A 72,089-nucleotide genomic window follows, 5' to 3' on the forward strand; every position below is an offset into this window, starting at 1 on the left:
TTCAGCTTGCTTTTTAAAGCAGGTTACATGACCAAAGTAGAGACTAAGAAGCAAGTTGATGTAAATCTAATATTTGTACATCTGCTGATGGATGCATAGGTGGAAGTAATACTTTTAAATTTATTTATCTCCTTTTTCTCTTCTCTCCTCTTCTCTTCAGAAATTTTATTCATTGAGCAACTAGGAATTTTAGCATTTTGAAGGGGTCGCTAGAATACATGTTGTCTCAGCTCATTTTGTCTCATAGCATTTCTCTTTCCTGTGTTTGCCTGGAAGGGAAAGGAGAATTTGATGCAAATCTCAAAGACAAACAAATCAGAAATACCATTTTGAGAAATGGAAAATGTTCATTTCAGAACATGAGGAGATGAAGATGGTATTCCTTCTGTAAATATGAAGAATTACTTTCTCAGTGCATTAACATTGTAATGATTTTTAATATAAACTCAAGATGTGGTTGGTGCAATACTTCAAACTTTTTTTTTAACTTGGCTTGAAAATTGTTTTGAACAACTCATATTCACACAGTCATTATCTACATTTAAGCTAACTAGTTTTGATATGTGCCTTCTGCCTTGATCTTAACTACTTTTAATATTCTCTTCATTCTTAGTATGATGCTATCAGTTGTCCCAGATTCTGCACCTACTATGTCATCAAAAGTTTTCTATGCTTCACTAGCAAGATGTTCACCAGTTCCTGCACAGCTATAGACTTACTAGTTGAGCCAGACAAACAAATCCTGTTTTCTTTGTGCATTTGAGTTTCACAGGCTGGGGTGCATATGACCCTGACTTAAATAATATCAACAAATTTGTCACTTGATGATTTTATAATATTGTTCTGGTTTTATTTAGTAAGGGGGGGCCTAAGGTGGTAGCTTCTGTAGGAAACTGCTAGATGTTGCTCCCCTTTGTTCAGTGGACTTGGCCGAGCCTAGGGTGGACCCGCTGCTGGCCAAGGCCGAGCCAATTGGTAGCAGAATGTCCCATGATAACGCCTCTGCAATAATGTATTTAAGAAGGGGAAAACAGAAAACGAAAAAAAAAAAGAGAGAAGATGTGAAGCAGCTGAGCGGGGGCAAAGAGGGGAAGGCACAAGCCTTGTGGGCCTTGCAGGCCTCACCCTCTGGCCTCCTGCCGGGCAGCCAACTGGGCCCAACTCGGCCGTGCCTGGCTGCAAGAAATGGAGAGGAGATGAGAAGTGAATAAGATGTAAAAAGGATCCTGAGAGGCATCTGCCAGCCTGTTTTGAGGAACGGCTTCAGATGCCAAGGTCAGTGAAGAAGGAGAGGGAGGAGTAGTGCGGCTCCTGGCCAAGATTCCCCTGCAGCCTGTGGTGACGACCATGATGGAGCAGGTTGTCCCCCTACAGTCTGTGGAGGTCTACGGAGGGGCAGAGATTCACCTGCAGCCCGTGGAGGACCCCACGCCGGGGCAGGTGGAGGCCTGAAGGAGGCTGTGGCCAGTGGAGGGCCCGCTGGGACAGCTGTTCTGGAGGGACTGCACCCCGTGGAAGAGATGACCCATGCCAGAGCAGTTTCACGAAGAACTGTGGCCTGTGGGAGGGACCCCACGCTGGAGCAGAGGAGGAATGCGAGGAGTTCTTCCCCCGGCGACGAAGTAGCGGCGTAAAACAGCGTGTGATGAACTGACCGCAACCCCCATTCCCTCTTCCCCACTGTGCCACTCAGGGTGTGGGAAGGTAGTAGAGATAATGTTAAGCCCGGGAAGAGGGAGGGGTGGGGGTGAGGTTATCTTGTTCCCTGTCTCATTCTCCTGCTAGTTTTAGAAATAAATGAGTATTTTTCCCCAAGTCGAGTCTGTTTTGCCTGTAACGGTAACTTTAAGGATTTCTCCCCATCCTTATATCAAACTTCGAGCCATTTTTCCTTATATCATCTCCCCCTATTCTCTCGGAGGGTGGGGGGAGCGAGAGAGAGACTGCGTAGTCTGGTCCCAATCGGGGCTGAACTACGACAAATATTAAACATGTCTCCTTTCTGCTCTTGTTGCAATGAACCCATCTTTCCATGTGGAGTGTCAGAAATAAATATGGTAGCTGTTGCTGAAGGCAACTAGAAAAGCATTATATCCCCTTGTATCTCTGAATTTAGGGAAATTTGCTAAGAAGTCCATGAAGAACCTCATGCAGTATTAATTTAGGGATAGCTTCTTACTATATCAGACAGAAGAGAGGTTTATAGCAGATCCCAGATCTCACATTCCTTTGACAAGCTCAAAGGAATGGGGCATGAGTGCCCCAGTCATCGGAGCAGTGTCTGCATTGACATAGAGCATTTTGAAGTGAATGTCCCAGTCATTCCCAGTTACTGCATGCCGGTGCAGTTCTCAGACCAGTTTCGGTACAAGCAAGCTGGATTTGTTTAGGAGGAAACACATTTAAAATCTCCGTTTTGTGTGTTCATCAAACACACTCATCACCCCTAACAAAGACATAAAGCTTTAGCCAGTGAGCAGCCCTCTAATCACAGGAAGGAGACATTCAGGTCAGGGTACTAGGCTAAACCTTGGCTGAGGCCACCTGAAATTGCCCTAACCATCTTCAGTGTATAAGCAGAGGCCTTGGCACCACGTGCTTTAACCTACTGATCCAGTGTTGGTGTGCCAGACTGTTTGCTAATGTAAAAGTAGACTGAGACTCCTATAGCCCCTGTTGGATCAGTCTTTGGGGTTCTGGTGGCCCTTTGGTGGAGTATGCGGGGATATTCTGGAAAATTCAGCTCATGCTAGCAATTTCCAGCACTATCTTGCAATGGATTTTAAAGAAACATAAAAAGGGAGTGATTGGTCCTTGTAATCAAACAGATCTATACAGACAACAAATCATTTCCAAACTCAGTTTTTACTCCACTTCAGTCTTGTCTTGCAGTGATTAACCTATTCCACGTTTTACCTGTGCAAAAATGTTTCAGTTTACTTTCAGTAAGAGAGTAAACCATGGTTTCAAAGTTAGATTTGTTCTCAGGATACGTATTGACTAATGTTCTCTCTAACTCATTCTCTCTAAAACAGACTCTATGTAAATGCTTATTAAAGCATAAATGTTGAATGATTTTCCCTGTTTTTGTTGCAATGTCCATCATAGTGTGGGCCATAGAGAGGAAATATATAAACTGCATAGCCTGGGATGGATGTGCTGACTATCAGTCTGCTATCTCATGTTGAAAAGTCAATTAATACTTCCATTTTTTAATCTGAATTTACATGCATCATAGTATATTTACACTCTATCATTATACCAATAGCTAAATAATATTCTGTTGCTGTTCTTGTTGGCTGCCTTTTGCAGTTTCTGTTTCTACCCTATTCATGTTCCTATTATTAATGAAACCAACTTTCAGTAGCTGTGGTCCTTGTTAACAGTAGCAGTGCAGCACTAATTACTTCATGCACAAATGGCAAGGAAGGGAGTACTCTGTCAGTCAGGTCTGTCAGTCTCCGTGCCCACAGATCTTTATGTACATAAAGTCAAAAACGTAACCACTGCTTCCAGGATCAGCTGATTGCACAGGCTATCTTCTGCTTAAATCAAACCGAGCTTCTCAGTTGCAATAACAACTAATCAAACTGTAGTTTAGTTTATTACAACACTTAAGCTGCTTTGACCGACTAAACCATCTCTTATCGTTCAAGAAGTAACTGCTTTGCAACTGCTTAACTGTCCAACAGCTTTCAAGGTTCATCCTCCCTGTTAATACCACATAAAACAGACTCTTCATCCCCTCTACATATATATTATCATGTGCATGTATATCTCCTCCAAAAAAACAGAAAGCATTTAAAGGTCTAGAAAATGGTATTCAGGAGTGAGTTCCAGCCTACCAAGTTTCAGAAAATTTATAGGCTGCATTTCTGGCAGGTACATATTGCATTGCTAGCTGGACTCTGCTCTTCCTTGCAAACCCAGTCGCAGAAACACATCGCAGAGCACAGCAGGCCTGGCATGCTCTCCCGGGCTTGGCACCTCCCAGGACGCCTGCCCGTGGCTCAGCAACAAGGGCTGCCTCGCCAGGGCGCAGAGCTGAGAACAGGGTAGAGACCTGCACCCTTGTTACAGGGAAGGATACAAGAAATGAGGCAGGCACTGCTGCCAGAAACTGTCATTCCTGCCAACGGGTTGTACTTGAGTAACAGTTTCAGACAGCCTGTTCTCTCACACGCTTCCAATTTGAACAGATGAATTCTATAAAAGGAGTACTGAGAGCATAAGTAACTTTTTTTAAACTAGGGTACTTAGAAAGAAATGCATAGTCTTCAAAAGCAGTGGCTCAGAAATCTTTCACGTCATGTCTCACCTTATTCTGAGACATGAAAATGCAGTACCCTAAGAGGGACGTCAATGCAAACGTCTAACAGAAATCAGAACAGACTTTGGCAAAATAAAATCATTTTAATGAGAATAGTTAGGAAGATAGACTTTCATTAGTCAGTCTTGACACCTGACTTAATTCAAGGATAAGTGAGCCTTACAGTGAACAAAGAGGACACAACTATTTTCAACATCTTCCTGTCACCATTTTTCTGGGAAGAGGGAACCAGGCTTTCTTTTTACCTGATAATCATGTTACAGACCAGTGTGATCCATGCAATATTGTCATAAGTACACAAGCAAATTACACAGCTACCCTAGGAAACAATCTTGTTATATAAAACATCACTAGTTAAAGAAAAAGTTTGGGGTTTTTTTTTGTTCTGAATCTATACTGCATGCTAGGCTTAATATTTTATCAAGCAATGTTTTTTCTCCCATATGATTTTTGTAAGACAGACAAAAACTAATAGAATCATAGAATCATAGAATAGTTAGAGTTGGAAGGGACCTTCAACGGTCGTCTAGTAATTCTAACACTACAGAGATTATGATTGTCTGTCGTGCTACCTCATATAATGGTATGAACTTAGAATTTTAATTTTGATATTGATAATTCCTTCATAATTTTTAAGTGTAATATATTATGTGTAGTGTAAATGTTTACTGTCTGTCAAAAGCACTGTGACTAGAATTCTAGCTGTCAAATGGTTAATTTAAGTTGCAAGGAAGAAACTAAAATTTTACTTTCAGAAACATACTACCATTGATCATTAGCAAAGGCTCTTTCGTGTTACTACAGAAAAAAAAAAATCTGTCCTTTGATTATTATCTAAAGTCTTCCTGTATTTTCTTTATATTAGTGTTTCATGTTTAACATCTTCCCTTTATTTTTGTTACTGATGTAGTGACAGCTTGAGCTGTGTACAAAACAAAACCCAAGTTATAAGGTGATCTTAAAACCATGTGTTAGGGTGACAAGGAAAAGGTGCCAACTGCTTTTGTGTTCTAAAGCACAGGTGGAGCATAAAAACTCATCATCTACTCTTTGATCTGGTCAAATTATAGCCTCATTAAAGTGGGAGTAAAGAGATGGGTCTTTATAGGCCCATTTGATCTATTTAAACACTAATGTGATAAGTCTGTAGTGGTTTGGTTGTAGTTATGGGAGGACTTAATTATAGGTTGATCCAGCAAAGCTACCTGTATTTAAAGAGTTGCACAATGCTTCCTTGTTTGCCCAAGACTACTTTCAGTCACCCATAATGATTTCAACAGGTGAAGACAGTTTGCATTGAAAAATCTATGTTGCTGGGCTCAGGTGGAGGCTGATTTTTTTCTTGACAGTATATTTAGCTCAAAAATATAATGCTTTCTTAGAAAGTCAAAAAGATAAAATAAAAACCACACATACCCACACACAACACACCTATTCAAAAGTTCTGATGTCTCTAGTTTTTTTAAATAAAAGTTTGACTGTTTCCCAGGGATTACTTTATTGTCAGGTATATGTGTACTGGTATTCCTGGGAAAAACATGGTCATGACTGTCACACTTGATCGTATCGTGAGTCTGATTTGCACTTTGCAGATGACTCATTAGTGTCTGTTGGCTCATATGCAAAGGGTGACCTTTCTGAAGTGCGTTTCATCTAAGAATCTTTGAGGTTGACCAAGGCTTTCCTTTCAGTTGTCACCATAGCCATGGGCCTTGTAACTGAAATTACACAGGTGAGAATCGTTTAACCAAACAGAGACCTTTATCTTCAGATTAAATTAATCATGACCCAAAACTCCATTGTCTAAATCACAGCTAACTATAAATTCACTGCAGGATGATTACTTCATTTGTAGATGTGTACAATTTAGATGTTCATGCTAATTTATTTCCTTTTCCCTCACATACCCTGTACTCCCTTTCCTAGTGTGCAGACAGCCCATTCAGATGCAGATGGCACAGCAGCTGAAGTGGAAGAGAAGGTAAACTGCAACAAAGATGTTTGACATATGAAAAAAAAAAAAAAAAGACAAGAGATGACACCAGTATTTACCCAGAGACATGTCCTGGGGCCAGGGTTGAGAACAAAGAAAGCAAAGGGGAAGAGAGAACTAGGGTAAGAGAGGGATCTGGAATCCAGAGCAAAGAGGACAAGTCCTAAAGTAGTATGAGAAGGCTGGGCTCAGAGAACACAACAAATTGCTTTGGAAGTTGTTTGAACATAAACAACGTTGGTCTCCAGGCTCCTCCAAACCATATGAAGCTAGTACTTTGAGGCTGCAGATTTCTTCAAGGTACTTGCTTATGGAAAGCATTGCATACAGGGTTTTCATTGTGCTCCAGCCAAAGCAAGACTCTAGATGTTTGAAAATTGTGGAAAAAAAAAATGCATCACTTCTGTAGATCTCGTTGCTTAAGTTTGCTGATCATCAGTATTAGCTGAGCAACTTCTATGTAGCAAATCTGATTTTTATACATAACCCTTTTTTAATGTCACAGATTTATCTGAAGACATTACAGAGGTTTAAATGGATATTGTATTGTTCTACAGTACATATCCAAGTTGATATATACTGAAGAATCAATGCATATTTGGGTGGAAATCAACAATACTTCATGGGAAAACACACACTGTCCTCTAAGAAAGATAAATCTACTGATGTTGTAAGGTCAAAAAAAAACCCATGGCAAATGATGATAGATTTCATGGTAGGCTATTTTCAGTATAAGTAACTCTAATAGACAAGTCCCTGCCCTTCTCATCTCAGGTACATTTCTGTTCTACTAACATAGCCCTTTTAATCTAAAAATCTTGCCTTAGATGCATTCAGAAGGCACTGAGTGGAATTAAAAGAGCAAGAACAGTGCCTTTCGTAATAGCCTTCTGATAAAAGAAAGCTTTGTCTCCTTGCCCTTCCCCTGGGAAAATACTTAAAACAAGGTAAAAAACAAGATCAATGGGAAACTTTGAATCCCATTTTCAATATGACATTTAAGTATAGCCTCAACTTGAGGTTGACTGAGGTTGAGGTGACTCAACTCACTTTCAGGCCTTTTTTTCTCTCTCACCAATTTCTTCCCAGCTCAGTTGCCTCAGCACTGTGTATCTAACAGCCCTCCATCTCATGGATATGGCCAGCACTCAAATACTGAGTTCAGCCCTCTTGACACCTGCTGCTCAATGAGGCAGCATGGAGTGCCAGGGCACATGGACCCTTTCCAAGCTGCCTGTGAGCCCGCACTCCTCCTCTTACAGGCCACAGAGCATCACATAACAAAGGGCTGGAAGGAGTGGCACCCTTTGTATGAGCTATAGCTGAAACACATCAATTGCCTGAGTATTGGCGGCAGGTAAGTATTGAGGCAGGTTCTCTGCCCTGAAAGCTGAGGAGGAACCAGACATGCTATCAAGAGAAGCATTTGGACAGGCTGACCCTGAGCCATGCAGAAGCACCAAGAGGAAGCAACAAGTGACAGCAGTGCAGACTCCCTGCTGCAAGGGACGGACATACCCATCTGCCAGCCCAACCTGTTGTCTAGAGAAGTTTGCTGCTTGCCAACTGAGAGCTCATGGGTGAGGATTAAAGAGCAAACTAATATAGGTGACAAGGTAGTGAGTATCTGCTATGTATCCCCTGACTGGCAAGAACAAGTGGATGAGGCCTTCTATGGACAGCTAGAAGCAGCCACGCTTTTACAGGCCCTGGTCCTCACGAGACACTTTAACCACCCTGATATCTGCTGGAGGAGCAACAGAGAAAGGCATAAGCAATCCAGGAGGTTCCTGGAGAGCATTGATGACAACTTCCCAACACAAGTGATAGAGGAGCGAGGGAGGTGCTCTGCTGGACTTCATACTCACCAACAAGAAGGAGCTTACCAGGGAAGTGAAGTTCAACTCATGGGTTGAGATTAAGACATTATACTAGGATAGCAAAGGGAAATTACAATAATAACAGAACATAAGGATACTAAAATATACAAAATGAACAATGCACTGATGGGATGCACCCCAAGAGCTAAGGGAGCCGTCATTGCAAGGGCACTCTCAACAATCTTTGATCTATCATGGTGACTGGGAGAAGTACCCAAGGACTAGAGGAAAGCAAATGTCACTGCTATCTTCAAGAAAGGCAAGAAGGAGGACCCAGGGAACTACAGGCCAGTCAGCCTCACCTCAGTCCCTGGGAAGGTGATGGATCAGCTAATCCCGGAAACCATACTTCAGGTACATGAACAAGGAAATAATCAGTAGTAGACAAGCATGGCTTCACCAAGGGGAAGTCATGCTTGACCAATTTGATACGCTTTTGCAATGAAATAACTGGGCTGCTATGTGAGGAGAGAGGACATCATTGTCTACCAGGACTTCAGTAAGGCCTTTGACACTGTCTCCCATAAGATCCTCACAGACAAGTTGTTGATGTAGAGGCTGGATGGCCAAGTGAGGTAGATCAAAAACCGGCTGAAAGGACAGGCCCAGACGGCAGTAATGAGCAATGCAAAGTCTAGTTGGAGGCCAGTAACTAGTGGTATACCTCAGGGGTCAATATTGGGTCCGGTCCTGTTTGACATCTTCATTAATGATGGGTCAGACTGTACCCTCAGAAAGTCTGCTGGTGACAGAAAACCAGGATAAGTAGCTGCTATGCCAGAGAGTTGTGCTGCCATCCAGAGGGACCAAAGCAGGCTGGAGGAATGGGCTGAGAGGAATCTCATGAAGTTCAACAGGGAGGAGTGCAAAATCCTGCACCTGGGGAAGAACAACCCCGTGTACCAATATATGTTGGGGGCCACTCAGATGAAAAGCAGCTTGGCAGAAAAGGACCTGGGAGTCCTGGTGGAAACCAGGTTGAACATGAGCCAGCAATGTGCCTTTGCCACAAAGGAGGCTAATGTCATTCTGGGCTGCATTAGGAGGAGTGTTGCCAGCAAGTCAAGGGAGGTGATCCTTCCCTAATACCCAGCAGCAGTGAGGCCACACATGGAGTACTGTGTGAAGTTGTGGGCTGCTCAGTATAAGAGACATGGACGTACTGGAGAGAGTCCAATGATGGGCCACAAAAATGATGAAGGGACTGGAGCATCTCTCCTATGAGGAAAGGCTGAGGCACGTGGGAATGTTTAGCCTGGAGAAGATTCAAGGGGGATCTTACTAATGTATATAAATATCTAAAGAGAGTGCAAAAAGGACAGTCACGCTCTTTTGAGTGATGCCCATTGACAGGACCAGAGGCAGTGGGCACAGACTGAAACACAGGAGGCACCATCTGAAGACCAGGAAACATGTTTTTACTGTGAAGGTGACTGAGCACTGGAACAGGTTTCCCAGAGAGGTTGTAGAGTCTCCATCCTTGGAGATACTCAAATGCCACCTGGTCCTAGACAACCAGTTGCAGGTGATCCTGCTTGAGCAGGGAGGCTGGACCACATGAACTCCAGAGGTCCCTTCCAACCTCAGCCATTTTGTGAATTTACCTCATCCTTTGAAGACAGATAACCAAAACCAATATTCCACTGGTCCCCCTCAATCATACTATCAAAGGGATCATACAATCCCTACGATACTAATATCCTGCAGCTTTATTACTGCCAAACATGTAAAAGTTTGGGTTACTGCTGCCATTGGTTTTCCTTAGGGGCTTTTTGAAAACAGGTACAGTGTATTTTTTTGCGATAAGTGAGATGAGAGAGTAATGCTTTGTACTTTTAAGATCTTTAATTCATCAGGTGTTCTGTGATCATTTTAGAAGCACTAAGGAAACCACACAGACAAGTGGCCAGTTTGTGCTGTAAAGCTCCAGCTAGAACTCACCATGGCTCATGCTGCAGGGCTAAGTACTACTAGCATTACAGAAGTATAACATCCCAAAAACACTTCAATCAAAATTTAAAAATACAATCCCCTTCAGAAACAGGCATGCTCATCTTCATATTCTTCATAGTCTTCATAAACTAGAAATGAACAGTTTTTGTAGAAGTTCCTTTTATTTTGCAAAAAATTTATTACTCACTGTTGTACAAAATATACCTAAAATATGATGTTAAGATAATGTTGACACAACTAGATAGTCTGAAAATTACCTAGTTGAAGAGAATAAATCTTCACAATTTTTAAGGTGATTCAAGACAGTAACAACAAGTGAATTATACATTTTGAAATATTTCATTTTCAAGCTTTACACAAATGTTATTTGGTACTCAGTATTTGTAAACTGTAATGCTTTATACAAAGTTTTCATTCACATGATTAGAAAAACCAATGAAAATAATTTTTTACAGCTCATTTTTTAAAGCATCTCAATTACTTTTCTACTCTCAGTTTTACAGAAACAGCTGGTTCAGTTCAGAACTTTATTTTTTAAGAGACAAGTTGAAGTGATTCCAAATCTATGCTTTAAGAACGGACAAAAAATGCCATCTTCAAGATATGCAAGTAACTAATTATCTATGTTTGTTGAAATGTAAAAGAAAAAAAAAAACATTTTTAAGGTAAATTAGACTAGAAAACATTACTTTGGTTTCAGTAAGTTATTATTTTAACTCCAGAGTGGAAAGTTTGTGACCATCTGCTTAAAATAGCCAATGTCAATTCAATTAAAACTCATCCAAATTTGGTCTATTCTTTTAGAACAGTACTACTATTATATTTCATGAAGAATGAAACCATATTTCCAGAGGTTTCTCCACACCACCTCCCAAGCAGTTTTCAAAAGAGTGCATTCTGTTATTTATCCTAGGTCCTTCTTAACGATAGGATTTTTATATAATTTAAAAAAAAATAAACAACACCAAATATTAAAAGGAGGGACAGAGGGAAGACATTAAAATTACCTTAAAAAGTCTATAGCAAATAACTGAAAATGAAGATGCAAGACACAAAGAAGCAAGGAAATCACTAGGGGACAGATCTTCACCTAGCATCAAGTCAGCACAGCTCCACTTGCATCAGCAGAGCTACGCTGACTTACATCGGCCACAGATCTGCCTATCCGTGTACACCAAAACTCACTTATGTTAGCGATAAAGAAGAGTTCAGAAGAGTAGTGTTAGCATGTGTTTTTAAAATAAAGTAAGTTTATAACCCCTTGATTCTCATCTAGTGTTTTGCTGCTGGTGACTGTCACTTGTACCACTGGCAGTGTATGGATGTTCAGAATGAATTCATCACCACTTTCACATAACAGACTAAAATACATACAATAATGGCCTATGAAGTTATTAACCACAGCTAGTTCTTATCAGAAATATTCTGAAGCCCATTTACAGTGTGAAACGGAAGGTTTTGAAAGTACTGTTTTATAACTTTGGTAAGGTTTTATACTGTTAAGGGTTTTCACTGACCGTGACCTGCATGGAATGAACTGCAACCACTGGAAGTCAGCAGCAGCTATGCACTGAAATTTAGAGCAGCGTGACTCTTTGTTGTTACTAGTAATTCCTTTTACAGGTTACTAGCTATAGTAAATTTTTAAAAAGGTATCTATCTCCCTAAGGCATATGTTTACAGAGCAAATCCTAAAAGCAGAATTATAGCAACAGAAATAAGTAATTGCACAGGTTTCTCTTTCTCACAGGCAGGAAGATGTTCTTTTAAGGCACAAGAGAATTCCCAGAGCGCAGAGGACAGATTATTTAACCAGGAGTGCAAATATTAAAAATATAAAACCTGGGAAGCAGAGGCTGAATTCCAGAAATAGCTTATGGCAGTATTCGGGTCTCACTACTGTCATCTGCCAAACGTATTTCAGACCTTGGTATATATATATGTATATAACGTATATGTATGCTTAATCTAGTAAAATAAGAAATGGGATTCAGATGATTTCTGCCAGAGATCTGTGTAAATGCTTACCTCTACAACCACCACATAATACCCTCAAAACAGTTTATCCCAGTGTAATTTTGCATCTCAAATAAAGCTATCTTTAAATCACGTTATTAATGCACTGTATGCCAAATCCATTTGAGTTGTATCTTCTGTCCAGTTATACGTACAGAATGAAACAGTTCAATGAAGTCTGTAACAAGGGAAGCAAAAAAAAAGTAGTGGTGGGTACACTGGACAAAATACTTGGCAATGTTTGCCACTTCTGCAATGATGCTATGTTAAAACTCACAAGAAACTGAGGTACAAACTTATGCCAAGCAAACATGAGATCTCTGTCTTGCATCATTTGAAGTACCACAGTGACCCCTATTTCCTGATTTTTTTTTAATCTTTTATTTCCTTAAAAGAAAAATATATACTCGCATACAATGCTGATACCCTATGTGGTGATGCCATAAATCCCTTAGGATAGCAAGTCTGATGGGTGGTAACCCATTAGGAGAAAAATATATTTTTGAATATTATTTTACATATATACAAAATATATATATAATTTTCAATCAAAATATAAATTTTCTAATGTATTCATCAGTATTTTAATGTGAAAATTAAAACGTGTTTTGTATCTCAGTTTGTATAAGTTAAAAATTAACAAGGTATTTGATATCCACCAGTAACGTTTTTTGTTGTATTCCTACAGGATTAAAAGGAAACAAAGAAAGAGTGAGTTAAAAAGCTTTCCTTCTCCAAAGCCAAATACAATAAAATTTTGAAGCTGAATAATTAATTAAAAGGACAACACCAAGTTTTGCATTTTAAGTAATCATAAAGAATAGGAAATATAATCTAAGTAGAAACTATTATTACTATATTAACATAGTCTAAAGAAAAAAATATTTTTACTCTTATTTTTGATGGAATGTGTCTAGCAGAGATAAAAAAATTGTTGTAAATTTAAAGTAAGAGTTACTTAAACTCTTACTAGTCTATATTAATTTTGATAAACCTCTCCCTCTCTCAACTCCAAAATACCTAATATCATAGAAGTATGACAGCCACTTATTTACAGTTTTTTTCAGCACTGTGAAAGGCACATTTATCTTTTTATGCATGTTTCTGCTAATGTCCTAAACTTGGGTTCCAGCTGATCTAAGAAGTCAAGTGCCTCTTCTTCATGCTGATCACTGCAGCAGCCTACAGAGCCAGCCAAGGATCCTTTTCCTTCATAGTTATATGAAAGGAGATAATCTTCAGAATGCTTCTGTTCTTCATCCTGTCTGCATAGGTGCACCTTCTGCATAGGAAGAGAACACCTTATTATTTTCTTAAATTGTTATCCTAAACATATTGCATAAAAATAATTTCTTTTGATTTACCTTTCATTGATTAATTTTTAATCAGAGTGTGTCCTCTAATGGATTCCTATATACAAAAAATGCACATGATTGGTCTATATCATTAAGACTACAAAATATAAGTATTTAATAAAGAAATCATTTCTATTAGTCATGTATGTAACAATAAAAGAGGAAGAACCTGTTTAAATAACCTGTCAAGCAACTAAAATCGAAATTAAAAGACTGATTTACACATAACTCCTTAGGCAAGCAGTGAGAGTTTCTGATCTCCAAAGCACGGAGTAACTACATTTCTAATGCTGTACATTCATTCCTGCACCATTGCTAAGATAAGTATCAGGTTTAAATTAGTACAAGGCAAGTAGTTAGAATAAAAGCAGACATTGTCAGGAAAACTAAAAAAAAAAGCTTGACTAAAGTAATTATTCTAATGAGTAAATTTACTCTAATGAGTGAATATTCTAAATTAAAAACATTATACAGCCTATAGTTTAATCCAGGAAAAGAAAGTCATTTACACTTATGCTTAAAACATGTAAAGATGACTTTTCAAAAGGCCAGTATTCCAAAGGGGAAGCAGGGGAGCAAAGGAGAGGAAAACAAAACAAAACCAAAAATATCAAGCCACCTTTCTACCACAAATACAAGTCTTCCTTGAAAAGTCTGCATATATTGATCATAACCTACACTCCAAAAAAAAAGTTTCAGAATACTTACTTCACCTAAACGAGGATGTGTGAAATTATGCCATTCTGAGTAGGAGTATCTACTATCCATCATAGCCTGTCCTCCTCCTTCTTTGACTGATCCCAGAGTCTGATGTCCACCTCCCTTGACCGATTCCAAGGTGTGCCCTCTTCCTTTTACCACTTCAAATGTTTGTTGATCTCCTGTTTTTATTCCATATCCTCCTTGATCACATGTATTTTGTAGAGGAATTATATTGTGATCCTAAAAAAAGACGCAGCAGTGGGAATACGTTTACTTTTTTTTAACCTTTTTTTTTTTTTTAATTCAAAAGATGAAACAGCAATTGGGAAATGTCAGTACTGAAAACTGAAAAGTCTCCAGCTATGTACAGTGATATTTTGAATAAAAAGCTATCCTTAGTACTTAGTGTATAAAGATCAATAAGTGGTCTTTGGAAAGGTTATTATAACAAGGGGGAAGAAAAGAAATCTGCATTTAAGTATGTTATGAGATCCAAAAACTGAATCTTTATCCCAATGAAAACTCTACTATAATCCATATGCTACATTCTTAAATTATCATGTGAAAATAACATTTGGTTTTCAAAGTCAACAACCTGTAATCCATTAAGCCAGATATACAGTCATACGCATAAGTTTCATTCTGTTTCTTCACACATTAAGTCCGTATACTGAATGAAATATGGAAAAACGAGTACGGGATCACAAATTAAAAACTAAATTATCAGTTTATAATGGCACTACATTATGCTTCATAGGCTATGAGAAATTTGACACTTGTCATCATTATAGAATCATAGAATCATAGAATAGTTAGAGTTGGAAGGGACCTTCAACGGTCATCTAGTCCAACCCCCCTGCAAGAAGCAGGGACATCCCTGACTAGATCAGGTTGCTCAGAGCCTCATCCAGCCTGGCCTTGAACGATTCCAGGGATGGGGCATCCACCACCTCTCTGGGCAACCTGTTCCAGTGTTCTATAACTCGCATCGTAAAAAATTTTTTTCTAATATCTAATCTAAACCTACCTCCTTCTAATTTAAACCCATTACCCCTTGTTCTATCACAACAGGCCCTACTGAACAGCTTCTCCCCATCTTTCCCGTAGGCCCCCCTGAGGTATTGGAAGACCGTATCACGTCTCCCTGGAGCCTCCTCTTCTCCAGGCTGAACAGCCCCAACTCTCTCAGCCTGTCCTCATAGGAGAGGTGCTCCAGCCCTCTGATCGTCTTTGTGGCCCTCCTCTGGACCCTTTCCAACTGGTCCATGTCCTTCTTGTGTTGGGGGCTCCAGAACTGGACACAGTACTCCAGGTGGGGTCTCACCAGGGCAGAGTAGAGGGGGAGAATCACCTCCCTCGACCTGCTGGCCACGCTTCTCTTGATGCAGCCCAGGATGCGGTTGGCCTTCTGGGCTGCAAGGGCGCATTGCCACTCATGTTGAACCTCTCATCTACCAACACTCCCAGGTCTTTCTCCTCAGGACTGCTCTTGATCCAATCCCCGCCCAGCCTGTATTTGTGCTTGGGATTGCCACGACCCAGATGCAGGACCTTGCACTTGGCCTGGTTGAACTTCATGAGGTTGGCACGGGCCCACCTCTCCAGCCTGTCCAGGTCCCTCTGGATGGCATGCCTCCCTTCCAGCGAGTCGACGGCACCACACAGCTTGGTGTCATCGGCAAACTTGCTGAGGGTGCACTCTATCCCACTGTCCATGTCGCTGACAAAGATGTTGAACAGGGCCGGGCCCAACACGGACGATTAGGATTTCTTGGTTTTCAAGTTAAAGTAAACTCAATGTTTTTTAAAGTAGTCTCCTTTTCTTGAGGAGGGCAAAGTCATGGGGTGAGGGACAGAGGAGAAGGGGACGAGTCTGAAGAGCTAAGTCCTTGTGTAAGAACACAGTGCTGGGCTGGACTATGTTTCAGAAATTGCACCTGTGATCTACAATGACCATCCGCTAAATTTTAAAATCCTTCTCCAAGGAAGAGCAATAATGTTTTGACATAAACACACATTCAACATAGGCAAAATAACAAATTTCCATCTAATCTCAGCACTGAAAATGACTGAAGTTATTAAAAAGTTCACCTGAAAATTCCAACCATAGAATCATAGAATGGTTTGGGTTGAAAGTGATCTTTAAAGGTCATCTAGTGCAACCCCTCTGCAAAAAGCAGGGACATATCCAACTAAATCAGGTTGCTCAGAGCCCTGTCCAACCTGGCTTTCAGTGTTTCCAGGGATGGGGCATCAACCACCTCTCTGAGAAACCTGTTCCAGTGTTTCACGATCCTCATCATTAAAAATGTCTTCCTTATGTCTAGTCTAAATCTACCCTCTTTTACTTTAAAACCATTACTCCTTGTCCTATCATAACAGGCCTTGCTAAAAAGTTTGTCCCCATCTTTCTTATAGGCCCCCTTTAAGTACTGAAAGGCTGCAATAACGTCTCCCTGGAGCCTCCTCTTTTCCAGGCTGAACAACCCCAACTCTCACAGGAGAAGTGCTCCAGCACTCTGATCATTTTTGTGGCCCTCTTCTGGACCTGTTCCAACTGATCCATGTCTTTCTTGTACTGAGGTGGATGCAGTACTCCAGGTGGGGTCTCACCAGAGCAGAGTAGAGGGGCAGAATCCCCTCCCTTGACCTGTTGGCCACCTTTTTTTTGATGCAGCCCAGGATACGGTCGGCTTTCTGGGCTGCAAGCGCAGATTGATGGCTCATGTTCAGCTTTTCATCGAGCAGTACCCCCAGGTCCTTCTCAGCAGGGCTGCACTCAATTCATCCCTCAGCCTGTAACCAAAGAGTTAAAGTCTGGAAGAACTATAAGAAGCCAGGCTAACAACCAGAGGATATGCTTAAATATGTATGGTACTACCAACTCTGCCTAAAGTAAGAATTTTCAAATTCTTGTTAAATAGCAAAGCATATCTAATGACCCCTGTGCTTATTGCTTATTTCCTTTACTAAATCACTTACTTGCACGTGCTCCTGATCTCAAACTGAAATGCTATGGATATCTTAATTACATGTTTCTACATTAAAGTAAATAGACAACTTACCATCACTTCTTCTCCTGGAGCTTCTGTATTTGAAATGATTAAGTTGTGATTGGCACAATCATCAGTCACATGCCTGTGCATTACTCCAGAGCCACAGCAGCCACAAATTGTGATCAGGATTACTACGGAAAGGAAGTAAGTGAGGAAGATACTATGACCTTTACCTCATAATGGTATCTACTTCTGTTTGATATGAATTTTGTTGTATTAGCCTTTTAAAATACCTAAACAATAAAGTATGGTTTAAAAAAATTATTTATTTCCAACAATGCCCATACTCAAAACTGTACATATATATTCATTTTTTCAAACAACGTATGGAGTTTTCATTACACTGTTGAACTATTTCATTCTTTTAAAATACTACTTGGTTTCCCTGAAAAAAATGCAAGCATCTCTTATGAAAACAGTGACTGCAAAATTTCACAATAATAAAAAATAAAAATATGGTGAAAAATCCTGTCTTATGCCTACAACAAGGTTGTACATGAGAAATTTTTCATGTATGAATACACAGATGTCAAATTATTTCATAAGGAACTAATATGCAAGCTAAACGTCCCAATACAAGAAACTTCTGCTTCACACAAAAGGTTACCAGAACCCTGGAGGACTTCAAGCATTATGTTACAGAACAATTTTATTTAATTCCTAATATTTAGCTTATTTCTCTTGTAATACTATTCTCCATTGCCATGGAGACTCAGACAGAAATGACTTTGTATAAAAGAATCATGAGCAACTAATACCTCTCCTAAACAAAGGACTAAACATTTAATTCAGAAAACCATTCTTTCCTTTTCTTTTCAAGTTGATAGCTTAAAAGTAAGGAAGCCCAGGAGAAATAGAGCAGTGCTGCCTAACTGCCCACCGAGGAATCTGATCTCCGAACACACAAACTTCTGCGGAAATTGGCCAAGAGCCACTTTCAAGCTCATTTAGCTTCTGCAGCTATCAGGAAGATCTGCATCAGTGGTTCTGCTGTGTTGCCTCCTGATGCTGACAGATGGGAAGAAGACATCCATGACAGCACTGAGTAGAGGATACACAGGGTAAAACCTAGCTACAATAAAATAATGAGTCTATCTGGGAGGAATGCATTCAAGGGATAGTGACAAAAAGCCAGCTGATGTTTCACACAAATCCCCTACTAAGCATCGCTGTATCTGACAGTTCCACCACAGGGCTATATCACTAATTTGGGTACCTGCCCTGTTTAGATAAAACACAGATCTATCCATTTTAGATAAAACATGGATCTATCTATTTGACAATAACAATGGTGGAAGACTGGAACAGGTTGCCCAGAGAAGTGGTAGATGCCCCATCCCTGGAAACATTCCAGGCCAGGTTGGATGGGGCTCTGAGCAACCTGATCTAGTCAGGGATGTCCCTGCTCCTTGTAGGGGGGTTGGACTAGATGACCTTTAAAGGTCCCTTCCAACCCAAACTATTCTATGATAACCTCCAAAACATGTGCAGGTCCCAGTGTTCTGTCTACCTGAGTAAGAACAGCCAGCTGGGACTGAACAGGGGCAAGACAAGTTGACGAGGACCAGAAAAAATAGAAAAGAAAAAAGAAAAGAAAGGGAAAAAAAAAAACAAACTCTGAAGTATTTGTTACTGTAGCACGTACTCTGGTGATTTTTAAAGATGTTATTAGTCAGATTATGTCTGATTCTGGTAAAAAAAATGACCTGGCTTTGCTATTACATATCAGTGTCACCATGTCACTGGTTAAGAGAAGTATTAACCTGCTAAGAATCCATTAGTCTTTGGGCAACTCCAGTAACACAATATGTATTCAACAGTTTGGTCTGTTGTGGAAGTATCCAATCTGTCCTTCAACACTACGCTGGCTCTTGTAAAATTCCTTGTGAAATCTAATGTCTCAGATACTCCTCATTTTAATCCATGACACAAGAAAGGTCACAAAAAGCTCTAGGAAACTGATTTCAGCATTCCTACAAACAGAAATATGCATCCCAAAACCAGCACTAAACTCACAAACAAACGTCACTACACTCCCCTCATGATAAGATCTGATAAGTACTATAAATCCCATCTTCTTTCAGTTCAAGTGCTGAATGCAGTTTTTTTGCCCTTGCTAATGGGAAGACACAGAACATCTTACATAAAATGTAAAAAGAATAACCAGAAATCCCCACACAGTAACTGCAGGATAAGATCAGAGCAAGAAGTCTATGATACCAACACAAACAGAGAAGGTACATTAAGTCAGTGATGAGGGCTATACAACTGCCTAAATGAAAAAAAAAAGAAATGTTTGAATCAAGTTTGAAACAGATTATCTCAAGTAATTTTAAGATTAAGTGTTTTGCACTTCATGTTAAAAAAAAACCAAGTGTACTTACGCAGCAATAATAGTGATCCTAAGATCATCGCAAGGATGGCCCACAGGCCAACAGTAACAGTTCCGTCAGAAAGCTCACGGGCCCTGCCATCACATTCAGTTGGAGTAACGCAATCACAGAAGTTAACTCTTATGCGGTTCTCTCCTACCTTTCCTCCTTTATCAGTCACACTTACAGGAATATCGTATGTTCCAAATGGAATATCACCCTTTGGTGAAAGATATACAGAATTATCTGTAAAAAAAAAAAAGACAAAACCAGATCTAGTGTTAACAATTTATACTTTCACCACCTTTAAAATGCTAGAATTGAAAAAGAAAACCTTATACAGTCTTCTGACAACATATGATTTGAAACTCTGAAGTTGATTCAGTTCAGGATAGTAAATGACGCTATTTATGTTTACCAGTAAAGACCATCAACTGAACTGACATTTATTAAAAGGACTTATGGTAGTGCGATTAGAGTAATTAATCATAAACTTAATTTAGATGACTTCCACTCTTTAGCTCTATTGCTACACTCAGTGGGAATAACTATATCCAGTGGGAAGTAAAATCCATTTAGTCTTCTGCCTTGCTTAGTGGCAATGATTAGTGACCATGTGTTTTAAAGGGCGAAAGAAATAATTTGTAAAAAATATGTACAAGATAGACACTGATGTACATAATGGTTGCTTTACAATGAGGTATATGAAACCACATGTACTGTCTAAAATGTTTTTTCAATTTGCCACATACAAACACTGATATTCTGGATGTCTTTGCTCTCAGACTTTGCTGTCTTTTGCTGTTCATTAGTGAATATCTGATGGAACACTTCAGAACCAGATCCTTTTCAGGCTAATTCATCACAACATAGTAGCCAATGTATGTGTTGCTCTTGCTGCCAGCATCCAGCACCCACCAGGAAACCACCATCAGCTATAACTTTTTATATTGGCAAATTTTAGGAAACAGTAATTCCTCTGGTAATAAACTGTTTATCTACTTCTATCAAATTTATAAAAAATTAACATAAATATATTAAGGGAGATAATAAATGTTTTACTTCACTCAGATCAGATTTACCAAAAATGCGCTGACTCACCACAGTACTAAGAAAAAAAAAAACTGCCAGGGTCTTTTTCGTCAGCTTCTAATCAATTTTAGGTAAAGTTTCGGTTTTTCAGTTCTCCACCACAACAGCGGCCTAATAAGAGCTGTATTTTTCTTTGGAGTACTAGCCATTTCATTCTGAAACTCCTTATGAATTATGAATGTATACTTCCTTTTCCAGAGATGTTGATGCAATGTATTACATCAGTTTTTGTTCTCCCACCTCATCTTTTTACATCATAATTTCAGACAGCAGCTCACTGCTGACTCAAAGACGCTGGGGACAGATTTTTTTCTGTGCTTTAAGAGGCAGAATAAAATATGTTTCTCCTTGCCTTTGTGGTGGCAACAGTGCCACCTTCTTAACTTCTGCAAACTGTTTCAAACCCAGGACAGTTAAGATAAAGAATAATTTAGTTGTTCCCTTTTATTTCTGGCACAATCTTGATCTCCTGTACAGCAAATGAAACTGAGGAACTGCTGGAATCATGCTACCCTGTTAGTCCGACTGACTACAACAATTCCCAACCTACATTCATCCAATCTATTATTACAGTCCACCCAAGGTAGAGGTAGCAAAACCTCCTCTGGCAACCTACAGCTAAGTGAGGAGGAAACCTTCACATACCGTTATGTCGAGTTATCTTCCATGAGGAAGCCAAGCTACGGTCGGTTATACGATATACAAAGGGTGCGCTGTAAGGAGACTCATCATCATCCTGGGCAGTAAGGCAGATCGGTTTTCTGTCTCTGCACATTATATAGTCAGTTTTAAGGATTCGTGGGTAATTCTTGTTCCCAGGTTGGATGAAAACCTCAATTGTTCCAGTGCCTGTTTTGCCATCTATGACATAAAAATAACTACTTTTAGCACGTACTTCTAACATTCACATATTTATTTCTAGTCCAAACTTTCACAATGAAATACCACCAACTGTAATATCCAAGTTTAGAAGTAAGGTGGAAAGCGGCTGATAATTTAGCCAGAAAGAGAGAAGGACTTCTCACAGCTCTCTCTTGACTGTTTCTCTTTGCTTGGCTGATTGTAAAACAGATCAACAGCTCCCAAAGCTCCATATTCTGCACGTGCAGACAATATATTCTGTTGAGTGTGTGTGTCTGTGTGGGGACAGATACTGTTCCAACAGGAGGAAGAGAGGAGAAAGAGCCCATAAATCAGGGGTAAAGGACACTAAGCCAAACTGAGAGTCAAAAGCAGAAACTGAAGGTCTCCAGCCTTTTTACTTCTGGAAGGAGAAAATAAATTACACTTTCCCTACCCTCACTTCCCCTGGGACCACAAACACTTCCAGGAAAAGGAGGCTTCTGTCTGTTCTCTTCCCTCTAAGTCATCTCGCAGTAGCAGGATTCAGCAGTGACACATATTATGCCACCAAAGCCCACATGCAAGAAGTGAATGAGCTCTCCCTCCTAATTATATTTTTTCCAATACAGGAATGATCAGTGCTTGTATATGCATTTCAGTGAAATTACATCAACATACTTTTTAAAACTTTCTCTAGAGACACCTGATTGCAGATGCATATATCATGTTTACTTTACATGCAACAGAAGTTCTAAACAACGTAAATTCATATTATTTACATTTAATTTTAATATGCAAGCTTTGGACAGAGTTAGAATGTTTAGCTGTAAAGCACCTCCCAAAGGTCTGCTCTTTACTCCCACTGATGTTTAAGCGCATAAAGGCTCAAACTAAATCCTGCTATTGGATTTATAAAGGCAGCTCATTTTTCCTTTTTAATGGAAGATACACATTTTAGAATAAAAAGCATGACCTACAGACTAAAATTTTTCTTTGATAATCCATTTGCTACATTTAGCATTTGGGTAGTGAAAGATGTATTTAATCTTCTTGGCTAGATGATGTTGAGGTGGAACTATGTCTTTTCCTACAAGAACTGCATTTACCCAAATTAATCAGAAAGAATAAATGATCACTTACATTAACCAGAACAGAACCAAAACCTGTTTTAGAATGAGAATCTGAGTGTACAACCCTTCCTTTACAACCAAAGTAATTTGAAAGAGCTCGTAACCCAAGCAATACATAGTGTCACACTGTTACAGAACCTAGATGACTGAGAATAAGACAGCAATAATATACAGTAATGAATACAGGTATACTTAGAGGTCCTTTTAAACTAAGAGTTTCCAAAAGCAAGACACCAAGACATCAAACAGAGGAGCAAACAGTAAGAGTTGCAAGGTCAACAACTTTTTTTCAAAGTTGTTCTCTATTTCAAAGTTCTTTCTACTTTCTCTGTTATCAATTTGGGGCTGACAGGTGCTATCACTTTAAAAAATAGTCAAGAAATAAAAGGAATACAATCCACAGGACAACTGGTCAATTTAAACTTTAAAGATTTTAAATAGGAACAGATAACTTTTGAAAACATTGAGAATTTTCCCCAATTTCTGAAACACTTTCCCTTACGTATAATATTCCCTAAGCATTTGATAGAGCTATCTCAAAGGCAAGACAATGGACTAGGCAGACCTCTGGTCTGAACCAGTATAAGTGTCCCCACACTAAATTTGCACATAAGTATCTGTTATAGACCACAAAGAATACTGACAACATTTTATACTCACTTCTGTCTATTGCGAGGACTGTGATATTGCATTGACCTCGTCTCATTTCTCCTATATCTCGGTCCAAGACTTTAACGGTTCTGACTTCACCCGATTTTTCATCTATGTTGATCCAATTACATTGGCCAGGTGGTATTCGGTAGCTGTCAAGAATAATTTTTTTCTTTAGATAAAGATCTCAAATGTACATAAATATGGATGTGTACATACACACGTGTACATATATAGATAAATGTATTCATACACACATGGACATATATAAAGCATCAACAACTATTTCCCCCTTCCCGTATCCTGTCCACGCTGTACTCCAAATAAACCAGTAGATAGCATTGTTTCATACCATATGCCTTCACTATTTCCAGTTTCTGGATCTTCTGCTATGTATCTCCCAATACTCGTCCCAATATCCTCGCATTCTTTAACGTCTAGGCGTAAACGACAGGGTTTGAACACCGGCCCCTCATCCACATCCATGACATGCACTGTAACAGAGCTGGTGCTCTGGGAAAGTTGTTGTGAATGCGGTGCTAGCATGTAGGGTGCCTCATTGTTGACTGCAATCACGAGGGTCCTTTGCTTGGCACTTTCATAGTCCAGTCCCTGTAACAGAGGTGAGGTGTTTGGTTTTTTCCTTCAAACCAATAAAAAACTCGGTATTGTTTTCACTGCACAATTATTAAATAGATAAAACTGTGCCATAGCTGTTTACAAAAGAAGTCAACTATCCTTCTGGAACATCCAGCTTGAGACACAGTAAAAGGACATGATTTTTAAAAAGTTAAGTTCTAAGTTAGTCAAAGAAAATAAGCTGACAAACTACCCCTAATAAGGTGAGCACTGCTATGAAATTTTAGATGAATACTCTGATAGTCAATTACTAATAGAATTGAGATAAGAATTAAATTACGTGGGGGGTTTTCTCCTCCCGTATCTAGTTGGCCATTATTTTAGGTTACACATATTTCCTTTCCAGCAGAAGTCAATCACACTTCTTGCTAGCACCTACATTTATTTCCTAATAAGATTTCACCCATTGCAAATACATTTGAACTTGTAGGGTTGATGAGTAAGTATCTACCATTTAGTCTTCAGACATCTTCTCCAAGGTCACCGTATGCCTTTAATTAAGCTATTTATATCCTAAAGTCATAATACTCTCTAGTCACTACAGCGTTACACTAAATAAAAGAAATTTCAACTGGGTTCGTATACCAGGGACATAGGTTTAGAAAAAGCTCTAATGATTACCGGCAACAAAAACCATAATAAATAAAAAACTCAAATTTAACTGGCACTTCTACCCTTACAATTTACATCTTAAAATTTTAATATTAATATTCTCTGTTGCTTTGAAGTTACCTGGTATCGCAGTTTTAACAGATAATGAAAAAGACATGAAGAGGCAAAGGGATAGGCTGGAGTACAGGTACAGTGGTCCTTTTACCTCACATCTGTAAAGTACTAACACATAGTCTTATGCGTATGTGGACTCCCTCACACCCCAGAAAAACAAACCTAAAGTCACTAATCTACAGAATAAAATCTGGGGAGTTTTATGCTGAATTAGTAAATTTAATCAACTCCCAGAGAGAACAAGACTAGAGGAGGTGCTCATCCCTCCCCTCATTTGCCACACTCCCATTTCAATTAAAAACCCAGCCATGAGGCATTCCTCAGTTACATCCCTAAGACTAAAACAATTCCAACTCTGGAACCAGGCAAAAGCATTCAGCTTTTCTGGAATGACAATGCAAAAGGAATTCCATGAATTCTGCACACACAAGACTGAGGAGTAGTCTAGAAGACTGGAATTATTATTTTTTTTTAATTAGTCTGGAATTTCGTAGATTATGTACCACACACGAGCCTCACTGGCAGTGCATTATGCAATCTGCTCCAGAAGAGAGTTCGGTCAGGAAGAAAGTATGATTTGCTTGATAGTTACAGATATTCCTTGACTAAAAATGAGTTCAAGATTATTGGTTTTAAAAGCAACACCTGAAGACAGACACATTTCCTCTAGTGCTTCCATTGTTACTTACCTTAACAACACACAGTATTCCTTCATTTGTGTTTTTGTCTGTTGTAATTTCAAAGGATTGATCATCGTTTCCTCTTATAATTTCATACACTGCTCCTGAGCCAGGTGAACCGAGTTCATCAAGATCAACAACAGAGACTCTCAGTATTTCTACATTCACTCTGTTTTCCTCCACTCGTGTTTCATACTTTGAGTATCAAAAAAAAAAAAAATTGAATCAGAGAATATGATTCCACAATGTGGAAAAGCATTGCATTTAAATAAAACTACTTAAATCCAAGAGGTCAGTTTACCAACCTGCTGTTAACAGTTTATTTTGGTTTTGTACATTAGCATATTTCTCCCATTCCTCCCTTACATCCTAAGTGAAACCGTAAACATTTCCTGCCAGCACAGTTGAAATCTCAGCTCCTTCGTACACTCAAATTATCACTGACATAATTAAGTCTGGAATTCTCCTTCCAGGAAAGGTAAATTAACACAGTTCCCCTCAGTTACATCAGCTATAGATGCTAATTTAAGTACAATTTAAGTACAACATGATCAAGCTGAGCATTAGAAAAGGCATTGGGGTAAATTAGAAAGATATATAAACAAACCACAAGAACTTGAAGCAAAGTCAAGAAGGCTGAAATACATCTCTACTTGGATGACAAAGCATTAAAGGATTTTTCTTATCTTTTTAAAGAGCTGCGTTATTCTGTACAAGCTTAAGAAGCACACATAAGAGTGATTCTGAATTAATATTACTGATGATAGTCTACAGTAGTGAGTGGAAAGGATAAGGTACGTGTCTTCCTCAAGCATTATGAATTACGTTTCATAAATTTGGCATTACAAAATCTCCTGTGGTAGCTGAGATCTATACATCATTATTGATACATACTCTATATCCTGAATAATTCAGATGGCAGCAATAAGCAAAGACTTAAGGCTGAGTTATAGCTATTGGTGAATAAGAATTGGTTTAAATAATACTTCTGTAGAAGAAAAAAAAAAAAGAAAGTTGGAAAAGCATAGAAAATCTCGGTGAAAATTCTTGCATCTACTTCACTGACAGTAACATTTTCATTTGCAACATAGAAGTAGCCAAAAGTTTGTCAAATGGCAACAAGGTCATGACAATGCTTAGGAGTGAATCTGTCCCCTTCCTGAAAATGGTTAAATTATGGGATTCCTAAGACTACACATTGCAGCAGAAGTGAATGAGTGAGTCACGTAACCTTTCTCTGAATGGACATAAGGCAAATGACTCAAAACAACTAATGCACCAAGAGGTCTAATAACCAAACAGCACAACGACCAACAGGGCATTCTCAACTGTCTACATTGGCACTAACTGTCTCAGGGCACGAGGCTTCACATTTGACAGACTGCCCATCACAAAATTAGAAAGGGGATAAAAACAGTCTTTTTTTTACCTTACCTTACCTTTTTAATAGAAATTTCATTTATGCCGACTTACTTGCATTTGTTTAAAGGATGGTGCGTTGTCATTTGTATCTTCGATTTTAATGACAGCTGTTCCTGTAGTGCACAAACCAAAAGGCTGACCTGCCATATCTCTCACTTCAACTAACAAAGTGTAACTGGATACCAGCTGAAAAGATTAATAAAAGCATACAGAAGTTTGACATACTCATTTTTTTAATAATATAATTACACACAAGAGTAGAACTAAGTATTTTACTCCCGTTCTCCAACTCTGCTCTAAATTCAGTGCTCCACTATAAAATGAGGCAATTAGCTTTGGGTTTCTTTCCTATAGTTCCAAAAGGAAAACAAGTGAAATATTTTTCAGTGGCTAAGCAACACTGAGTTCAGCATCTGTTAGAAATGTGTATGCTATATCGTGTATCAAATAAAGCTTCCCACAACCATCAGCTTTATTTTCCAACACCTGAAGATGCAAATGATGCGCTTTCATCTCCTATCTGTGTTTCCCCTTTAGAGCAGCATAGTATTCCCTCAGGTTTCCAAGGAGTGGAGCGTTTCAGTGCATGTCTCTTATTGCAGTGAGGATGACCAGAAATGATGCTGCAATCAGCCTTTATTTGGGCTATGCATGACAAGGCAATGCCTGCCAGCTGGCATAGGGATGCAGTCGGTGCCCTTATCAGTTTCAAGGGGATCACTGATAAGCAGCCCACTTAAATCCCTGACTTGAGTCACAACAGCAGAAGGCTTTTTTCAGCCTTAACAATTCCTGAACAACCCAGGGAAGGGTGACCGGGGATGGGACTGGGCACAAAAAAGAATTTGTAAATCAAGACAGTAACTCCAGCTCCGAATGCCTGGAAGTAGCACTAGGTTTCTCGGGTGGAGGAAAGAATCTCCTGTTCCACTTCATAAGTTCATCTTTAAAAGATAGGCAGTGGACTCATTTTTCAAGCCTTCCTTCCCTCAGTAGTCACTGTGATTGTTTTCTCAGTAGCCATCCTGACACTCACAGTTGCTGCATTTTTCTCTTGCTAAAGAAGTTGAGCAGTGTACCTGCAGCGCACAATTTTGCAAAACACTGCTAAGGCAGATTTTCAGCCATGAAGTGACACAAGTGTGCCAGAATATGACTTTTTTATCATCAAAAAAGATGTGCTCATAGCAGTGTTTTTTTTTCTAGACTGTCTTATGCTAGAAATATTAGTTTGAAATACACATGCCTGTCAAGTTTTTCTAGGGTAAACAATCTGTCTCACATGACATTTTATGCAAAACAAACCCCCAAATAAAAAAACTAATAAAAAACCTCCTAATAAAATAACTAATAATAACTAATAAAAACTAAAACCTCCCATATCTTATTTACTTGAAAGCTAGATTATAAGAATAAATGGTTCACGCTTTAATTTTAAGAAACTTTATATTACTGTTCAGTTTCAGATACTGGAGATATTTCTGCTGAGTACAGGATGACTGACTACTTCCAGAAAAGCTGGCTCATCTTCCCTGTAAAGAAGTAAGAAGCACCTCAAGTCGAGCTTGATTAGGAGGAAATAGTCACTCACAGTACTCATGAACAGAGAAAGAATAAAAATCCATAGGATTTTCAATCCAGAGGTCAAATAAGAGAGCAGCCGCAGGGGTCCCCTGACAAGATTAGCTAGAACATGGTAGATGTATGCAAACTCTTTGGATCAATTACAGATCTCTGAAAAGCTCTGGAAGTGCCTTAGACAGGGAAACAAAAAATGGGTAACAAATTATTTTTCTGGTGATTCCTGTGCCAGCAATTCAGAGTTAAGAAACTGTATACCCAAGATGACAGCTAAAGATGCTTCACCTCTCTATCCAGCTGCGGTGATGATACAGAAATGACACCTGTGTCACCATGTAAAGAAAATACTTGGGGTACTGGTGGATTTTGTGACACAATGCGGTATTTCAATGCAGTATGCAGGGTATAAGGCTCATCTTTATCCTCTGCAAACAATTGTCCAACCATTACACCTGTGAACACAATACAGCAATTTTTAGTTACAGAAAAATCTGTAAATTAAAAAAAATATTTTAACAGGTATTTGTATTGTAGATACATTAAAATAGCTATTCGGTCATCTAGCTCTACATGAAAATAATATTGAAAACATAGTAAATAGTAGTGAAAATACAGTAAAAGTGTAAATTTGTCTAATGTAATCCTTTGACTATTTTTTCTCCTTCTTAGATAAAGTTGTAATTATTGCAGCTGTCACAAAGTATAACCAACAGCAATACTAAAAGTTTAGATTTCAGTTAGTGGTTTTGACACTGGCTTCTAATTGAGCATCCCAAACACAGCTGAAGAGAAGTCACCAGGGGAGATGAGGGGGAGATTCGGTGCTTTCTGACATGGTTGAAACTGCAGTACTGCCTCTCGGGAAGCGCTGTTTTTTTCTTCATTCCTATAGCCTGAGTAGTTTTGGAATTTCACTCTAAATCAGTGACTCACTCAGTAAGTAGAATAGCTCAGAGAATGAAATGCAACTGGCGTTTTGGGGTGACACTTTGCTTCCTTTTTTTGTGAAGCAAGTTAGGCCTTCCCCATTCTATATCTCTAAGAGATGAGTGAGGAATGGTAAATCATGGCTTTTGTACTCCTTATTCTGTGGGGTCCACCTTCCTCCTTGCTCTTGTCCTTTGTTTCACAGACACATGAAGTCAGCAACAGGCAAATCCCTGCCTTTTACAGATATGGGCAGAACCAAAACTTTCTTCCCCTGCCACCCCACCCCACGAAATGCCCTACCTTAGTTTATCAGCTCCAACACCAGTGACTTAGTTGTTTAGGAAACTAATCTGCTGTTCTGTCAATCAAAACATTTTACGGAAACAGTTGATTTTGGACAAAATTAGAAGAATAATGTTCTGAAGTTCTTACACACCATTCTAGGAACACTGAATAAAAAGAAAACTTTTTTACACAGTACTTTTCACTATGATTGAGATAGCATTTTTTAAATTTCTAATTATTAAGAAATCCTGAGCTGCTCTTTGTGAATTCAGCCTTTTCTCTAAAGAAATACTCCTTAGAAAATCCCACTGAAATGTATTAAAAGGCAGAATTACACCTACTCATACAGGTATGTAAGTGAGTGAGCAGTGGTAATTGTGTTCACCGATTTAAAACAACTCTTACCAGGTTTAGAATTTTCAGGGACAGAAAACTCAAAAACATCCTGTGTAAAATATGGAGAATTATCATTGTCATCCTCTATCCTGATTGTATGCACAAGTGGTATTTCCGGTGAATAACCATCTGGAGTTGTTGCAAAGCAAATGATCTGTAAGACATAAATTCAGTCAATCGCTTCATGCTTAAGCAACATGAAGTATTATTACACTTTCAGTTCAATTGAAACACTGTGCCAAGCATATCCTTCTCAAGACCAGGCTCTTCAGTCACACAGAAGGGGAAGTGACAGGTATTTTACCATGACAGCAACATAAAAACTTTAAATGCTTTCCAATCTATCCCCTTTCCATTCCTCGCACTACAAGTATTTGAATCACTGTCTTTTTTTTTCCCCTCTCAACTCTGCCAAACATGTTTCCCAAGTTTCTTGAACACATTTTTTTCCAGGTGTCTATGACGTAATCTCAGCCTTATCAAAAATTTAGATGTAAATACTGCTATTTAGAACAAAATAAAAAACAACAGCAAAACTATTTGCCACTTACAACATAATCTAATAAAATGTAGTAACGGATACTGCAAATTACCTATTTAGAAGTTGTTTCTACTAACTGCCTTCTTACACTTCTCAGCCAGTAGAGAGAGCAGTTTACCTTGTTAATAAAATACTGAAACTGAACAGCTTGAGAAAGAGAGGCTCAAAAAAACACAGCTGTCTAGAGTTTCTCATGATTTTGTTTTTATGTAGATCTTTTCGACCTTCCCTGAAAAACTCTGGAATAACTTCAAACTCTGCCCAAAAGTGATGCAAATCCAACAGCTCACTACATTTATGCTTTAATCAGAGTCTAAGCAGTGAAAAGCAAAACTACTCTCAAGATCCAGATGGCCAGCTATTGCTTTATTTGTCATTGATCTCATTTCTACAACACCACAGATAACAAGATATTTTTCATAACAGATACCTGATTCCAGATCTTGCCTGCTGCCGTTTTCCTGTGTAACCCAGCTTTCAAATATATGCATGACAGCAAAAAAAAAGATTTAATGATATGTACATAATTTAAGTCTGTACCTGAAAGCTTGGATATTGTTCACGGTCTACTGCACGAGTAGCGAAGATATTTCCAGTTTCTCTTTCTATGTAAAACAAACCCTTCGGATCTTGATCAATTCCTGGTCCACTTGCAGAATAATAAATGGTGTAGTTCTGAGCTGTGTCTGACTGGACCTACAAACAACACATTTTTAAGCCCAAGGAAACCAGCAGTATCATTCTAATACATTTTCCCCTTTTCATGATGATATTTAGCACAAGTAGGAACTCTTCAAAACCAAAACTTGATTTACTTCTACTTCTTTAGCAGCTTAAACTTCACAGAACAGGAGAACAGCTTGCCATGTAACTGCTTCCCTTTATAATGAGAAGGGGTAGTTAGTTCAAACTCAGAAATGTTTAGGACTGTTGAACAATTAAAGAAATGACAGTGTGCATAAAAAAAAAACTATTTTGAAATCTAATCTCTCTAGAATACTGCACATACGAGGCAAATTCAGATACAGATGGCTTATTACTTCTGACCCTGTTGAAGAGATTTTGGTTTTAGTGCACTCATTGAGAATGTGGTTTGCAACTACAGAAGAAAAAGCAAAGGAAGGAGAGAAAGAAGGAGAGACAAAAGGTGAGAAAGAAGGCGAGAAGGCCATCTAGAGTATAGTCCAACTCGGATAGCCTCTCTGCACCTCATTGCAAGCACCAAGGAGGTAACATTAGCAGTTACCTATTTATAAACACTTTCCTCCCCAAATACTTTCCTTACCTACTGAACGTCAGAAGTTAGGAAGGTAAGATTAGTAGAAGAATGATTGCTCCACACAGACTGTTATTACACTTGTCTCTACACATCTGCTACCAGCCACTCTGTAATCTAGAGAAGGCTAGATGTATCTATGATAACTTTAGTTCTTGCATTTCTCTTTCACGCCTACTTGTTTTCTTACAGTACTTTTCCTACTAATACAGGCCATACTCAGTCTTCAATGCTACAGGTATACACCTTGAGCTCCAGAAAGGATGCAGACACTGATTTCCAGGCCAAAGAGCTCTCTTCTGATAGTAGGCCTCTCTCCTTTTTACAACTCTTGTACATTTCCAGTTCATCCCAACAACGATGTTCACAAGTTATTTCAGCTACAAGTCAAAAGATGCACAGGACAGAACAAGACAGAGGGAATAAGAGCAGGAATGGCATCAGTAGGGAATACAAGAGAGTTCACTTTTGTTCTTCTTTTAGCACGAAAGTCACAAACAAAACTAGCTTGTGTCATAAAATTAGGATCTGTACAAAATATACCTGCTGAATTTGTAGTGGAAAAGGTCCCAGTGAGTTCTCTATCATAACGGATGGAATAGGGCCCCACCTTCTTTTGGTTCGCTTGAGAACTGTATCTCTAGCATGCCTGGTCTTCTGTGTCTGCGTCTAGAAGATAAAAAGAGAGGTAAGAATACATTCCATATATTTTTAACTGTGTATATTTTTGCTTAACTACTGTTCTGCATTTCCATCTTTTCTCCCTCTGCTCCAGTTTTCCTACTGACCTTTAGTTTTTCAAAGGTCTTAATTTCTGCTTATACCTCTGATAGTATTTCAAGAGCTTTTTCATTCGTTGTAATACCTTCCACAAATAAAATCCTCTTTGATTCATCAAACATGGTTTTTAAGATTCTTTACGCTCCTCATTAAGCTCCTTGCTAGCATCTCTCATTGCAGAAAAGAAATCTGCTGACTTAAGCAACACAGTAATCAACAACTGCTAAATAAAAATACACTCTACATCAGAGTCCTTTGCTGAAATATTTGAATTCCAAATTTCAACTTCAGTTACTCAGCATAAAGCTGTACTCTGTAAAACAGTATTTCAAATAAGTATGGTATCTTGAAATTAGAAGCTCACCTTTTGCTCTTCTTCCACCAAGCTAACATGTATTTTCTTTTCTACATGTTCTTGAATGTCTTTAAGTAATATGGTAAAAGTCTTTTTCTCAGCAGACAAAGAAATAGCAGATGTTGTATACACAGAACCATCCTCTAAAATTTTGAAGTTCCCATCACTGGAACTGATAAACTCTGCAGACTGAAGGCATTCTTTCAAATCAACTGGAAGAAAAAAAAATATTCAGAGAACTGAAACAGCGGAACAATGACATCCCTTAAAAAACACACAAAAAAAAAACATTCCCTAATTAAAAATTGTATTTGCTGACACATGGAGTCTTCAAAAATTTAGTCACTCAGGATTTAAGTATCACAAATACAGATTCTAGAACTGAGTTATGCACTCAGATTTGATCGAGTTTACATGACTTCCCACTCTTGTGTTCACAGGTGTTTCATAAAGGACATGGGTGCTTCATGAATCTTTCAATGAGACATTATTACATTAGTAAAATTACTGAAGCATCAGAGATGAACTAATACATTTAAATGCAAAAAAAAAATTGTAGACACGCTCATTATTGGATCAGTAGCTATTACATTTGCCTTGTGCTCCATGCCCCACAAAATCAGTGAAGATGATTAATTAATGCAAATGCCCAATGCAGATATTAGATGTTGGAAGTTTTGCCCTCAGGAGGAAAGCACTGACTGGTACTATGTGATTTAATAGTCCTGGGAGGACAAAGGGCTTTGAATTATGAGGCAGACAGATGGGAGAGATAAAGACTAATTCCAGAACAAATGATTGGCAATTTTTTCATATGTACGTGATAGAACCCCATGTGGTTTATAGGAAGTACCAGGTAAGTTCAGCATACTTCTCAGGTGTTTTTTACTGCATTTGCTATCACTTGTGGCTAAAATAAACTTTAATGCACTTCAATAAACTTGGTTCATCTGCGAGTAATTCAGCACTATGGTTGGAAAAAAAGCAAAATCAGGATAATCATAATGAACCGCAGCAGGACCACAGCACTAAGCAAGAACGACATAGCACCCTGAAAAAGATTAAGGCTAGAAACCTAAAATCTAGACAAATGATCCCTCCAGAGTACAAGAGGTGTCATGTTCTCAGAATCAAAATATTTCAATACTCCTTCAACAATATCATAGTGGATGAGACCTTGCTCTATGAAACCTAATTGCAAAATTCCCACAGTAGAGTAGATTCAGAATTTCACTCTATATATGTAGATGAAATTTTCAATAAACTGTATTTGATTTCTCTTTCAAGAATGCAAGAACAAATGGAAAGTGTAATTTTAACTCTGATGCCATTTCTTCCTTCCTCTTCTTAAGTCTTTTTTTAAACTGCTGAATTAAACATTTCCTAGGCTTTCTATAGTACTGCAGCAGTGGCTCCTCTCCCTTGTCAATGTGTACAATGACGATTTAGTATTGAAGAGAACATTATTGCCTTACTTAAAGGTGTCTCATACCGCTGGGTATTACAGCATTGCATTTCCAAAAATATCAGACTGGAGATTTTGTTTCTAATGGTTATGTGAGTCAACATTATGCTCTGTTAGCCATAGCTTTGTGGGATCTTTTTTCTTTATAGCCTCTCACATACGTTGAACAAGTCAGAAATATAAAAACCCTTAAAACAACCAGGAAAATACTGACTCATTTTATTGTCAAGGTGTGGTACTTTTATCAATGTAAAATATATTACGCTTTCTCAAGAAATGTCAGTCAAGCTATAAACATTTTGTTAAATGTTTGGTAAAATAAAAAGTTTAAGTTCAATGTTATGCAATTGCACAACACTGCAATAACATGAAATTTTGTTTTTTATATAAATCAAATTTATTTACACAGAGAAAGGCTAAAGTCTCTCACAACGTGCCAAATACTTAAACAGCTGTAGCAACCTTTCATTTTAAACTTTAACAGTAAGATCAATGAACTTCCATTTTTAAAGCTAGATTTTCTGAGCACTTGTGATGAATTACGAATCCACTTGATTTGTTCCTTCTGTAGGAGTGTGGATTAGGATTGCACACTTGGAGCATACTCCTCTGTTGACCTAGGATTCACACAGGGCAACTCTGAACCCTCAAAATCAGTCTCAGGCAGCACAGAACCCTGTAGCAGCTCCTGTGCCACACCTTTGAAAGCTGCCTTTCGAAGACCGGTCTGAAAAAAGGAGGAGTGAAGTGTTTTCTGGTCTCTCCTATTCCTCTCGGTAACCTACACCCAGACAGACCGTCCAGTCAGACCGGAGCATTTTCCCAACCGAACATGCGTGCAGGACACCTTCGCAGCTCCTCTCCTTGCGTGCCCTGAATTCCCTAGCACTGCTCAGAAGTCGCATCCATATTACCCAGAGCAGCAGCTTCTGGGTGCTTTACTTGTGTGGGTTTTGTCGTCTTCTTTTTTTTTCTTTTCCATTATTCAAATTACTTACTGACTTCTTCATACCACTCTGTGGGTTATGGGTGCACTTTGGAATATTAAGCCACTTATTTAAATACTAAGGCCTAGACTCCAAATTTTGAAACCCTTACACTGTGCCATTCTTGTTTTAAAATAAATACTGAAAGCTGACAATAGCTGTTTACGCAAAGTCAAAGGGATGCACGGAGCCAGTGTTCAAATCCGTAACAAACACAGGGCGTATCCTTCATAAAAAGGCTGATCCAGCTGTTTAACTGGCTGTGCAGTCATCCATTCATTCCATTAAAAAAAAAAAAAGTCTCCTTCACTGTTAACAGTATCTCCAGCAAAGGTACAATGTTGTATTGTTAAGATGGGTAAGATGGGCATCTCGCAGTTTCTCACCTCTGCCAACTAAGGTGTCAGCCTCTACTTCAGAAGGAACACGAAAAATTACTTTCTTGCAAGCTTCACAGCACAAACTCAGTACCTAGAAAACAAATTAAGAAATCAGGTAAAAAAAAATAATAATTACATGCTATTTTGAGTAATAACTGCAGTTACTGAAACTGCCTTTGGTTTGTTTGTTTTTTAAGACAAGCCAGTGAAAAGGCACGGAAAGCACTCTTCAGCTAGGAAGACAAGCACTACGCAGCATAGCATGCAAAGTTTCAAACTACAAATGAGATCTGACTACTGCTCCTGGATCTGTCCGTGGCTTGTGGAGTTTTTCTGAAAATCACGGCAGCGCTGACATCAGCGGGAAGCGTTCCCTTTGATTAGAAGATTTCACCTACGCTGCTACTTTAGCAGTAGAAAGACAAAAAAATGGCTTCACAGTGCACTCCCTCCAATAGCATTCTTGGCCAATTTAGATCCAAGGTCTCTAAGTATTAGGTTCAACATGTCAAAACCCTGTTCGGTAGAACTGTGGTGATGCTTAACACTAAAGGGACAAGCGTCTTATTAAAACCACATGACGACACTTGCACTTACACATCATTCTGCATCTTCAAAGTACATTCTCAACAAACTAATTAAATCTAGCTTCAGCAATTAGATATGACATAAATAAAATGTCGTGTATCACAGCAGTCCACTCCCATATAACCAGTTACAAAATAGGGTCCTCCTCAAAATTCAAATGATTAGTAGATAACTAGACCTTTTACAAAAAGAAGGTACAAAGATTTTCCCTAGCACAGAGCAATTTAGGCCTGACCTCAGATTACATATATGTGTGTATATACATACGTACATCTCGCTTAGTTTCTATCCAGATGTTTAAAATTACAATCCAGAAATCACAGAGACAATTAAACAAAGAAACAGAGAAATATAAATAAATGTATCCACCCTTTTAACTACATTTATTCACTCAGGATGAAAGTCTAGCGAAAAGCAACGTCATCTTTATTTTGCACATACCTTTAGGATTAAGGTATAAAGTAGTAAATAGCTAATGGACATTCTGAACATGACTTGTGATTCTTATTAAGAAAATATTTAAATAAAAATACTTTTAAATCTTTAAGACATTAGGAACTTTTAGGAAAAAAAACTACGATCAGCTAAAAAAATTAAAGTTGAAATGCTGAATTTAATTACTGCATTAAAGCAATTTAAATGCTGTGTCTGCACCATAGAAGTTCTTCATACTGTTCCTTATATATACATACACAGATATAAAAATATGTATATAAAGACCAATTTAAACATCTCTGCTTGTGTATTAGTAGGCACTTTCTTTATTAACAGGTACTTAATAAAACACTCTCTCCCGACAGACACTGTATTAATTTTTAAGTTACTAAAATCACACCATGTTACTACAATTTTCTAAGATATTTTAAGAATCAATGACACCTAATTTTGAAATAGTAATGGCAAGCTAGTCTGATGTCAGCACAAAGAATTACTGAAAAACTAAAAAAAACGTAAATATGGTAGTTATTTGTGGATATCATGATACAAGGAAACACTAGGTAAAAAATAAGCTGTCATGTCCTTCCACTTTATACGAAGAAGACACCAGTAGCTTTTTCAGTTTAGATGTTGGATTTTTTCCTACTTGACAGGAGAATTTATTTTACTTTTTAAAGTTAGATGTGTGCGTAAATTCACTCGGGTTTCTTTGGGTTTTATTATGAGTACCCTAACAAAGGCAGACACACACGATGTCTGGAATAGCAACACTGCCATTAAAATGTACATACCTAATGAATATGAAAATAATAAATTCAGTCCTTCAGCACACGGACTATTTTTCTTTCAAACCCAAACGATGATCTGCCCTTTTTTTTGTGAACGCAATGATAGTAGGGAAAAGGGTAAGAAACAAAAGACAAATCACTTTCACTCATTCACTAGGAAAAAAAAAAAAAAAAAGATAACTCCCCTGCTCTCCCCGACAATGGCCTTTCTGATAATTATGTACAAATGCAGCAAATTGAAGGTGAAGGAAATCGCTGAAATTGTCCAATGCCCGGCTAACGCTTCCAGAGGAACCTAACGCACTCCACACCACACACACAACCCTTCCCATGGAAAAGGGACAACCGGGTGGGGAGGGAACGGGGGGGGACAGAGAGGGGACATTTAAATAAAACGAACCGCGGTTTAATTTCTGTCTATGAATACCCAGAAGTGGCGTTAACGACTACAGCAATGCGCGCACCGCGTAACCTCACGGCCCGCTCCAAAAGCCACCCGACCAGCGGACCGAAAGCTCAACCGAACAACCCCACCGCTTCTCAGCCCGCCCCGGGGCCGCGCAGTCACCGCGCTCCCCTGCGCCGGGGCCGCGGGCTACCGGCCGCACCCGCTCCTCCGCATCCGTGCGCGCCCCTCGCAAAGGCGCTTATTTGGAATAAAGAGCCGGAGAGCAAACCCTCTCAAAAGTTTCTCCTCAGCGGTGCGCACCCGCGGGAAAAGAAGCGACAAGCGCGGAGCAAAAGAGCCGCGCCACCGCCAGCTGTATAGAGGGGGCTGCGCGGCTGCGCACCGCCGCTCTGCTGCTCCCTCGCACTCTTTCCCCCCTTACCCCCAGCTCACTCACCAGAAGGCCGAGGACGAGGCGGGGGGCGGCGGGGGCCATGCTGCGCGGGGCTGCGCGGGGAGCCGCCGCCGTCGGTGCTGCTGCTGCCGCGGCGAGCGGGCGGGCGGGCGTGCGGGCGAGTGCGCGGTGGCGGAGGAGGTGGCGTGTCTGCGCGGCAGGGCCCTCTCCCTCTGTCCCCTCCCGTCTGCCCCAGGAGCCGGCCGGTGGGGAGGGTGGGACCGCGCGCAGCAGCGGCGACTTTAATTACCTTTTTTTTTTTTTTCCACACACACTTCACCCCCCCCCTCCTCCTCTTTTAGGTAAGGCCTGTCCCGGGCACGGCGCTGGGACACCCCGCCCGCTGCCCAGCCCAGCCCTGCCCTGCCCGCCCACCTCCGCGCAGAGGCGTGGGCCATCACTGTCCCGCCCCGCCGCGGCGCCGGCTGTGCGGGGCGCGGAGTGGGGGCGCGCCCAAGAAGGCTCAGCACCCCCCCTCCCCACCCCCGCCGCGCCCCCCATCCCGTTCCGCCTTACAGCGTGCAGCTCCCGGGCGGCCCATAGTCTTCTCCGCCCCGCTATCCCGCGCTCCGCAACCCGCGCAGGGGCCGCGCAGGGTCCCGTCCCGGCGGGCGCGGTGTCAGCCGCTGTCGCGCAGGCCGGGCCGGCTCGGGAGGGGAAAATGCGCCAAAGCCGGTTGGAGGAGCGCGGGTGGTTACCGCGAGCGAAACTTTCGGCCAAGTTTCGTTTTTTTCGGCAAGGGGAGGGTTGTTCTGTTTTGTTTTGGGCCACCTGTGCTTACCTGTGTCTCCTCACCTTGCAGGTTTTGGGAAGGCTTCAGATGGATAAAAGCAGAAATAATAATAATAAACCCAAAAGCGTGGGTGCACACATGGGAAGTGGGCTTTCCAAGGAAACACCTAGCAATGGAAAACCTTTCAGCCTGAGTAGGGAACGGCGTTTCCGTTGCAAGCTGGGATTGTTATTTCACGCTTTGCTTCAGAAACTGTTATTACTGGTTTGTAACTTCTTTTAACTGCCCATCATAAAGCACCTCAAAAAAGAGATCAAGTGGATTGGGACATACATTTCAATATTTGTTCACATTCAAATGCACAATTAAGAAGCAAAAATTAAAAAAAAAAACATCCAGTTTCTCACTATTTCGAGCTAATAAGGGGGATCAATGACCTTTTTGCATCTGAAAGCATAAAACTTCTTGAAGTCACCAACATTGTAGGTGGCAAGAAGGCGGGCAGAGATGTAACCATCAAGCAGTTGTGATGGGATACTTGCACACTTGTGTGGGCATGAGAAATACTGGAATGGCTGAAACCACGGCCATGCCCCGCTCCAGTCATGTGGGTGATCCATAGAGGTGTGTGGCCTATGGATTGGTTACCAATGAGTGCATCCTGGGCCCAGTGCACTGGGAAAGAGAGGTGAACTGCCAGTTTCTTGGGCACAAGGCACTGTGGTCACCTATAACATTCGCAACTGAGTGCTGCAGTACCCTACGGCACGTTGGTGTTGCAGGCTGGCTCTGCACCATAAACATACAACACTGCCCCAAACTCCATCGTACAGACTCAGTGGGAGAAGAGGAGGCTGCAATGTTTCATATTTTTGTTTGAACAGGTAACGCCTGATTTGCCTTAAGAAGCAACCTCATATCCCTGGCCTTCAGTTAGCCTCCATGTCCCACCTCGAGTGTTCACGTATGCACATGGTGAGAGCCTGCAGCCTCTGCAGTCCGCTGCAGCTGTATGCAGCCCTTCACTTTACCACAGTGGGTTTCACAGCTAGGTGGGAAGCACAGGGCCTAATTTCTAAATAGTGTAATTCATTATACTCCATTCAAGCAATTGTGGACATAGAAAGGGAATGAATTTGTCTGGACCTGCAATAATTTCCAAATATAATAACCCAGAATACTAACCTTGTGGTCAGAACTTTTATTTTTTTTGGAGCTTTGTAATTCTTTGTTTAGTATCAGTGTGGGACAAACCCACATCTGTCAGAATAGGTGCCTAGAGTCGGATGACCCAGACTGTCAAAGCCCTAATTAACAATTTTAAAGCTCTGGCGTGGCTTCACACCACTCGTGTTTTCCTCCTTCTCCATGCTCTTCAGTATCTGCAGCAACACACTGGGTCCCTACACTGAGCGTGAAGCCCCTTCTGCAGTTGCGAGAAGGTCTGCAGGTGTTCAAGGGGAGACTGGGCAAATGCTGGCAGGACAGAGACAGGCAGAAATAGCAACAGGATGGGGTCATGGTACCCTCAGCCCAAGGCCATGGGAAGTGTCATAGCTGGCAGCCTTGTTCTTGCTTTTCCTGGACTGAAAGCCACAGCTGGAGAAAGCTCAGTGGGCTGGATAGGCCATTGGGTCTGACACAACATGGTCGCTCGCTTGTGTGCTCCTGTGCTTCCATGAGCTTCTCCCAGAAAATCTGGAACCTTCCTTCATGTCAGTAGTGTCAAAGTTGCCCTGCTGTTCAAAAATCCAGTTGGAAATTCCACTTGAGTGAGTAAATGCCTTTTCATTGCAGCACTTTTTAGAGTCATTCATGCTGCCTTCATCACCAGGAAGCATTTGTGCAGCAGAGAGGTATTTGAAATTGGGCTGGCCTGCCCATCAGAAGAGTTAGATTGTGTAACTGCGGTAAATCCCTGCCCTGTTTGCTATGTATCCTTGAGCTTATGGACACATTTCAAGGCTTTTCTTTGAACATGAGGAATCTCTCATTGCTGGAGCTCTCATTTAACTTTCTTCCTTTGCAGGGCTTTTGGCTGTGAGTGTGCATGGATGTCCCACGAGTGCATCCTTAGAGCTAGAAGCAAGGAACAAGAATGTGAGGGGAAAAGCAATCCTTTGGTTTGTGGTACTTTGAGCACAGAGACCCTGCAAATGTCCACAACAGAGTCACATTATTGTAGAATGAGTCCTCCAACAGTGTCAAGTCCCACTTTGATAGTATTATGCATCATAGACTTGGAAAAAAAAATTAAAAGTTACTTTTATTTTTATTAGCTTGGAGCCCACTTAGTATTTGGGATTATTAAAGTGTAGGTTCGGTGAGCACATGAATACATATGACATATTGGAGAAGAATTAGAATTTGTAGAGGGAACTTACATCTCTCATATCAACTGCAGTGTAATGCTAGAGCCAATAAGCGTATTGCCAACTTTCACCTAATCAGTGCAGGAGAGTTCAAGAAGTTTGATAAAGCCTGTCACCCAAAAAAAAATCCTAGTGAAAACTGCAATAGGAGAGAGGTTTTACTGTGATCATAGGTGGTTCAAAATGGGGAAAAGAATTATGGCAGTTCTGCTGTAGGGAAGGTTGACGGCTGGAACCTGTCCATATATTCATAAAAAAGGTGGGAAAGGAGATTAATAGTAACACAATAACAGTGGAGAATGTCATATTCATGACAAACAAATCTAAGACTGACTACCCAAAGTTATGCAAGAATATTACTATATTGAGTGGACAGGTATAGATTGATAACTGAAATTTTAAATTAATATAATACTGGGAAGATTAACTGAAGTGATAAGAACAGAATGACAGGCTCTAGGCTTGCTGTTCCCTCACTGAGAATAGATTTGGGATAGTTCTCTGGGAATATCATGAGCTCAGCCTCCAATGTCAATCAAAGGGAAATAAAACATCAGTAATTATTTGGGAAGAAACAACATAACTTCATGTTTAATTTTTATATTCTCTGCAACCACAGGTACCTTCATATATTAAAAACAGTTTGCAATTCTATTAACCCATTTCATAAAAGGAGTAGTAGAAGCAAAAACAGTACAAAAAAAGCAACAGGAAAATACTGTGATTATGAAGACTAAGTGGAGCAGGATTCTTGAGCTTGGAAGAAAGAAGTGGTATGGTAGAGGTCTACAGAACTGGTAATGATACAGAGAAGATGAGTTGGGAAGGACTGCTAACTGTTTCTTATAGTCCAAGTACCAGAATAATTAGGTAACAGATATTAAAAGCAGTACCACCTTGGGTTTAGAGAGTTATACAAGGCTTATTGTTGGAAGCTGGCAGGGTATATGACAGGAAGGAGCATTCAATATTTTCTGATTTGTACTCTTTTTCTCTAAAAATCAGCTACTTTCTGCTGCTGAGGGCAGCAAAGTATTGAGCTAGAAGAGGAAACCCGTTCTTACTGCTTCCTCAGGCAGTTCAGAGTACTTCTCTGGCTGGCTGTGCCCTCACAACACAAGGAGCAACAGAACATGGACAAAGGATTGGGAAAACATCGGGGTCACTTTTCCCTGTGGAGCAGGACGGTGCAACCTTCGGTAGTTGAGTAACCAAAAACCTGCAGCCAGGTGTTTATACTGGAAGCATCCTTGGATGTGAAATTTGCTTCTTCGGTAGGCCACCTCAAAAGACAGAGGCTCAGCACATATTTTGGTCAGGGGGGTTCTGTTACTGTGTATTGTTAATAAAATGTGCTAAATGTTCTTAATTTAGGTCAAGCATACTAATTACCTTAAGGGTGCCTGAACAATAAACAACAATAACCCTAACTGAGAAACTAATTAGCTTTGAAAAGTTGGCTTTCTTAGTCATCAAAGAAGATGGGATAAAGCTCATCTCTAATTTAGAGAATAATTATTACCAGTGGTCTGAAGCTTCACACATTACTCATTCCCACACAAGGGCTGAATTGAATAAGACTCTGGAGCCTATAGCCTCATGCTTTTGCACTTCTCTTTTTGTCATAATAAAATGCAAATAAACTCTGAAATTTAAGATAAAATCTCAATTTTGAAATTGCTTTCATTTAAATGTTTTCTTGTTTGCACTTAGTAATTCTCATTCTTATATGAAAACCACTATTTGCCTAGCAAAAGGTGCACTTTTCATGGTCTTAGTGTACCTGTTGTCACAGCAAATCTTGATTTTCATGTGCTTTTTTAGAACTGGGAAATAATCAGATTTTTTATTGTGCTATTTCAAACAAATGCTAGATCATTTCTTTCTTTGCCATTTAAATTCATATACCTCCAGATTTTTATATAAAAGGATCTTTTTTAGAAATTTATAGGTTATTAAATAGTTTGTGTTTTAATAACATCAGTTTAAATACAGATAAATAATATTTGCATTAAATTGAATAATGTATTTAAAATTGCATGGGTATATTTAACACTCGGATTAAAAAAAATATCTCTTCTGGTGAAATGCCAGGAAAATTGTGGCTGCCATGTCAGTTTATTTGGTCAGTTTATTTGGAAGTGAAGATCCAGAATATTCTACCTCTAAGTGACAATGAAGGAAATATTAAAGTTTTTCCTACCATATTCAGACCAAAATCAAGAACAAAAGAAAGCAAAGACCTCACGTTAAAAGTAGCTTCTTCAAAATTAGATAGACAACTTGGTCCAAAACAAAAGAATTTAAGAGGAGATGGTTGGTGCTAACCTAAAGCAGAAAATTGAGCAGTAGGAGTTGAAACATATCTTAAAAAGAAGAAATTCAGTGCAGCTATTTTGTGTGTTTAACAAGTTCCTCTAAATGCTGCTTCTTCCTTTTTTCTTTTGATGTGAGAAATGACAGAGAAGGATCTACCATAGGTGTTATCTTCTAGACAGTTAAGTGGTAGCTATGTTAAGAACTAATGGTATTTATAACCAACTAATCTTCACTATTACCAAAGTATAAATATTTGTTTTCTAGAATTGTACACACTCAGTCGTGAATTACAGGAAAAAGCATAAAGAGCTTTCAATTCAGAAACCCCTCACAGTAAAGGTTACAGTTGTTTCTCAGAAAATCTTATGTCGTTACTCAGGGGCATTTGAAAGGCAAGCGGAATCTTAAACATTATTAGGAAAGGAAGAAAGGATGTAAAATAGAAAACACAATGATGCCACTATGTAAATCCATGGATTTACACTTTGAATACTGCATGCTGGTCCAGTAATCTCAGAAAACACCTACAGGAGGCAGAGAAACTATCAAGAATGGAAATAAAAATGAGTGATTTTCAAATAATGAAACTAAATGTATTATCAGCAGTGGAAGACCATGGCTGGAAGGTCAGATGTGTGAGGAAAAGGACTATGACAGAGATTTGCAATGTAACAAGTGACATAGAGGGAAAAATACAGAATGTTTAGTCATGGTAAAGCAGGTACTTTTATTTGTACGGTAAATGATCAAATGGTGCCACTCAGTGCTATCATATTTAGGAGGAGAGAAGGATAAATATGTCAGGAAAAGGGTAAGATAAAAATAACACAGGGTGTGCTCATTAGTGGTTGCTGGAGACACAGGTCTGAACCCTTGACTTTGGAAGTCCCTAAATACTGATCTGCAGAGTTGGAGAGTATACAGGGAAAAAAAAACATGCCATACGTACCTTGCATCTTATACTTTCCCCCTAAAGATCAGTTACCATCTGTGGTGAGAGACAGGATGAATTTAATAGACCTTCACTAGGATGTGGTAAAGCAGTTTAATTTTATTCTGCTCATAAAGTTTGGCTGTTGAATTTTCCTAGAGATCTAGCAAAGGTGAGGGTGTTAAGTGATATGAGACAAATGTGATTTCTTGTTTTTTAAAAAGCTCACAGGGTACATTTAAAGGGTTTAGTTCGATGTCAGGCTTTTGTCTCTATTTTCCTAGTTATATATTAAGAAAATTATTAAAAAAAGTAGTATATCTAAATGGAAAAAAATATAACAGAAAGGAAATAGCTTGTTGAGTGCTTTTAAATAGGAAGCATTTGTTCTGCACAGCTTTATTTTGTCTTACATCAAAGATGCATAATAAAATTGCATAGGAGGGGCTGATATGGGAGTTGCTTGAGTATTATTCATCAAACACTTTTTTCACGTACTGTCTTTACTAATCCTATGACTCCTTTTTACTCTCATCAGGTACCAAAACTGAAACTTTCTATATCCATATTCCTTGCATGCAAGAGAACAATTAGGTAGAAATCACTCGAAGAAGAGGGTATTTTAAAAAGAACAAGAGCACTCCTTTAACACATTGGAGAGTTTTTATTATCTGCAAAACAGAATTAGATGGGGGTTAGAAAACTCTTTGAAACTATGGGAAAAAAAAAACATAGTAGTCTGCATTATGGGCAATTTTAGATTTCTTAGATGCAGTTTTGACAGAAAAATGCTAACAGGTTACAGTAGTAATCAGTCATACCACGATAGCAGCTCAAGTATCCTTGGACACAGTACCTGACAGAGTTCTCTACTCGGTAAAAGAATGTAACTTCTATGTTACATTTACTTTAAAAGTCATGAATCTTAATTTAAGAGCGGGGACTGAGCAGTGAGAAAAGTTGTTTGAGAAAGTAATCTTGGAATGAGCGAGCACAGATAGATTCAAAACTGCCACAGTATGTTCAAGAGCAGAGTAGACAAAAGGTTAGTACTAATTAAAGCTTCATCAGACTTCAGGAGACAAAATTTTGAGGCTATAAAGTGACTAAGAGGCACCCATGGGCTAAAATGTGAAAGAGACATGGAATCACATGAAGATAAGATAAAATTTCAGTAATCTGGGCTTGAGTTTCAAGCAGAAGAAGTATGTAGGTAGGGAAGAACTATGGACCTGCCTGGACCACTAACCACCTAACACAGGACATTGTAGGTAATCAGGGAATTTACTGAAAAGAGAAGGTTATCAGTCTATAAGTCAGAAAGTACAAAAATACAATGAGAATGGCGAAATATCTACCTGAGCTGGATCCCTTAAAGAAACTAAAGGAAATTATAAAGTTTCTAACCACAGTACTATAGAGGTAATATGAGGGGGGTAAGTGAGGCCATATCCTGAGGCTCAGGTGGAGATTAAGGAATATCAGATGTCACAGACCTTAACACTTTGCCCCATTTTAATAGAAGAAATTATGTATATGATTAAGGAAAGATTATCCAACAAGGATAGGAAATAGAAATGATCACAACTATGGTGGATGCAAAAATAAGCATGCTGTTGTGTGAAGTCTGAACAGCCTGGATAATGTCCAGTAACAGTGATTTTAAAAGAACTTGCAGTTTTGGGAGTGGTACTTTATTTATTCCCATTATAGAATAGTAAGTGTGATAGGTGTACCTGAAAAGAGGGTTATCCAAAAAAATTCATCATTTATCCTTAGTACCATATGCTATAGCAGATTTTGAAAGGAAGAGTAAACAAGAATGTGGAGCTTAAATAAGATACATTCAGTAAGATTTTGGGAAAATTACACTGTGTCATGTTACAGTGCATCTTTATTTGATATGCTTTAGATGGGATCAGTGCACTCAATTTAATAATCTAGAGTTAAGTAAAGCATTAATTCAAAGGAAATGAAATTAATATTAAAGAAAATGAAATGAAAATGGGAATTAAAACAAGGACTATGGAATGGTTAACATGATAGCTGAAGGGAAGGCTACAATGAGATACATTGATTGGAGACTTGCCCAGATGGATAGAGACTAGAAATTATATTTTCCAAAAACCAATCTTGGAACAAGTTCTGCTTATTATCGTTATTCATGATACTACTTTTAAAAAATTAGATTAATTTTTGCATTAATAATCCATAGTATGGATGATGCAACACTTGAAAAATCCTGCCACTGTTGATAGAAACAGGTGGGTCACACACTGTAAACTGGAATTACAGAAGTGAGAACGTTAAAATAGCATAGTAGAAATAGGGAATAGGATAGAATAGAAATCCCCTAGTGCGTATAAGGACTAAATCCAGAATTTTTACTCTGAAGGCTTATTAACTGGAGTTGGCACTTCAAGAGAGGGAACTGGATTTACTGGCAGATCACTGGAGGACTATCCTGTCTAGATTGATAGGGACTCATTTTAAGGTCACAAAAATAATTTTCAGTAAAGACTGAGTCATTTTGATGTTACAGTGCATAGTATTAGCAAGATGGATGAGGCTCTGAGCAACCTGATCTAGTCGGGGATGTCCCTGCTCCTTGCAGGGGGTTGGACTAGATGACCTTTGAAGGTCCCTTCCAACTCTAACCATTCTATGATTTTATGATTCTATGTTCTTTAAAATATCCTGCAAGTTTTTACGATCCATGCTTATAAAATAATCTACATTTGAACAGAGATAGAAAAAGGCTAATATAATAATAAGAGAAGGTATTTTAGAAAAGTCTATTTAAGCTATCAGAGTGGAAGTTTTAGAGATATGATTATTCTTTAAAATTCATCTGGATAATCATCAGAGTTGCAGAGATTTTTAGGCGTAATAGTCTTACAAAAGGCATTGGATGTATAAGGTCTGTAATTATTAAAAGAGTTAAGCTCTGTAGGTGCTTTTCAAATGAGGTAAAATAGGCAAGAAACCTTCATTGTTTATATATGATGCTCATAAAGTTTATGAAGTGTTCTACAGACTCATACTTGCTCTTAATATGCTGGCAATATTTGTTACCATGTCTTTTATTGAATTCAGTTTATTCCGTGGATCATTCACTTAATTTGTACATGAAACAGGAAGGAATTTTTGCAAGTTTTGATGCACAGCTTAGACTCCAGGAGAATTTTTATTCCCTTACTGGCAGCAGTAAGGGATAAGATATCATGAATTATTAGACTTATGATCAGAAAATAATTTTCCCTCAGCTCCCGGTATCATAAGCCCTTGTTTTGGAATTCCTCCTTTATTTTTTGCATCTTTTTCTAGAAAGTCTGATATTTTATTTCTTTGGTTTGGATTTAAGAATACTTAATGCTCTGTATCATTCTCCTGTCAGAGGCCAAATAACATTTCTTCTCTCTCCAGGTCGAGAGAACATACCCTGAGACATAGCTTTTTACTAAAAAACTTAACTTTTTATAGGAAATACCAGGAAGTGTCTGTGATATCCTCCAGTGGATGTGCAAGGAAGGACAGATTAATTGTAGGTACAAATAGATTTTTCTGGAATTAACATTGATTACAGACTGTAATATTGTTCTTCACTGTGACGGTGGAGAGCTAGCTAGTTTACAACACAAATGAGTCTCTGCAATACTATATAGCAACCTCCTCCTGAATATTGTATTTAAGAGTCCTGTTAACTTTAGTGAAAATAATTTTGGGATGCCCAGACACTTGCTAAGCAATGTAGTTATATTTTCATTCCTAATGAAAAAAAAAAAAAAAAACCCTGATTTCCTCTTTCGTAACTGAACAAAGATAAAAATAAATGTGCTGCAACTTTCACAAAAAAAAAATCATCAAATGAGAAAGAAACAAACACATGTGGGCAGAGAAAAAACAGTAAATAGGAGATGTTGACTTTGCTGGTTTCTGTTACTGACATTTTTGAGCATGTGAGAACAGTCATAGAAAGGAAATCCACCTTGCTATTAAAATAAAGGACCTCATTTGACACCAACTGCTTCTCTCAGTCATGAAGAAACGAGTGAGTAATGTCTCAAGGGTTACATGCAGAGAATGAAAAACCTTTGAAGAATATACAGCTTTGCTTTGGACACTGAAGAAAGATTTTGCACAATTTTGATTAATTTCATATTGAGTTGACCAAGTATGTATTATATATGTCAGGTAATTGTAACAATATTTTATCCTTGTGACACCTGATATTGGTATTTTTCCACTTTGATGTGTAGATACCTGTTTCTATTTATTGTTGAAGTTTCGGGGTCTTGGAAATGTCATGATCCACATGGAGGAGTTGCTGATATGCCAGAGGGCCATGCTTCCATCCGGCAGGATCTTGACAGGCTGGAGAAATGGGCCGACAGGAACCTCGTGAAGTTCAACAAGGAGGAGTGGAAAGTCCCGTACCTAGGGAAGAACAACCCCATGCAACAATACATGTTGGGGGCCATCCAGCTGGATAGGAACTTGGCAGAAAAGGACCTGGGAGTCCTGGTGGAAGCCAGGTTGAACATGAGCCAGCAATGTGCCTTTGCTACAAAGGAGGCTAATGTCATTCTGGGCTGCATTAGGAGGAGTGTTGCCAGCAAGTCAAGGGAGGTGATCCTTCTGCTCTACTCAGCACTGGTAAGGCCACATCTGGACTACTGTATCCAGTTCTGGGCTCCTCAGTACAAGAGAGACATGGACATACTTGAGAGAGTTCAACGAAGGGCCACAAGGATGATTTAGGGACTGGAGCATCCCATATACAAGGCAAGGCTGAGAGGGCTGGGACTGCTCAACCTGGAGAAAAGAAGGCTCAGGGGAGGACCTCATCAATGTCTATGAACACCTACAGGGAAGGTGCAAAGAGGATGGAGCCAGGCTCTTTTCGGTGGTGCCCTGTGACACAAGACAAAGGGATGGCTCCCTAAGCTGTCTGTACTTTAAAGTGTGGCTGTGCAGGTCTCAATGGTTAGGAGTCTGCATAGCTTCAGGTATGCAGGTATGAAAATCCGCCCCTTCTGAAGTCACAAAAATCCCAGGATTTCACTCTTGGACTTTAACTGTAGCATTTGTCTGATAAAAGACAGTGACATGATGGAGCAACTCTGAGAGTTTCCTGAGCTCCCAAAGCTACAGAAAGTTAAGCTCTAACAGGACAGATTTAGAAGACAACTGGAACAGGGCATTGGAACAGTGTGAATGTAATACTACCACTGTGATACAAGTATTGCTGTGCTTTTCTGTGAAATTAGACTGCTGATTGTACTTAACAAAAATTCTATACTAAGTCTTACCCCTGCCTTCTGTTCTTTCTATCCCTCTGACTCCCTTCCCTTTTGCCTTTATATTCTTGCTGATTTGCTGATGGTACCCCATCAGGCAGCGTATCCTCTCAGCTGACTAATAAGCTATGATTTGTTATTTGTCTTGCATTCATGACACTATATGTATTCTGGACTTTGCTTAAAACTTCATTAAATTCCCCAGCATAAAAAATAAGGACTATATTCTTCTGTCGTTTAGCTTGGTACAATTTCCTAGATCTTAATTTTTGCGCTACTGAAAACTCAGGAAATTTAAGAAGAGAATCTGACATAAGCTTTCTTTAATTTTCTGCTCTGCAAAAATAAAGTTGAGAATACTTTTTAGAATTAATCTATATGCTCACCTGCATATGAACATTTTTTTTAAGCTTATCAAATATTGGGCAAATATTTAGATGTAGAGTATATAATTGACAGTGCATTATTAAGGATGCTTTTAGAATGTCAATTACCATAGAATAATTTCCAATTGAAGTATAATAGTAAATATTAGGGTATTATTTTTGACATAAAATATTGATTCACTAACAAACTTTTTAAATAATGTTTTTGCTTTGATTGTAGTCTATGTAGCAATGCAGTAACTGACGCGGTAGCAATGAAAGCAAGATAATAATATAGCAATATTTTTATGTGGGCAAGGTAGAACAACAAGTAAGAGGATTTAATATGAAGGATCTCAATCTAAACATCTGTTTTAATGATACAGAGTTCTGATCAGGGTATGTGAGACAACTATTATAAAAGTAGTGAAAGAACTTTGCTGGAACTCAGCAAAAGGCAAAAGTTGCAGTCTGACATTGAAAGCTTGCCAGAACAATTATTATTTAACTTCAATTAATGAATCAAACACAATTTATTCTAGCAAATGAGGGACTCTAGTTCAAAGTTACATGTTATTATTTTTCTGGTAAAAGATTTGGCTAAGTTCCTAGTACATTAGTCTATCATTCAGACTGGCTTCAGTTGAAGACAGAGCTATAATCTATGTGCATATCGTTGAACACTGGACATGTTCCCCTGTTCTCTTTCCGATAGCACCAGATGAAACCTTTTTCTGGAACATGAACCTTCCTGAAAGGGAACTCTCCAGAAGATATTTCAGTACTTTTATATACATCCGTAATATCACAAAAAAAAAACCCTCAGCAATTACCAATAAGAATGAAAGCTATAACAAGGATGAGTTGCAACCATTTGGGATTCTGTGTGCAAACACAGAATTGCCCAAGAATGTTTTTCTCTCCTTTGTTTTTCTGTGTAAATTGATTATTTCAGTAATCTGATTATTTAAACAAAATCACAGAGTTATTTAACAAGTGGAAGTATGACTTTAACAAATGCAAATATGTCTTCAAACTTTAATTTTCTTATAATTAAGAAGAAAAACTATTTAATACTGTAGAAACATAGTCATTTGGCAGCATTTATATACTATGGCGTGTCAGAAAAATAAAATAGTATTACAGACACAAGGAAGAAAGTAGAATGACTAAACAGGTTTTGAAAATATTACTACATCTAGTACTAGTTTTTGTAGCTATATCATTTTGTAATCCTATTACTACCTCTTCTACTGCTACATCTAGTACTGCTACATCTAGTCTGCTCCCTTGCTCTAGTGGATACAAATATCCTAGGGAAGAGTATCTATAGGTGTGTTAGAGAGAGGTATGCAAATAGTAGAAAGAAAATGAAAAATGTGTTACAGAAGTGTCATGCCTCAGCTAACGAATGGCATGCATTAAACTAGCCTTGAGAATCTAAAAATAGTCATTTGCATTGTAACCAAAAAGGCCTTTCCTTTGGCATCTGTGCATAGATGTTTTCATTCTATTTTCATTCTATTTCTTTCATTGTTGAGTCTCGCTTTCTCACCTATAGGTGAAGGTAGCAAATGGAGATGTTGGCAGTGAATTGTTTTACAGCATTTTTTCTTTTGTTAGAAGAAAATAAGTAAATCCTAAGGTTCCTGTGGCTCCTCTTGACTGGTACTTGGAAGTCTGCACAATTCTAACATACTTCTTCATTTTCCTCTCACATAAATATTTACATATAAAACACTTTCCTAGGACACATCTACAACGTGGTCTCAAACATGCCCTCCTTTTGAAACAACATAAACTACAAGGGCTTACTTCTTTTTTTTTTTTTTTTCCCCCCTAAAGAGTAGTAAAATATGGAGATACAAAGGATTTCTGAGAAGTACAACATTTGGAAAGATCTCTGTGCAGGGGACTGGAAATTGTGAAAGGGCAGTAGTATTTCTTGAGAGTGAGGAAACAGATAACTGTTGAGCTCAAGGAGAAGAAAAAGGAGGGAATAGAAAATTTTGAAACCCAAATTCCAATGTTGGAATGTTCCAATGTTCCAATGCTACTGAAATCCAAAATAAAGTTGTAGATACAACATTCATTTCAGAAATATGGTTTTGACATATTACAAAATGTTCCTTACTTTTTAACCATTTTTTATTTTCACTCATACGAACTTCCATAAATGTGTTAGTGTTACTATCATTAGGCCAATTCAGTCAGTATAAATAGGAATGTAGGTGAAATGCCAATGTCAAATGGCAACTGGAGCTTCTGTTAGTACAATGAAATGACACAATGGTTCCAATATAAGTGGCAGCTTGAAATACTGCCAGTACTTTTGTTGTCTTACTATTACTATTCTGTATGTGTCTAGAATTGCTACCAAAAAATATGGAAAAGTTTTGCAAAATAGCCACTGTTGCACTAAATATGGAGTGAAATGATTAGGGTTTTCTTAGAGTATTGATTAGATGATGGCTGAGATACGCACTCTCTTTATCCCCGTTCAAAAGTATACATTCACGATCAAACAAATTCTTATGTATCAGTGTGGCAAATTTTAGAGGAAAATGTTTCAGAAAGCTTTTATTTTTATACCTTCTAGATTTAATTCCATGGGAAAAAAAAAACAAAAAAAAACAAAAAAAAACCCCCAACTTTCTTTAATCTGTACCATGTAAAATTTCATTCTATGGTCTGAAATTAACATTTTAAGAGACAATCTATTCTCTGTGATCTCACTAGGGCTAGTACACTATCCACAACATACACAGAAATTGTATACCTAATCAGCTGATGTTTCTAAATGAAAGCTTCCTACTTAGATCATTTACATTTGGATTCTTCTGAGTTTTCTGTGGCCAATAAAGAATAAAAGCAATTAAAATACTTAGATAGATTACTTAATTTCAAACAAAAGAAACTGTTTGCATTGTTGATTTAAGAAAAGCAAGTAGATAATATGTCGTTTTGTGGTTCCTAATCTTGACTTGACTGGCTTGATATTGGGTATAACCAATAAAATCAGTACTTTCAGAACTAGTACAAGTCTTTAAGATTATTTCTCTATATGTTTACCAGACTCTTTAGTTGGATACAGCACTACAAAGTAGGGTTTGCCCAAATTGATACTAGTCATATGTATATGATCAACACTTGTCCAAAAAGGGATGCAGTCTGAAAATATAAGATGGAGTCCTTCTATACCATCCATTCTGCAAGGCCAGCTATGATCTCGATCAAGACCATTGAAGAATCATCCCACAGGAAGACAGGTGCAATGAAGGCTGTTTAGTTGAATTGTATTGAAATGTGAAATTTTTTATTTGCATGCATATCTCTGAGACATTATTTAAGGAAATGTAAAAATAATTCAGAAGCTGAGTCAATGCTGGCATAGGTATTCAGAGTCAACCAAACTGAGTCTTGAAACCTGCATGCATTATCAGAGATGTACGTAAAGATGTATTATGTTGCATAGCTTATATTGAAAGGCCATGTAATGTCCTGACATACATGCAATTATATGAGTGACTTCACTGGTGTTTAGGGCATATTGATCTCCTATTAATCTCCAAATTTTGCTGCACACAAGAACAGATGTCAGATATTTCTTATTCAACTGATTTCCTCTTTAAATTGCATCTATGCCTAAGTTTTACAAATACCTATTGCACAGCTGGCTTTAGGAAAGAGCAAAATAATCAGGTACATAGGGTGGCAAACTTCTGGGACAGTGTCAAACAGCCTTTGTAAGAGGCAGAGGAAACGGATGACTGTACTGCCCTGTGTACCCCACCCTGAACTTGGTGGCTACAGAGTTGCCTCCAAAGAAACAGTCCAAATCAGTGGTCAGCAGCTGGTTTTGGTTCCTTCTTGGAAGAGCAGTTGCATCTCACTCCTCTCCTTTCAGGCTTTGCTTGAAGGTCAGCAGCTCAGTTCTGCCCCGACCCTCAAGTACACCCTTTCCTCTTTCCCATGGTAGGAGCAGCCCCATCCTGTGCACACCACAGCAGCCAGTATGGGAGGATAACAGATATAATACTCCCATATAACTCCATACGGGAGGTTGAGTTGGCTACTGTCTGTGAGATTTTTGAATCTCATCAGCTGGTAAATGAGGAATTTTTCAAGGACAAAAGTGGGAAGAGGAAAAGAATTTTCTGGATCTCTCTGACAATTTCTACAGCCTCCTAAAACCTCCACGTCCTGTCCAAGACCTCTGCCCAGCTTCATAGCCTGGAAAGTCATTGAGCTCTTCCAGCCCCCAGAATCCACACAGGCCTTTCCTATTCCCTCCAGCGCAGCTCCCTGAGTAACTCATGTATCTCAACCCTACCTCATCACACACAGGTGTCTCTTGAAGCCCTCTGAGCCTTCCTACCCTGACAGATCTCCAGTGTCCAACCAAATTCCCAGTTTCCCCTTGCATGGGAAATGCCCTTTGCCACCACCTAGTTTTGCCTACATTGTTAAGGTATCTCAAGCCAGTTCTGAGATTAGTTTTGAGATGTACATTCCCTGAAACATGTTAATACACAGTCTTTATCCTACTGTATTTCAGATAAATCATTATCTCAAAACAGCATTCATAGAACTGTGAATCATTCATTTTGTTACCAGTCACTTGAAGTTACTAGCAGCTTTTAACTCTGGTATGTGTTGGTTTGAAAGACTGGCCAAGAATCTTCCTTCTGTACTTTAGACACTGAGGTCACATTAAGTTGTGAACACAGTCTCCCAAATTCCTTCACTACTCTGTAGGGTGAGATGGGATCCCTGCAAAGAGGTTTGGTAGTGAGAGGTTTCATCTCTGGGAGATGCTCCTCTCTGCTCTCAGTCACTACCAGCATTGCTAGGAGCCTCAGCTTATTGTCCTATTTTAGATAGTATAAAACTAGGCAATTCTGTCTTTGCTTGTTTGGAGGAAAAACAGTATATAAGATTATATTTTGACTTCTGTTTTTGCTTTTTAACAACCTAGACCTCTTACTTTCCTTGTCACATGGAAACATCTTGTATCCAGCTTTAAAGCTCTTTCAAACTTCTACTTCTTTGCTGTCCTATTATTGTTCTGGCCCTAACATGATCTTTTTGCACTGTTTGTGTGTTCCTGTAACATTTTTTTCCAAGCTTGGAGTACCATTATAAAATTAGTCATGGCATCTGAAGGGAATTAACAATTAATAAAGGCTAGGGAAATTAACACTGGAGACTTTTAAATTTTTCTTCAACTTGTGCCATATCTTGATCGTAAAAAAATAAATAACATTGGAGTAAAAGATGCCCATTTGTTGAAAGAACACACCTAAGCTGCACCTATCCATGTAATACTCTATTCTGTCAAGTGATGACTTACAGAAACACAAAATCACAGAATGACTGAGGTTGGAAGGCACCTCTGGAGATCATTTTATCCAACTCATCTATTTAGAGCAGGTTGTTCAGGACTGTGTCCAGCTGGATTTTTAATATCTCCAAGGATGGAGACTCCACAAACTCTCTGGGCAACTTGTGCCAGTGCTTAACTACTCTCATAGTAGAAATGTTTTTTCTTTCGTTTAAGTGAAATTTCCTGTGTTTCAGTTTTTTCATTGCCCCTTGTCGTATCACTGAGAACAGCCTGGCTCCACTTTCTTTCCTCTTATCATCAGCTATTTACATACAGTGACAAGATCCCACTTGAGACTTCTTCAGGCTCAAAACTCACAGCTCTCTCCTCTCTAATTGCATGTCAGATGCTCTCAGCCATTAATCATCTTTGTGACCCTTTGCTGAACTCTTTGCCCCTTGACCCATTTCTCCAGCCTGTCAAGGTCCCTCTGGATGGTAACACAACCCTCTTGTGTATCAGTTGCTCCTCCCAATTTTGTGTAATCTGCAAGCTTTCTGAGGATACACACTCTGTCCCACCGTCCAGGTCAGTAACGAGGATGCTTATCAGTATCAGATGCAGTGTTGACCCCTGAGGTACTCCAGTAGTGGCTGGCCTCCAGCTGGACTTTGTGCATCTGGTTCCAACCCTTTGAGCTCAGCAGTTGAGACAGTTTTCAGTTTACCTCACTGTCCACTTATCTAGCCCATACTCCAATATTTTGTCTGAGGAAGTTACAGGAAACAATGTCAAAAGCCTTGCTAAAGTCAAAGCAAAAAAAAATCCATTGTTTTTTTTCCCTATGCAGCGACCTAGTCACTTCATTGGGTTGGTCAGGCAGGATGTCTCTCATAAATCCATGCTGACTACTACTAGTCACCTTCTTATCCTTAATATGTTTGGAAACAGCTTCCAGGATTGCATGCTTAATCACCTTCCATGGGACTGAGGTGAGTTTGACTAGCCTGTAATTCCCTGGATCCTCCTTCATGGCCTTCTTGAAGATAGGAGTGACATTTGCTTTCTTCCAAGCCTCAGGAACTTCCACAATAGCCACATCTTTTCAAAGATAATCAAGAGTGGTTTTGCAATGTCATCAGCTAGCTCCCTCAGCACTTGGTCCCATGGATCTGCGTGTATGCTCAGTATGTTTAAATGTTCCCTGACCTGATCCTCCTCCACTGAAGGTAAGCCCTCCTGGTTCCAGACTTTCCCTCCAGTCTCAGAGATGTGGGATTGCTGAACGCAGGTCTTACCAATAAAGATGAGGGCAAAGAAGGTATTGAGTACCTTGGTCTTTTTCATGTTGCAGTGGAGGAATTACACCAGAAGAAGCAAGTGAACACAAGTTTCCAACTTAAGGAGTCAACAAAGCAGAGTTAATATGACCCTCAGATATACAGAGATTGGCAAAAAAAAAACTCAGAAGATTTACATCTGTGTCCAATACTGGTGAGAACAGCACTAGAACAAAGTACCAGATTCTTATGAGAAATAATTCAAAGGCAACAGATAAAAAGCTGCAATTATTATTTTAAAATTGGTAGATACTCTACACTATAAGAGATTTCAAAAACTCACCATGTTAAAAAAAAAAAGGTGGAGGAGTTGGAGACTCATGCTTCTCAAGATCTTAAACCAAGACCAGAGACTTTTCAGAATAATTACTTAAGACCAAAAGGATGCTTAAGTATTAACCAAGCAGAAATTACCTGGCCTACCGGTAGAGGAGTTGACCTATGATGTAAAAAAAGGTCAAAAGATCAGATACTGTAACAGTTCTTTCTGTTTCAGTTCTCAAATATTGAATGGAGATTGACTGTTCCTTTCTGTATACCGTCTGACATAAAAGAAACTAACCCCAACAGAAACTTTTAATGGCAATTGAAGAAAGAAGAAACATTTTTATGTTTGGCATAATTTTAGTAATATATAAGAGCACATTCTCTGTGTTGCTGAATAAAACTCCTCATGCAATTCTGCAGGCATTGATAACACGGCTGCATTTAAGTGGAGATCTTGGGTGTCCACAGTGCTTCCTGCAGCGCTGGCCCTGCGCTTGCCCAGAGAGAAATGTGTAGCAGCGTATTGACGTAAGAAGGGCTGTTCACATGCACAAGTTTCCACTCAGTGGAAATCGTGATACAGAGGAGAAAAGATCGTGGGAAAGTAGGATAATTTTAATTTCTGCCAGGACACGGTTGGGTTTCTCTACTTGATGCTGGAGCACTCCCAAGTCTGACTGTATGTCCTAGAATATACATAGAATTGTTTTACTACCAAAAGCTGTTTTCAAATTACAAAATAAGTATTTACTTATTGATAGAGAGTAGAAGGATATTTTAAACCATCTCACATATTTCACTTTGCATATTATTTCCAAATTGCTTAATTTTTTTTTTTCCATTTACTTTATAATGCTCAAAAACAATTCAGCAAATGTGTGGCCAAGCTTGACTACACAAACCACAAAAGAAGACCCTTCGTGATTTCTACAGTATGCAGAGTACATTTTAGAAAAAAAATTATAATCCCAGAAGTATTCATTTAGAATGTCTTTGTCCTGACTGCATCCCACCTTAAAACTTGAAATTTTAGCAGTTTAATGCCATAAGGATTTTTCCTGTAAAATCTCAGCAGTATGGCTTGCATTCACAAGAAATGTTAAAACTCTGACAATAACAAAGCAATTAACAGATGAAAGGCTTGTTTAATTACTGCGTTGGTCAGATCTTATTCTGTCATGGGAAGAGGAAGCTGACCAGGTCCACCTCATCCACCCTGCGTTAGTGATATATTCATTTAGTATCACCACCTAAAGTAGCTTATACACACACGCACATACAATTTTCTTTCACTCACTCATGCTCTTTCATGTTATTCAGTTTTACATGCTTTACAAGGATAGGTGTGGTTGTTTCTTTATTTTTCTAATTCCCTTGCCATGTTCTGTTTAAATTATTCCATTTGTAAGCATAGACAAGTTGATACACGTACGTTAGTTTCGGCACACGTTTAACATTTATTAGTTTAGATGTTTTTTGAGATTATAAAGGAAGATGGCTGCAAAACCAAAATACTTTCCAGTCTAATTAATTTATACCATTTCTTGTAATCAGTTTGGTTTATGTATCTTTTCTCTCTTTCATTTGATCTCTACTTTTGCCTGATACTCAAAAGAATGAACATCTTATTTTAAAAACAAAATAAATCAGTTTTAATTTCCTTCTTCATTGTGTTACTATGACCAAATGACACTAAGAAGCTTTTCTCTGTGGTACATTATTGTATTACTGACTACCACAGAATAAAACAGAGCTTTAGATAATTATGTGAAGATTAAGCAGACCTGAGTTCACATTTATATCAGAATATCTATACTACTATACTATCTATAATATTACTAGCATATGTATCTCTCATTGACATACAGAGATCAAGCAGATAGACCTGCATTATGAGGGTGCACAACTGTATAGATAGCATCAGCTGTCCATTATAGGACAAACCTTCCTGGGTTTTCCTCCACCTTGAAACTTGTTCTTGAGTTCTCGTGTGAAGAATTAAACAACACATTCGTACAAAGAGTAGGTCCTTCAGGTTTCAAGCTGTATCATGAAACACCATTTTTGGTGCAACTCAGAACCAGAAATATGGTCGTGACAGATCTCCTTATAGAACTGATTCTGCTTCTTGGAGTTTTTTACAGAAATTTAAATCTTTGCAAAGTGAATGCAAATGAGACCTTGAACTTGTTTTATGACTTTGTGCTCACTTTTTAGAAAACTAAATTAAAACATAAAGACAAAGGCACTTGCAGAAGAACACAATCCTGTCACATGTGTTTCTTTCTCATGATAAAATGAGAAAATGGCTTACAGGGAGACATATTTTTCATAATTTTCCATTACAGGAAGCTGCAATGAAAATATGCTAATCAGAATGCATGGAAGAACAAAGGGAAGAAACTATGAGTGAGATCAATAAATCCAGTTGGATATATTAAACCACCCAAACAACTGGTATTAGAAAAGGGGAAAAAAATTACAAATACAAAAGTCAGACATTGTTGGCATACATGGTGATGTTCAAACACATGAGTAGAGATCCCTGAAGCAACTTACCAGCATTACTAAGGTATTTTATATGATATATAGAAAATACATGTCATCACTTATACACCTGTTTAAACTAAGTCTATATCTGCCATAAAGAAGTTTATACATTAGATGTTTAAGAATAAAGAAGTCTTTTTGCCAGTTAAGCTTACAGGAACTGTGTTTCTAATATTCAAATTTTTATTGGCTATTGTATATTGATTTAGGTGTTCTGTATGAAAATAGCCTCAAAAAAAAAAAATCTACTGAGGCACTTGTACTGACACTGGAATTGAAATCTTGTTCCCAGTGCCTTTAAACAGAGTAGAAATTATTTCTAACCTCTCAGTTAAATTAATTCATGAATAATTTAAAATGTCATTAAATAGTTTGAAACTGGCATTCATTATAAAATTCATAGCATTGAACTTATTCAGACCCACAGAAACAAAACAGTGGACTCTACCAGCCTCACCAGCTGATGGTCAACGGAGGCCTAAACATTTATGATGTCAACTTATTCAATTGTTGATACTCATGGTGCTTGAATTCCTCGCCTTTATCTATCATCTTCTTACTCTCCAGCCCTCCAGTCTTTCCACGTCCTCTGTGCTCCACCCAATGGCTTTGGGGAAGTCCTCTTTCATGTTTTCGTTCTTCAGGGAACCACCATCCCTCCAAGGCTCTCATTATCCTAGGAAAGGAGGTTCCCACTCGGTATGGCGTACAGTGAGTCAGCCAAACTGTGTTTACGGACTTTGCAAAGATAGCATTTTTTTCCTGTAGGACAACAGTGTGTTCAAGTTAGCCTCCTTCCTCATTTTCTCTCCTCCCAGTCCTCTCCCTTCCCATCCCCAGGGCTTGAAAGGCTGAGCAATCCATACAGGACACCGCCTGAAAATTATGAAAAAAAAAAACTACGGAGGAATTAAAGGAGGCATAACAAGAGTAAAAGTGGAATGTGAAGGAAGAACTGAATGGACAGATGGGAAAGAAATTCAGAAAGGAGAGAAAAGAACTGAATGAGGAGAGGAAATAAGGTAACAAGATAGGGCAAGAAGTAAAAAAAAATAATGAAATAAAAAAAAAAAGAATATAACAAAGGATACAGAAATATGAAAATAATTTGGAAGCAGGAAAAATGAACCTAAGAAAAATACAACTACATTGAAAAGCCAGCTTTTAAAAAATATATTTTCTTTTCACTGCTGGAGAATAAATAAATACTACTTTGAGAAATGTCACAGCATAGGCTTAGGCTCACAGCATGAGTCACAAAACCAGAGATATGAAAACAAGGAGGAAAGTTGCAAGGGGTACCCCCCCCAAAAAAAAAAAAAAAACCAAACTAAAATAGAAGGTAGAGGAGGAGTAGCTTAGGCCTTTTTAATGTTTGTTCCCGCCTCCTTTCCTTACTAATGAGCTGTCCCTCCCTGGGCAGGGAGTGTTTGGCTAATGGAGTCTCAGCCCCAGGGCAGACAGGAGTGCCTCACCTCACCCAGTAGCCAGCACCTCTCCCCGTTTTGGGAGTGGTATTCACAGGCTGCAAAGAGGCTCCAGGAGAACCCCAGTGTGTGTCCAGTGTAGAGAAGAGGTGGACAATTTCATACCAAAACTCATGCCCCTTGCCTCTTCCAAACAAGAAGAAAAAAAAAAATAAAAAAAAACCCTATGGCTTAGTGTTGCTGGCACAGTTCAAAAAGCTCCAAGCACCTCTCTCTTGCGTGTCTTTAACGTAGGCCCCTGGAGCTTTGTTATAACTGAATTGGGGAGGCTCAGTTTTCTTCATCAGCTGTGCTGTTTTCAGCTGATGTAAACTACTGGCCTCATGGCAGTGACTGCCTTTTTGCCTCGTTGGAAGTTCCAAGTGAACTGAAGTCCTCTGTTGGCTAACGGGGCGCCACGGAATTAGGCCAACACAGTGGTTGTGCATTATTCAAGAGTCCTACTGATTTAGACTTAAACCGTTTTCAGCTGTAAGCAAGTAAGTAGACCCTGAGGAAAACAAAGTTCAGGTTAGACTTGTTGGGTTGTCTGTAGAAGGCAAATTCAAGGATCTGTACCCTGATCTGGTATGTGTGGATCTTCTTATTGATTTGGCTAGGTAAAAACAAAGAAAAATCACATATACACAAAAAAAGATGATGTGATACTAGATGGGTTTTCTCATGTTTTTGCTTGATCTTCATGTGAACATGTTTAGTCACATGACAGCGCCAAACTTCTCGTGTACCTCTGGCGTACGGATGGAAGTGAGACTATCGTCTCACACTTACTAGAACTGGGCAAATATATATTGGTGGTTCCTATAAGCTTACTTTCTTTTTGAATGTGCTATGCCACATCTGAATATTCTGCTCTTTAAAAGTGGAACACCTTGACAAAATTTTATAAGTGTACAGTACAATTTATTCAAATGAATTCTAAAATATTTAATTTTAAAACTACAGTATATATTGTGTATGAATACATTTGATTGGTGAAGAGATGTTTTGAACCAATATAAGAAAGTTGCAGCAAGTGATATCGTTTCTGATGAGTTCAGCAAGGCAAGCTCAGTCATGCCAGTTTGGTGAGAAAGCTGAACCTCACCCAGCTGTGAGATTTTGCACTGGAACCTCAAAGCATTTTGGGCAATTACGTTTGAATGTGGGCACTGATTATAGCTAAAACAGCAAAATACTTTGTATGGGTGAAAAACAATCTACGTAAAGTTAGTTTAAGTGTTGTGGTTGAGGGTTTTTTTCCCCTTGAGTTAAGTCATTTCTGTGTACATGAAACATGCCCAGCCTTTGCATGGGTGTACAAGAGGGGATGGGGGTTGCTTTCCCAGTTCAGAGCCACCCTGGCTGGCCCTGCCTGAAGAGGCCACAGAGGGCCAGCACAGCTTGTGGCGATGGAGGCAAACACAATTGTGGTGCAAGAACAGCACTGACTGCTTTCAAGAGATCCTGCTTACATGTAAACACAGTCTGCACCAGTAAGAGTTATAAGAGCTAGCCTTCTATAAAAGCAGTAAGGAGGCAGAGCTGCCAAGTTTCCCTGTTTTCAAGGCTGATTCTGATGTGGTCCAGTGGTACAGCAGTCCTCCAGAAAAATATTAAACTTCCAGTGCTGGTTTTTATGGCACTTAGAAGTAATTTTAGAAGAGACTTCCTGCAAATGCAGAGTAATGTGACAAAAGCAGATCTTTGAGGGCTGCCACATTTCCAGTGATTAATGATTTCAATTGAGTGATTACCTACCATGACCAGTTAAGTCCTTCCGTCAAGGTGCAAATAGAATATTTGTGGGAAATTCCCCAACACCTGTAATGCACTTGTCTTTCTGCCAGGGCAATCATGTCGGTACATAAGAGAAATGTTTACAGGTCAGCATCACTGAAGTAATCAAGTAATGGTAATAAGAAAAATAAGAGCAAAGTAGTTACGATTTTGACCTCTATAGTTATGAAGAGTGGAAAGAATTAAAAATCCTGGCTCAATGTCTACTTAATTTACAGAACTCTCCTAATTTTCATATCTCTTCTTTGTTTTCTGTGCCAAAACCTAATATTCAGACATATCTTTCTGAAAATAAACTCCATATATTTGTAATAAGAAACATTCATTAAGACTTCAAGTAAATTGCATGAAATGTGGAACTGCTCAGTGTTGGTTCATTTTAATGCCTAACTAACAGAGCAGTATCAACTATCATAGGATTATCACAAACAAGATGAAATCACAACTGGTAAATGTCTGTTATACATAAAAATCTCAAATGTCACTTGAAAATAATAGACTACTTCCATGGCTTTAATTGCAGGAAGAAGGTGAACACAAATGCTTAAAGATCAGAATTATAACAAAAGCCCCATTTGAAAATAAATTTTTTTCTTTTTTTTTTTTTTTTAATCAGAGCCATTATTTTAAAGGCTCCTGTTATGCAGTATTTCTTGCCACTATTGTGCTTCAGTGCAAAAGTTAGACTTCCAGTACAGATTTTTTGGAAGAATTCTTCTATGTTTAGTATGTATCTATGTTCCATTAGGTATCGTTATAGTGCTCATGCATCTTTTGACACTTTGGCTTGAATATAGATAGTTTCTTCTTATATTAGATTATAAATTACCTTTCAGTGAAAAGAAAAATTATGTATCCATTTTAGCATATGTACAGAAAAACAACAGTTAAAATCTGATATTGAATAGAAAATGTACCGAGAACATATTCACAAGTCCCACAGCCACTTGCCTTTCAACCACAATCTCTTCATCAGCTTCCTTCCTGTCAGCTCTTCGTAACTGATTACCTTTTCATTGCGACAAAAGTTCTCTAACTGAAAATTCTCCTAACTGACAAAATAAGTAAACTTTACTTTCCCCAAAATATAACTCTACACAAGTACAATTAGTTGGAAGAAAAATGTAGTCATTTGGAAGTGTTCCATATTAAAAGAGCATACTTAAACTGTAGATTGAGTAATAAAGCAGAAAAACAGATTAAATACATTTGGTAGGTCTTTTCCCCCCAAAAAAAAGAAAAATCAGTATTATCGTTCTTGCTATTGGCCATTATGATATCTACATAATTTTGAAAATGTTTATGTAATTATTATATTAAGGGCTATACCTGCACAAAAATCTGTGTGTTATACTACTTCATGAGTGAGTGAGTGAGTGATGAGGAAAAGTACATGAGTTACTCTATATTTTTTCAAAACATAATGAAAATATCTGATTGTTCTGGTTTTGTTAGTGAGGGGGGGCCTAAGGTGGTAGCTTCTGTAGGAAACTGCTAGAAGTCGCTCCCCTTTGTTTAGTGGACTCGTCCGGGCCTAGGGCGGACCCGCTGCTGGCCAAGGCCGAGCCAATTGGTAGCAGAATGTCCCGTGATAACGCCTCTGCGATAATGTATTTAAGAAGGGAAAAAAAAAAAAAAAAGGGAGAAGAGAAGATGTGAAGAAGCTGAGCGGGGGCAGAGGCGCAGAGGGGGAGGCGCAGGCCTCATGGGCCTTGCAGGCCTCACCCTCTGGCCTCCCACCAGGCGGCCAACTGGGCCTGACTTGGTCCAGCCCGGCTGCAAGAAGTGGAAAGGAGATGAGAAGTGAATAAGATGTAAAAAAAGATCCTGAGAGACATCTACCAGCCTGTTGTGAGGAACGGCTGCAGACGCCAAGGTCAGTTCAGAAGTGAGGGGGAGGAGTAATGCGGCTCCTGGCCAAGATTCCCCTGCAGCCTGTGGTGACGACCATGGTGGAGCAGGTTGTCCCCCTGCAGCCCATGGAGGTCCACAGAGGAGCAGAGATCCACTTGGAGCCCGTGAAGGACCCCGTACTGGGGGAGGTGGATGCCTGAAGGCAGCTGTGGCCCGTGGAGGGCCCGCTGGGACAGCTGTTCTGAAGGGACTGAACTCCGTGGAAGAGACGACCCATGCCGGAGCAGTTCCACAAAGGACTGTGGCCCGTGGGAGTGGGACCCCACAACAGAGCAGGGGAGGAATGTGAGGAGTTCTTCCCCCAACCATGAAGCAGCGGCGTGAAACAACATGTGATGAACTGACCGCAACCCCCATTCCCTCTTCCCCCCTGTGCCGCTCGGCAGGGGAAGGTAGTAGAGATAATGTTAAGCTCGGGAAGAGGGAGGGGTGGAGGGAGGTTATCTTGTTCTCTGTCTCATTATCCTGCTGTTTGTAGTAATAAATGAATAGTTTTCCCCAATTCGAGTCTGTTTTGCCCGTGATGGTAACTTTAAGGATTTCTCCGTGTCCTTATCTCAAACCTCGAGCCGTTTTTCCTTATATTTTCTCTCCCTGTTCTCTTGGAAGGTGGGGGGAGTGAGAGAGAGACTGCGTAGTCTGGTCCTGATCGGGGCTGAACTACGACACTGATTTATTTTTATTATATTAATAAGTAATTCAGTATCAGCTTTCTCTAAATACCTTTTGTTTATGCCTGTAAATTAAATGACTTAACTTTAATATTCTGAAAATGTTAGTGTCTTGAAAATAATTTACATAAGTACTAAATTATTACCTTTGCATGCCCTTAGGAGAGCTTTCTATTTACACAAAATAAATTTTAAAACATTTTTTTAAATTGTTTCTGATATGCAGAACTTTCTGAAAACAAAGTTATGTATTATTATTATTATTATTATTATTATTATTAGACACTCAAGCACCAGTTCAAAACATTCATAACAAGCCATAGCTATAGCTGCTGACTCTGTAATAAATTCCAATAAATAGATACCTTCTGAAGTCACACTCTAGCTTTCAAAGCTGATTTACAACTTTAACTTTTACAAGACAGTGTTTTTCAATCTTGTATTAAAGATACTAAAAGAATTGCTATGGAGTGTTTGAACCTTTAATGTTGACCTATAACATACCTCAAGACAAAGAACTTGGAAAATATAAACCTTTGCTAATCCCTAACAAGTCTGAGTTTGGTAGATGAACATTGAGCTTGTTCTTTTCCAGTGGTGCCCAAGCCCACCATGCCAAGCTGAACCTGGGAGCAGGCACATTAACTGCTCTGTGGAAGACCTAAGCACGGTGCCCACATCAGAAGACCAAGGCAAGCAGGCATGTGCTTAAACTGAAGTAGTAGCAGAGGATTCTAGATTTTACTTAGCCTTAGCAGAATCAAGGCCACTTTTTAAATTATTTTTTTTTATTATTATTATTATTTCCTCTGTAACTGCCCTAACATCAGGTTAATTGGGGTGGAACCACCTTTCCTATTGAGGCTGTGTCCTACTTGGGCAGGAATGGGCAGTGTAAGTAATCAAGAAGGAACTTGGTGGTTAAAGCACTCAGAGTGCCCAAGTACTAATAGCCAGCACCTTCTGTGCTTTTAATTTAAGGATTATTTGACACTAATATATTTCAAATAGTAGTTATGGGCTTGATGCAGATTATAGACATTGACCTTTGTGAGATAATGGTCCCTTCTGACCTTAAAATCTGTGACAGGTTGATGCTTTTCGATGAGAGTCATACTCCTAAATTGCTAAACCTTTTTTTTATAAACAAGATTAAAAAGTAGTGTAATAATTCATGTTTTAATGTAACAACCTATGTTGCTGGGACTGTACTTGATTTAAGTGGGTCTGAGAACAAAGACCAATTGCTACTTTATTCCTTTTTATTTGGGGTTTTAAATTGTAATATAAATAAACTGAAATTGCAAAGGAATTTTAAAAATTTTTCTTGTAGTCAGCAAAACCTGATTTCTAATATATTCCTTTTCTTGACGGAAACATACAGAGTAACTGGGTTTATATAGTGAATCTATCATTGAAAGACACTTTTAGCTATTATTTATGTCCTTGAAGACTTCAAGGAATAAGAAAAATCTTATAAGAGGGGCTTTTTTTCCTCAGAAGATGTTTATTAAAGTTCTGGAGAACTGAGATTTCCTCAGTATTCTGTGGGTTTATAATTGAGGGGCAGGAGGGAAGATTTTATGTAAAAGACATAATACAAAAAATTATGCTTTTTATTGGCTAAGAAGAAGCTACATTGTATAAATACATGCCTGTACATACTACCTTCTTGTTTTGAAAGTTTGTTTCATTGTCAGGTTTATAGTTAAAAAGTCACAGTAAGTCGAAGCTGTTTTCTTGCAAGGAACGAGCCCTATGGTATGGAAATAAGTTTGTTATTGATGTTTCACATAGGCTGCAAGCCTGCACACATGCAAGCTCATACATAGGCCATTTTATAATTTATACTTTTTGTATATTATATGCCGTGAATATTAATGTAATTTAAATTCAAGCACACTCTTGTCATGTAGCTTTGAAAGCATTTTTTCAAATGTTGAACTGTCATTGAGATTACTAGTAGCTGTTATGCACATCATGAAATGTGTTCAAGATTAGGACAATTTTTTTTTGTTAGGGAACTCAAAAAGATTATTTACATATGCTTAAGAAATATTCCTGCATCGTATAACATACAAAGCTGCATAAGATATTAGCTGTACATAGTGACAGAGAGAATCCATGCTGAAATATCTACCTTTCTCATCATCACCTAAACAAAAAAAAATAAGTAGTTATGAAAAAATATTTTTTTTTTTTAACAGTATTCTAAAGTGCCTTGAAATTAGGCACATACAACTCTAGGGTCTGTCTCTTTCCTTGTATTTCTTTTTTCACTGTTAAAGAAATGTGAATATGTGAAGAAGTTTATGGGTATCTGCCATGCTATAGTCATGTGTAAATTAGAGATTACAGGCAAGGAGTAATGTGTTAATAGATTTTCAATTCCAAAATAGGCAAGTGGTTATACTTTCAATGTAGTACTGGGAGGAGTATTTGATCAATGATCCAAGTGTCTTATTGGATAGGCAAGAGTTTTCTTTTTAGAAAATTAGTGTCACATCATCTGAGTATTGTAAATTAAGGACATAGTTTTACTGTAAATGTAAACCAGGTCATTGGAGATGTTATGTACAGTGCAAAACTTATAACTTCCTTTTATCTAAGGATAAATGGGAAAATTATCTCTTTGCACCCTACTAACCCACAATTGCATTTTATGTAGTTAAAGCACTGGACTTCAGAAACTGAAGGCAGATTACGTGTATATTCTTGCTCTTTATAGCATTTATCTGCTTATATACTTGATTGTCAGCAAGCATTTCTTAACATACTTAAATTTGTACCTTTTTCCAAAAAGGACATGTATTCTTATATAAAAGCAGCCTCATACACTCCCTGATCTCTGCATGATAGGAAGTAAAAATACCCTTTGGCTTCTGCACTCACCACAGAAGGGAACAAATGTGTGTGTCCAGTACTAAAATCGGAGGACTATACATAGTATGTTGAAAGTTTTGGGGATAACATTTTTTGGGAGATGGTGTTCCCAGGCATGAGACATAGCCACACAGGAGTATCTACTCTGTCCCTTGGGAAAATGTCAATTACACTCTGTCTTTGAAAGAATGTTGAAGAAGTTATTTATCATTTCTTATTAAGCAATGTTACATATTAAGTATTTAAACGTATGTCATCGTATTGTGTAGCTGTGTTTCAGAGTCAGATCAGTGTCCATCTCAGGAGGTATTTAAAAATACCTGCTTTGAGAAAGGTGTCCTGTACTTGAAAAAACAACCTTCAAGATGATAGAAATCTCCACCTGTGACCCTAATGAAAATAAGTATTTTTATGGTATGTTCCCCCTACAACTTTTTATCTTGGCAAGTAAAAACGTATTGTAACAGTAGTCTATACTAATCCATTTACATTAGCACCCACATATGCACATCAACATATCACACACACTGAACTTAACGTACTTGCACATATAAAACAGAGTGGTTAGAAATTGGTATATGAAAGTATGCCTGTTACATTATACATCACCATGGATATTAGGACTTTTCAAAACACAGGTGTAGTTTGTGGCACATCTACCAGGATTTCTATATGTCCATTTTGTCCAAAGTGTTACAAACCCTTATGAGAAGGGCACAATGGTTTTAAACAAGTTTTGTTTAGGGCACAAATTGCCAGAAAAACAATCTTTTGAATTTTAAGGATAAGAAATAGACATTTTTTTTTCACTTTTGTTCTATGGGTCAAGTCTAATAGCTATTCAGTAAGAATTTTGCCAAGAAAGAGATAAAAGTAAAATTTCAGGATTTGCCCTGTTTCTTGACTTTGTGCTAGTGGTTGGTTTCCATGTATGTTCTCCCAGTCATACATTTAGCTGTAGTTACTTGGGCAAATCTTTTGTCTCATCTGAAACTGTGATTTTTCAAAGTGAATAGGATTGTGACATTAAATTCAGAAAGTATATTCATTCAATATTTCAATCATACTAAAAGTGGCAATTTTAGATTGAAAAACATATCATCTCATCTGCTTGAAAAGTGTACAATTCCCTGTCTCCTTTCATCCACTTCTCTCTCATTCCCCATTTCCACATTGGTTTTGTTACGCTTCTCACTTCTTCATGTAAGCTTGACTATGCTCAGTGTTCAGTCCCCTTGGAGATGTAAGTTCATAAGCAGTAGACTCGTAGCCATTCTCTTTTTTAATAAATTTAACCTGACACCAATGGAAAGCAGATCCAAGGCCAAGACAATTTGAAGACTAAACTATTCTAGCAAACACTTTGCACTTCTAAATTGGTGGGGAAAGAGTGCTTTTCACAGCTTGTGCTTTGTCCAGGTGATGCTCTGTGGGGATCTCTCAGAGGCTGGCAGGGAACCAGTCCTCTCTTCGTTGAAGTTTATTGGCATTGTCTTTGAAGCCAGTGAGAATTTGGCCATCTTTGTCAGAAGCAGTGCTTGAGTGCTCCTTCTGCATGATAGCTGATATGATTTTTCCTTTCACTGGAGAATTAAGATGCCACTTCTGCAGCTGTTCTGTGCCCAGCTACCTTCCCCAGTGCAGGACCAGATCTGCATATCAGCTTAGAGTCATGGTGCCACGTATTTCAGTGAGACTAATTATAGCTCCAAGAAGCTGTTGGGGAATGCTCTTGTGATATCTCAGAATACGGTATCATTCCCCCAAAGGAATTTTGTACTAGAGGTCTGATCTACTTATAACTGAACTCTTTAATCAAATCAGACCACATCAATGCTTTTATTTTGTGAAAAATGAGGGCAACAGCCACACCTTCCCCTGCGTAGCAGCGCATCTCCTAAAGCCTCCATCGCAGGGAACAGGCAGTCAAGTGAAATCTTAACATGACTCACGTGCTCTTGCAATTGGATTATTCATTATAGGTGTAGTCACTGTACAGAAGCTTGCCTTGCCTCTCACTTCTGCAAGACTAGATTTTGAAACGGTAATAGTAGTATGTACATGCCAGAAATATTTTATCAGATATTTCAAATTCGTGAGGAAATTTCATCTGTTGCAGTGTTTCCTAATTGTGTTTAATACTTTAAAGCTTTTGATCTTTTTATTTCATATCAAGGTTCAGAAAATAATTAGTAAACTCCTGTATGGTTTCAAATATTAGACCTGCAAACTCTCGCATATCTCTACTAAAAGGAACAACAGACAAAGCAGGATCAGTGACTCCTGTATTACTTTATTTATCTCTCACAGATTCAATTTTATTCACAGACCAGTAAGATCTACCTAGACCTACTTACACAGAACTACTAATGTATGTTTTCCTGTTAATTATGACTAACAATTTTGGACCAGCTACAAACCTTTTGCAATATATGCTTAAGATCAAGATAGATATATGCTTTGGAAAAACTGTCATAAAATTCTTATTTAAATAGCAATCTTATTTCCCAGTTGCTAACTGTGAAGTCATTACTCACTAATCAGTAGAAGTAAACAACCTGCTAAACAATCTGTGTAAACAACCTCTTTGTGAGAAAACATACCTTCTGGCAACATCTTCTTTACGATAGAAATATTTTTTTAAAATCTTGATTATACATTTTCTTACTAAAGTAAGACTCTTAATTGAACTACAATAGTTCAAAAACAGGTGAGTTGTCTTCTATTTCATATGGTTCTAGCCATTTTCAAGGGAAGGTGAGAGAGTATTTTCTAAAGTATTAAAATATTTACTTTTAAGATGTTTGCTATCTTCTATCTCCCATTGTGTTACTACTTTCAGCATCAAAGCTTACAATCCTAATTCCACATCTGTCAGGCACGGAGGCACGCCTTTATTCATTTGGCTTTGTGAAGAAGCCTCAAAGTGAGCTTCAGACAGAGATACAGCTTAAAAACCTATCATAGGCACCCTTAAGAAAATACAATGTGTACCCTGTGATAGGTTATAAACTGTCTGGTTGGCTGAGCCCAGAGAGTTGTGGTGAATGGAATTAAATTCAGTTGGTGGCCGGAAATACAGAAATGCAGAAAAAAAACCCAGTAACAGAAATCTCAGTTTCTTCATGTAACACTGGCAACAATCCACTGTCTCTTTGTCCCTCACCTTCCTAAACTAGCTTGCAGGGTTTTGTGTTCTTCTGCTGCCCCTGTGCCCCCAGCTCCCCTGGAAGTCCACCCTGAGATCCCCATTTTGACTAGAATCAGACTCCCCCCTGGTGAGCCAGAAATGAGGTGGCAGAAAGTGATGCCATCTCCTGGCTTTCTCCTATATCGATTATCCCTGTTCCCTGGGTCACTGTGATGGAAATCGTGCATCTC

The 72,089-nt window shown here is 38.8% G+C and overlaps 1 protein-coding gene across 2 annotated transcripts; it reads right to left on the bottom strand.

Annotated features, from left to right (window-relative positions):
- Positions 1 to 13,256: 13,256 nt before the first annotated feature.
- Positions 13,257 to 38,513, bottom strand: DSC1 (desmocollin 1). Of its 2 annotated transcripts, none has more exons than XM_086742281.1 (16): positions 38,475 to 38,513; positions 35,822 to 35,906; positions 32,994 to 33,196; positions 32,393 to 32,512; positions 31,114 to 31,269; positions 30,042 to 30,186; positions 28,707 to 28,873; positions 26,892 to 27,026; positions 25,428 to 25,613; positions 23,726 to 23,985; positions 23,383 to 23,525; positions 21,395 to 21,610; positions 19,670 to 19,903; positions 17,295 to 17,416; positions 14,236 to 14,469; positions 13,257 to 13,454 (listed from the first exon to the last, which is right to left on the bottom strand). In XM_086742281.1, exons 1-16 carry the CDS (start codon positions 38,511 to 38,513, stop codon positions 13,257 to 13,259), a joined length of 2,643 nt encoding a protein of 880 aa, XP_086598407.1. The 2 variants fall into 2 exon arrangements, with proteins under 2 accessions (XP_086598407.1, XP_086598406.1); XM_086742280.1 differs by having other exon boundaries at positions 32,393 to 32,518.
- Positions 38,514 to 72,089: the final 33,576 nt, after the last annotated feature.

The sequence above is a fragment of the Chlamydotis macqueenii genome, chromosome 2, assembly GCF_036417535.1.
Source record: "Chlamydotis macqueenii isolate bChlMac1 chromosome 2, bChlMac1.mat, whole genome shotgun sequence".
In the NCBI taxonomy this organism is placed as follows: domain Eukaryota; kingdom Metazoa; phylum Chordata; class Aves; order Otidiformes; family Otididae; genus Chlamydotis; species Chlamydotis macqueenii.

Excerpts from the sequence above, each read along its gene's own strand:
- DSC1 (XM_086742280.1), bottom strand. The coding sequence starts at position 38,513 with ATGGCCCCCGCCGCCCCCCGCCTCGTCCTCGGCCTTCTG. Across the intron at positions 25,614-26,891 it reads CATCCTTTAAACAAATGCAA|TATGAAACACGAGTGGAGGA; the intron begins GTAAGTCGGCAT and ends TGATACTCAAAG. Across the intron at positions 13,455-14,235 it reads CACATCCTCGTTTAGGTGAA|AAGGTGCACCTATGCAGACA; the intron begins GTAAGTATTCTG and ends CTTCCTATGCAG.